Genomic DNA, 60,948 nt, shown 5'->3' with positions numbered 1-60,948 from the left:
GAGGAAAAGAAGCATTTATCAAAAAGAGATGAGCTGTTGGTAAGTATTACTGACAACTTTGTGCTCAGCAATGTGGGACTCATAGTAAGAACAAGGATGTAGAAAGTCAAAGATAAAAATACAGAAATTGTTATTCAGTAAACATTTAGTATATATGAGCTATCTGAAATATACAATTGTGTGCCCTATCCAAGTAAAAATTTGTGTTCCTAAAAAGAAAATTGATTTGATGGTGCATTAAACAATGTAGTGGTTAAGACTCAAAATACTCGAGTGAGACTCACCAATCTGGCTCACTGATGATATAACCTTAGACAAACTGCTTGCTTTGCTTAAACCTTGGAATTTTTGTCCATAGAACAGATAATGTCAGTAACTACCTCGTGCAGTTGTTGCAAAAGACAGTGTTTAGAACAATAGTAAATTTTTAACAAAAGCTTAGTTGTCTTATTTATAACTAAAATCTATTGGAAAAATAGAGATCTATTTGTTAATATGATTGAATGAATTGTTTGCTTTTAAAAACATGGTCACCAAGTCAGAAAAAAAGTTATATAAATTAAGTCGTATGAGCATGCATGTTTTACATTTGTTTGGTAATACAAGGAAGAATGTCTTCTTCGTAATGCATTCATTTCTAAAAGAGTATAATTTAATTTCATATTACAGTTATTTTCAGAAAGGAGAGAATACGATGAAGAATGATGTACAGGCAGGCCCTGGGTACAGACAACCCGACTCACAGTGCTCTGTACTTATGAACAGGCTTCCAAGGCTCTCCATAAGGATAATCTATAATTGGATAATTAAATTCATAACTCAGCAACTAGTTTTTTCCATGCATGTAAACAAATCCACATGATGTAAGCAGTTCATTGGTGCAGCATCTTTATGCTAGTGGCTAGTCTCTGTTGATATGGTCACTTACATACAGCATCACTTTCGTCTTAACTTTTTTATTCAATTTTGTAGTCCATGTTTATCCTTATGACTGTGCCTCTAAAGTGAAAGTCCACTGCAAGTCCAGATGAGGCTGCAGCAAAAGGGAAGGTGATTACAATGGAACAAAAGTACAGATAATTAAGTGTTCGGAGATAGGCCAGACAGTTGCCATCATTCATTGGGAAAGTATTAGGCTTTAGTCACTTGACTATTGGAACATTTATAAGGAATAAAGTAAGAAGAATGGAACATGTGAAAGGCAATGCTCCAATGAAAGCATCATTTATTTCTGTGCAGCATAGTGGAATAATTATCGACATGGAAAGGTTATTATTGACTTGGTTAGAAGATCAAAATAAGTGTAACATTCCTATTGGCCTAGTGTTGATGCAACATTAGGTGAGCGTTAACCTTTAATATTCTTTTTTGAAATTTCTCTTATCTCCTATCTAAACTTTTTGTATGAGTTTGGTTTTATGTTCTGTTTGCTTGAATTAAAAGAAAGAGCACAATAGTTTCTTTAATTTGTTATTACAGTACAGAAATATTATTATTGTAGTATTATAGTATAGTATTATTACCACATATGAGCCATTATAGTATTGTTATTGTTATCATCATATGTATGCTGTTCATTAAGGATCCAAGTTACATACACTCTGACCTAAGGATGTTCTCAGAAAGATAACTCATCCATGACCTGGGGACCACCTGTATAAATCTATAATAATCTATACAATTCTATGTATTAAATATTTAGCTTTTTTCAAATAGTATTTTTTCACAGGCTTTGATTCCAGTAATAAGGGAACACTTACTAAGACACCATTGTTGCCTCACATACGCCCTCATACTGATGTGTCATTTGTAAATAGAGATACTAGATCTTTAATGCTTTTCTCTCCCCACCCCAAGGAAAGTCTAGAAAATAAAACAGATTTACTTATGGTTTTCTTTATTTACCTATTCTATTCATTGGAGAAAGATAGGCCAATCAAATCACATGCTATCTTGATAAAACAACTAATTTGATTTTTTTTTTTTTTACAATTCTACTTCATAGATTTTGTAGGATTTCATACTATTTAAAAACATGTTCTGACTTGTATTTGTGCACACTTTAAAAGCAACTGAATTGTGACTACCTGCAAATTGTTTGGTCCAGCCCAGTAGCACTTACTGAACACAACAGATACCAGATACTGTTCTATACTATTCTGGATGTGGTCTTCAGAAACAGATCAGGGACCTCCAAGGATGTATTTCAATGAAATAATGTCACTTATATTCACAAAACTATATCTCCTAGATTGCCTGGGTGGTGTGTGTTTCTCAAATTTTCTCCCACAATACTTTATATAGCACCGTATACTTCTCTGTTGCAGGCTTCACATTTATAAATGATTATTTGTTTATAATGATTACACCTTTGTTAGAGCACAAGTTCCAAAAGGGTAAGTCCAATCTCATTCATTACTATATCCCCAAATTTTAATAATGACTGGCATATAGCAAGCATTTAATACATTTCTATAAAACGAAAGACTATGAAATGACTTCTGAAGGCCACTGTGAGTCAACACATGCCTCCTAAGAAATAGTCATAATTCAAAGCTGTCTCCTTTAACAACCAGAAAATATCTTTAAAGGCACCGGTTTCATTTACTTTTAAAATTCATGTGACTTTTAAATTCCCATCTATTATCTGTTTCTTTTTTTTTTTAATCTTTTTTTTGAGACAGAGTCTCACTTTGTTGCCCAGGCTAGAGTGAGTGCCGTGGCGTCAGCCTAGCTCACAGCAACCTCAAACTCCTGGGCTCAAGCGATCCTTCTGTCTCAGCCTCCCAAGTAGCTGGGACTACAGGCATGCGCCACCATGCCCGGCTAATTTTTTCTATATATATTAGTTGGCCAATTAGTTTCTTTCTATTTATAGTAGAGACGGGGTCTCGCTCTTGCTCAGGCTGGTTTCGAACTCCTGACCTCGAGCAATCCGCCCGCCTCGGCCTCCCAGAGAGCTAGGATTACAGGCGTGAGCCACCGCGCCCGGCCTTATCTGTTTCTTTTAATGTATGTTTTGTTATTCTCAGGAAAAATTGGTATTTCAGGGATATATATCATGGTTTTAGGGATATGTATGTGTGTCTGTGTGTGTTTGGTGGTATATATAGGCTTCGGAATTGGAACTCTGTTCAAATTCTGCTTTGATTTTTAGCAAATACCTTAAACTTGAGTTAGCATCTGGAAAATGAGGCTGAGAATATTCACCTTGAAGGTTTTTGTTGTTGTTTAAGAGAGTAAAATAAAATGTACTTAAAGTACTTGCCATACATAATATATGCTCAAATATTGGTTGCCTTTTTTCTTCTTACTAGAAAACTTCGAGTTTCCCTACAGAATTCTTTTACTGAGTGTAGTGAGCGTCTCATAGATGAAATTTGCTAGGTAAAATTTTTAACAAGTACCAACAATGTCCACAGAGAAAAATGGAATTAACTTCTATTACTACTTATTTAACACAGGTATGCTTATCTTAGACAAGTAAGAATTTATAGAATCTGTGCTTTATTGCACTGGACATAAACTAGAAATGCAATTACACTGATAATAGGGCAGTTTGTGGGAAATCAGGGATGGTATTCTCCGGAATACATGAAGATTCTCAGGGATTATTGCAAGGAATCACAAAAGAGATCTTTGGTCCAAAGAAGATATCTCTGAAAGAAAATAGAACATCAGTTAAATTCAGCTGAAAACTAAGGTACTTGTTAGTTTTTTCTGGATTAAAAATGGACAGTGATTTCCAGGATTCCAGATGTGACTGTTCTTTTTAGGTGAATAATGTACCAAGAGATGAGTGGGAAGACTTGCTACAGGAGCAACAAAGGCCAAGAAGGTGATTCATTCTACTCCCCCCTCCCACTTGCCATTGATGTTATGTTATCATTTATCTATAAAGAAAAGGAATATTAGGCGATTTCTAAACTTTACAATTATGCATAAAATTCTATTTCTCTTATATGGGGATAGGCCATGAAGTTTAAATCTGCAGGTAAGAAACAGAAGATTAAAAATGTCTTAGAAAGTCATTAAATAAATTTCTATGTTTTACAGGGAAAGGAGAAATGTTAAAAAGCTACTCAACACTCCCTGGTTAGAAAGAACACATAAAATAATGTATTGCAATGCATGAAATAATACAAAATTGCATATATATGCAAGGTGGTATTATGATTCTGGCTTATTAAAAATATACTTAGTAAGGTAAATCTGTTGCTGCTAGGAAAAGAGCATCCCCAAATCAGAGAGAAATATACTTATATATGTCCACACTGCTGTTCTCATTCATTGACACAGATAATCACAAAATTATACCATAAAATAAATATAAGTCCATTTCAGTAAATTGCTTTCAAGTCATACAATCACAAAAAAGCAAACAATATTTTAATATTAGTTGGCATTTCATTTATGTAGTCCAGGAAAAATTAAGTCATTTTGTGGGATTAATTAACTCAAATTCTTAGTATCATTGTTCAGTACAGTGACTCTCAAACTTTATCCTGCATCAGACTCAGCTGGAGGGTTTGTTAAAACATAATTTCTGGGTCCCACCTCCAGTTTCTGAGTTAGTAGGTCAGAGGATATGCAATTTTGACAAGAAATCAGGTTATGCTGAAGCTGCTCTTCTGGGTACCACTCTTGAAAACCAACTGACTTGGAAGCAAAAGAAATCTGCTTCAAATCAGAAAATCTGAGTTCTAATCCCAGTTGTGATATTAGCTGGTTATGTGGGACAGTGTTGGCCTTTTAACTCTCTGTACCTTTCCTTGGTAAAATGGTTATATCTGCCTTTTCTACCTCACAGTTCTCTTAGACGAATGAAAATGTAATGGCATATGTTGAAAAAGTAATTTAGAAATGTTAATTTCAGTATGAAAAATTCAAGATCATAGAATTTGAAAGGTTTCTCAATAACCAGAGAAAGATGACTTTAAAATTCAAAAGCTAAAAATATAAATTGAGTTATCTACTATTGTTTTATTTTAAGTATAAAATTATTTTATACTTAAGTAGATAAACAATGGTAGATAAACTTTTATTTAGTTTTTTATGGTTAACTCACACATGGAGCTAGAAAATTTTTTCTTTGACCATTACCAAATTTTCTGTCCAGTTAATGACTTGATCCCATTCACCGGGATCTTTTATCTAAAACCTTTTATTGGTTTTCAAGTTGGCTTAAGATGGCAACCCAGAGGTTGACTTCTGCTACTGGTAGATTTTTTTCACCATAAAATTTGGATAGGGAATTTAGAATTTAATGGATTAAAGTGTTATTTATTTTCTGGACTTTAATTTTATTAAACTCTGCCAAATTCCATTTGAATTTTGTTTGATGAAAACAGTTCTTTACACAATGGTGATACTTCTAAAAAAACAGCTGGCATTTATTTGAACAGGATTTTACTACAAAGGGTGGATAATTTCAGCAAACCCATTAAGAAGATGTCTTTAAAAGAGATTTTCTGCATACATTTCATAGCAATACATTTTGTGATTCCATTTCCTTACTTTGGGCAGCAGAGCAGTTCGTTGAAATTGCAGTAACATATCATCTCACATCCTTTTCCATCCCAGAAATGATCCTGGACATTTACATCAATCTGTGTCAAGTCAGGTACTCCTTCTGGAAGGTTGTGACAGTTGCGATCTTTTAGTATCTTTCTGTAGCAAGAGAGACGATTTGCAGGCATGGCTTGGATGCCCAGCAGCAATGTTAGCCCAACAATGACAGCAAGTACCATAAATTTCATTTTGGCTTTTGGCCCTGCAGTAGGAAAAAAAAAAACAAAATGTGTCAGTGTTTGTTTTTAAAAGATGGAATTCATCTGAACACAAATTCTTGGATAGAAAGAATGGGAATTAGTCTTTTCTACACTCCTATTTGTGTTTCTTGAAGTATAGGTTTATGACCATGTACAATAGAAATCACTTGGAATATTTGTTAAAAATCAAATGTCTCGGCTCCACAAAAAAAAAAAAAAGAAAACGAGAAATGCTGAGAAAGGGGAGGAGGTGGTGTGGAGAGCCAGAATCTACATTTTACATTTAATAAATACTCAAAGCCATATTTTTCTGTACGTTCAATAGAGAATAACTGCTTTTTAAGATAATAGAAATTCAGGTAAATTTCTAGAACAACTAGCGTCAACAAATACAGTGGTTCTTCACTTTGTATACCTTACATCCTAACAATAACATTGTCAAAGAACCTGGGTCCCACCCTGATGGAACCAAAGAACTTATTTATGCTGATATTGACAAACCATATTCTACACAAATATTCATAGTTTGGTTAAGTTTTTCAAAACTTCCAGAATTATTTTTAGGACTCATTCCTGTTGCAAATTTTCCATCATGCTTTGAATTCTTATTCCACGTAGACTACTTAATCTTAGCTGCAGTTGAAAACAGATGCTTGAATTCCTCCTGCCTTATAATTATCTAGCCTGTCCTTCAACACCTACCACGGGGAACTCATTATTGACTAAGTCAACATATTCCATTGATACAGTTCTAACATTTCCCTCTTACAGAATATTTTTCTGTAGCTCCCACCCACCAGTCCTAGTTTGAACCTCTGGGGTCATACCAACAAATCTAATTCCTCTTGTAAGAGACAATTCTTCAAGTACAGTATTTGCATATAGCTATGAAATATTCATCATCTATTTAATCAGACTTCTCTGGCTTCTATGTTAGATGTGAAGACAGTGGAGGTTATTGTTATAAAAGAAGAATAGCAAAATAGTGGAGTAACCAGAATTAGAATCCACAACCACTCAGAGTTTTATCTTGTTGACAGGTGCCAAAGTGTCTTTCCTACCACGGAAAGAGGGAAGGACAGATGAAGATACTTCTCTTTGCATATTGTACTCTGAAAGAAAACAATATTACTGAAAGGAAATTTTAGTATGAAGTTTTCAGTGATTTGCTACATCTTAAAGGTGAATCAGTTTAGGTAAGAAAATGGGTTTTTAAATAAGTAAGTTTGAGAATTAAAAATGTTCCTTTATGCTCCTAAGAGTTTCAGATTTTCTTTATTTCACACTCTAATTTGAGTTAGTAATTTTTGGCTTTGCTTATATGTTTTTTTAGAATTATAAATATGTAATTTAATTCCTACCTTCAAACACGAAAGAAAAAACAAAAATAAGATCTATTTCATTTTATATATTTTCAGATTTAATGGAGCAAGACATTACAGTGTTACAATGCATCACAATCTAGCACATATATAATAATGTTCTTCAATAGGCTTTATGCAGGCCATAGTTTAAGTTTCATATTTTAGAAAATGTAAGTCCCTGAGGTGCTCTAGTTCACAGTTACTTTAATTAGGGCCTTCTTTAATACCCTTTAAGATACATGATGTTTAAAAAAAAAAAAAGGCATATTTGCAGACATTTTTCCAGGTTGATCTTCAAGAAGGGTAAAGTTACTATTAATTGAACATTTACTATGTGGCAGGAATCACCACAACCATTAGGCTTTAAAAAAATATTGGGGTATAAGACTGAACCCCACTATATAGGCAAAGGCTTTTATTTTTAAACAGCTTTACTGAGGTAAAATTGACATATAGTAAAATGCAAATATTTAAAGCATACGGTCTGATAAGTTTGGGCATATGAATATTCCCATGCAACCATCACCACGATTAAGATAAACATGTGTATCATCCCTGAATCTCCTCATACCCCTTGGTAATCCATTCCTCTTGCCCATCCCACTCCCCCACCCCCATTCAAGCAACCACTGATTTGCTCTCTGTCACCACAGATTAATTCACACATTTGAGAGTTTCACATACATGGAATTAAAAAATATGATCTCTTTTTATCTGGCTTCTTTTACTCAATATACTAATTTTCGGATTTATATGTGTTGTTATGTGTATCAACAGCTGATTCCTTTTCAGTGATGAGAAGTGCTCCACTGTATATATTATAAATTGTTTATCCATTCACCTGTTGACAAACATTTGGGTTGTTTTCAGTTTGGTGCTATTATAAATAAAATGTTACAAACACTTGTGTACATCATGGCTTTCAGTACTCTTGAGCAAATACATAGAAATGGAATAGCTGGTTGTATGGTAGATATACATTTAACTTTTTAAGAAACTGCCAAGCTGTTTTACAAAGTGGTTTTACCATTTTACAGTCCCACCAGCATATGAGAGTTCCAGTTTCCCCATGTCCTCCAACACCTGGTATAGTCAGTCTTTTTAAATTTTGGCCGATTTAATAGGTGTGAATCAGTGTCTCTTTGTGGTTTCATGCAGCATTTCCTTACTGATTAATGATTTCGAGACTCTTTTCATGTGCTGATTTCTAATTTGCATGTCTTTTTTGGGGAAATATGTGTTCAAATCTTTTATTTTAAAAAATTAGTTGCTTGTTTTCTTGAGTTTTGAGAGTTCTTTATATATTCTAGATACAAGTTCTTTATTAGACAAATGCATTCCAAACATTTACTCTTGTCTATGGCTTTCATTTTCTTAACAAAGGTTTTCAAAGAGCAAAAGTTTTTAAAATTGATGAAGTACAGTTTATCAATTCGTTCTTTTATGGATTATGCTTTTGGTGTTATATCTAAGTAATCATTGCCCTGCCCAATGTCACAAAGATTTCCTCTTGTTTTCTTCTACAAGTTTTATAGTTTTAGATTTTACACTTCATACTATGGTTCATTTTAGTTAATTTTGTATTTGTCGCATGGTATGAATTAAAGTTCTTTTTTTTTCCATGTGTTTGTCCAATAGTTTCAGTACCATATGTTAAAAAGACTGTTGTTTCTCCACTGAATTAATTGCCTTTGCATCTTTATCAAACATCAGTTTTCCATATAGGTGTGGGCCTGTTTCTATACGTTCCATTCTTTTCCATTAATCTATTTGTCTATCTTTATACCAAAACTACAGTTTTGATTATTGTCACTTTATAATAATTCTTGGAATCAGGTAGAATGGGAGAAAATATTTTCTCCCAGGTAGAGTTAGCCCTGTAACTTTGTTCTTCTTTTACATAGTTGTTTTAGCAATTCTAGGTATTTTGTATTTCTGTATAAATTTTAGTTATCAGCTTGTCCAAGTCCTATAGGAAAAGCCTGCTAGAATTTTGATTGAGATTGCATTGATTCTATAGGTAAATTTGGAGAGACATCTTACAGTATTGGATCTTCTGAGCCATGAACATATTTCTCCATACTTTCACATTTACACATTTGTGACTATGTTTCAAGTGTGTTTCTTCATTTTATTTTATTGTAGTAAGAATATTTAACATGAGATATACCCTCTTAACATATTTTTACATGAACAATATAATTTTATTATCTATAAATACAATATTATACGGTAGATCTCTAGAACTTATTCGTCTTGCATAACTGAAATTTATACCTATTGATTAGTAAGTCCCTATTTCTCTGTTCCCACAGCCTCTGACAACCACCATTCAAGTATTTGCTTTAATGAGTTTGAGTATTTCAGATACCTCATACAAATGAAAGCATATAGTATTTGTCCTTCTGTGATTGGCTTATTTCACTTAGCATAATGTCCTCAAGGTTTATATGTATTGCTACAGATTGCAAGATATTCTTTTTTTATAAAAGCTGAATAACACTCCATTATATATATAAACTACATTTTTAAAAATCTGTTCATCTGTCAATTTACAATTAAATTGTTACAATTAAGATAGTTGTTAACAATTAAGACAAGTTGTTTCCACATCTTGGCTATTGTGAATGATGCTGCAATGCACATGGAAGTACTAATAGCTCTTCAAGATCCTAATTTCAATTCTTCTGGGAAGATATTAATACCTAGAGTAGAATTGCTGGATTATGTGGTAGTTCTATTTTTAAATTTTTGAGGAACCTCCATACTGTCTTCCATAGTGGCTGTGCCATTTTGCATTCCCAGCAACAGTGTACAAGTGTTTCAATTTTTCTAAATCCTCACCAAAACTCGTTTTTTTTTTAAATAATAGCCATCCTAAATAGGTGAGAGATAATGTCTTATTGTAGTTTTGATTTGCATTTCCCTGATGATTACTGATGTTGAGCATCTTTTTATATAACTGTTGCCCATTTAAATGTCCTCCTTAGAGAAATGTCTATTCAAATTCTTAGCCCATTTTCAAATTGGATTATTAGTTTTTTTGCTATTAAGTCTTAAGAGTTCCTTATATATTTGGAAATTAACCCCTTATGAGATATGTGGTTTGAAAATATTTTCTCCCATTCCATGGGCTGCCTTTTCACTCTAGTGATTGTTTCTTTTGCTATGCAGAAGCTTTTTAGTTTGATACAGTCCTGCAAGTCTATTTTTGCTTTTGTTGCCTATGTTTTTATCTCATATGCATGAAGTCATTGCCAAGGCCAATATCAAGAAGCTTTCCTCCTACATTTTCTTCTAGGAGTTTTGGTTTCAGGTCTTACTTTTACATTTTTAATCTATTTTGAGTTGATTTTTATGTTGGGTGTAAGAGTCCAATTTCATACTTTATCCAGTTTTCCCAACATCATTTGGAAGAGACTATTCTTTCCACCATTGTGTGATCTTGGCAGGCTTGTTGAAGATCAATTGATCATAATGTGTGAATCTGTTCTGGGCTCTGTATTCTGTTCCATTGGTCCATATGTCTGTCTTTATGCCAGTACCATACAGTTTTGTTTTGTTTTTTGAGACAGTCTCACTCTGTTGCCTGGGCTAGAGTGCTGTGGCGTCAGCCTAGCTCACAGCAACCTCAAACTCCTAGGCTCAAGTGATCCTCCTGCCTCAGCCGAGTAGCTGGGACTATAGGCATGTGCCACCATGCCTGGATAATTTTTTCTATATATTTTTAGTTGACCAAATAATTTTTTTCTATTTTTAGTAGAGACAGGGTCTCACTCTTGCTCAGGCTAGTTTTGAACTCCTGACCTTGAGCGATCCTCCTGCCTTGGCCTCCCAGAGTGCTAGGATTACAGGTGTGAGCCACCAAGCCCGGCCCAAACAGTTTTAATTACTGTAGTATTGTATTTCGAAATCAGGAAGTGTGATGCCTCCAGCTTTGTTCTTCCATTTTGTTTTGGCTAGTCAGAGTCTTTTGAGGGTTTCATGTGAATTTTAGAGTTGTTTTTTCTATTTCTGTAAAAATAAATGCCACTGAAATTTTGGTAGAGATTGAGTACACTGAATCTGTAGATCCCTTTGGGTAGTATGGACATTTTAACAATATTAAGTCTTCTAATCCATGACTACAGGATACCTTTCTATTTATGTCTTTGTTTAATTTTTTTACTAATGTTTTATAGTTTTTATTGTATAAGTCTTTGACTTCTTTAGTTAAGTTTATTCCTATTTATTCTATTTAATACTATTGTAAATGGAATTGTTTTCCTAATTTCCTTTTCAGATAATTTGTTATTAATGCATAGATATGTAACTTGTATCCTGCCAACTTACTGAATTTTTAAATCAGTTTTAACAGGTTTTTTGTGGAGTCTTTAGGGTTTTCTATGTATAAGATCATGTCATCTGCAAACAAAACCAATTTTACTTTTTCCTTTCCAATTTGGATGCCTTTCATTTCTTTGTCTTGCCTATTTGCTCTGGTTAGAATTTCCACTACTACACTGAATACAAGTGGTGAGAGTAGGCATCTTATCCTTGTTCCTGATCTTAGTAGAAGAGCTTTCCACTTTTCACTGTGGAAGACAGTGTTAACTATGGGCTTGTTAGATCTGTCAGATTATGTTGAGGCAAATTTTTTCCATACCTAGTTTCTTGAGAGTTTTTTTCAGGAAAAGATGTTAAATTTTGTCAAATGCTTTTTCTGCATCTACTGAGATGATCATGTGGCTTTTATTCTTCATTATGTTAATGTGGTGTGTCACATTTATTGATTTGGATATGCTGAACCATCCTTGCATTCCAGGGATATATACCACTTGGTCATGGTGTATAATTCTTTTAATGTGCTGTTGAATTTGGTTTGCTAATATTTTATTGAGGATTTTTACATCTATGTTCCTTAGGATTATTGGCCTGTAGTTTTTTTTTTTTTTTTTTTTTTTTTTTTTTTTTTTTTTGAGACAGAGTCTCACTTTGTTGTCCAGGCTAGAGTGAGTGCCGTGGCATCAGCCTAGCTCACAGCAACCTCAAACTCCTGGGCTCGAGTGATCCTTCTGCCTCAGCCTCCCGAGTAGCTGGGACTACAGGCATGTGCCACTATGCCCGGCTAATTTTTTATATATATATATCAGTTGGCCAATTAATTTCTTTCTGTTTATAGTAGAGACGGGGTCTCGCTCTTGCTCAGGCTGGTTTTGAACTCCTGACCTTGAGCAATCCGCCCGCCTCGGCCTCCCAAGAGCTAGGATTACAGGCGTGAGCCACAGCGCCCGGCCTGGCCTGTAGTTTTCTTTTGTTTCTTTTTTATTTTTCTTTGTAATGTCTTTGTCTGGCTTTGGTATCAAGATAATGAGTTTGGAAGACTTTGAGGATTGACATTAATTCTTTGAATGTTTGGTAGAATTTGCCAGTGAAGCCATCGGGGTTTTTCTTTGTTTGGAGATTTTTAATTTCTGACTCAATCTCCACAGAAAAATCTTTTTCCATCTCTTTACTTTCAGCCTGTGTGTATCTTTAAATGTAAAGTGAATCTCTTGTAGACATTATATAGTTAGACATTATTTTTTTAATTTGTCACCTTAGATATTTTGATTGGGGAGTTTAATCCTTTTATATTTAAAGTAAGTATTGATGGAGAAAGATTTACCATTGCCATTTTGTTCATTGTTTTCAATTTGTCTTGTAGTTAGTTCTTTTGCCCTTTTTTCCCCCATCTTCTTGTTTTACTTTGTGTTTTTTTGTTTTTGTTTTAAAATATGCTTTGATTCCTTTCTCTTTTTCTTTTGTATAACTTCTGTAGGTATTTTCTTTGTGGTTACCATGGACTTACATAAAGTATTAACATTTTATAAGTTTATTTTAAGGTGATAACTTCAATCACATACAAAAGCTCTACACTTTTAATTCTCCCCTACCACACTTTACATTATTAATGTCACAATTTACATCTATTTATATTGTGTATCCATAAACATATTTTTAGTTATAGTTATTTTTTACTTTTGTCTTTTAACTTTTATACTAGAACTAAAAGGGATTTCCCAACCACTGTTATGGTAATACAGTAGTCTGTATTTGTATATATATTTGTCTTCATCAATGAGTTTTATGCTTCCTTATGCTATCATGTTGCTGTTTAGCAATAAAGATATATAGAGAGTATTTCCTTATAATTCTATTTCCATTTTGCTCTTTTCTTGGCTGGCTTCTCGACTCTTCAGTCTCAGTCTAAATGTCATCCTTTCAAAGGCCTTACAGTCTGAGGTAGTTTCAACCTGACTCTTTTATGGTGCCCTTTTCTTTTCCTTAATGATTATTTAAAATATATATTTGTGAATTTACTTATTTTATGTCTGTCATTCCAATTAGACTAAAAACTCCACAAGAGTGATCCATTTTGTTCACTACCACATACCTGGTGGCTAATACAATGCTTGGCCCATATTTGTTGAATTGAATGAATGATTCTCCAAAAACATGTTTTTATCCTAAGCAAGAACCTACAGATAAGATTTCATATTATCTAAAGGTTTCATGTTATCTAGAAGACTATGTGAACTTCTTAGGGCTAATCCTAAATTCTTCTTCTATTTCCTCTCTGCACCTATTGTTGACTACTGTTTAGCTGGCCAGTCAATCCAGTCACTGCTTTCATCCTATACATGTGTCTTTTCTTTGTTGTTCCCTGTCACCTCTTCCCTTTATGTTAATTTTGGACCAAAGCATCCACTGGGGACAAACCTCAGACTCACATCTTCTAAGAATCTTTCCCGCTCCCAGGCAATACCATTCTCACAGCTCCCTTGCTCTGTGTTTCCATACCACTTATATATAATCTGTACCATGAGAACAGTGAATTTTACTAAATAATGCCTTGTCATTGTCAGCATTTTTCATAAGTCAGTTAACCATGTGGAGAATATGGCTATAATTGGACATGGGGGATGAGAAATTCACCAAGAGCTAATTAACCATTTAGTGAATTGGTCATTCTGTGAATTTACTTCTAGCCAGGAAGAAAGATCTGGAAAAACCATAAAGGGCTTTATAGGACATGATAAAGAGTTAGATGTTATTGAGTATATTAAGAAATCACTGGAAGATTTTGACAGAAGTGTAGTATGAACTGATTTATGTCTTTAAAAAACAACCCCTGGCTGCTCTGTGAAGTTGTGTTGTGGTGGAGCAAGATTGGAAGTGGAAGGCAAGGGGCTTTGATCAGAACTGATGGAAGATGTGAGGCAGGAGGGAAAGAATCAAGGAGGACTCTTGGGGTTTTGGCTTGAATGGTATTGCCGTTTATTAAACTGAAGAAGAATTGGAAGGAGCCAATTTGAGGGGAATTCAGGAGTAAGTTTTTGGACAAATTAGGTTTGAGTTGCCCATTAGACATCAAATGAAGACCTTGAGTGGGCAGTTGAATATGAGTCTGAGGGTCAGGGCTGGAAATAGAAATTTGAGAGTAATCAGGGTGTTCATTGATAATATTTATAGCTATAGGTCTGGTAGAGCAGTGAGTGTGGACTGAGAACAGACACGGCAAATGCCCACAGCCTGGGCTAGTCCAATATTCAGAGCACTGGAAGAGGAGATGCCAGCATCATGAAGGCTGGGACTATAACCTCTCCTTTTGTATCTCTCAAAGTGCCTGCTTCAATGTTGGACTCAGTGAATGTTTCTTGAACATTCACTGAAGAAATGAATGCACAAATAAATTCCTGGAAAAGTAAATAGGAATATTGCCATACCATGTATGTCTTCTGACTATGTCCATGTCCAAAATAGTGTGTCTGCCACAGTCTCAGTGGCATGCTGCAACGGAAAGTTCCACACCTGGCAAGTACCTACTGGTAGTTTGTGTGTGTGTGTGTGTGTGTGTGTGTGTGTGTGTGTGTGTGTGTGTTTAACACATTATAAATTACATGTTTTAACTGAAGGCTTCTCTTCTTCCCTTACAGATAAATAGCTTTAACTATTATTTGGCAAATGGAGAAATGTCTGAGCCAGTATGTTCCTGGGATATAATGGTTGTTTTTTTTCCCCATTAAAAGACACCAACGTTAATCCTAGGCAATCCATCAAAACCATATATTTTCAAGTGCCAAGCAGAGTGAAATGACTTTGGCCAATTTGAAGCAAATTGCTCTATTTCTTTTCCCTTTGAGTTGAGGTACATGCACTTAAAATTCCTCCTGGAGTACACCCAAATTACAAAAGCAAACAGTTCAAAACTGAAGATGTGAAGGAATAAGCAAGAGAATCTTAGGTAGTTATCCATTGCAGGTTTTTTTTTTTAATTCTATTTTGTGTAATTAATATGTTCCTAATGTTGCATGATACCATTCATATCCCAACAGTGGTGTAATGTTTGAAAGATCAATGCAGAGGATACCGAATTAAGAGCAAGGCATTTCCAATTAAGCAATAAATCACTGCCACCATCATTTGGTAGGGCATTGCATATTTTGATTTAGTGAGGGTATTTGGCATAGGCAAGCTTTTGAATGGCTGAAGTTAAATGGAGTCTTAAAAAGAATTATCCCATTGAATGGCCAAAACTAACAGGGCTCTGTAGTTTAAGTATTCAGACATTTATGGTGCAACACATCACAGGCAGCTGATGTCAGTTCTGGGAACTGGTATTGAGAGCAGTGGAATGAAACAGAGTTGATGAGTTAGACAGAAAGGGCAGTCCATTTTCAGATTTCTTTCAAAAAGCAGCAGGAGAGAAGCAAGGCTGCAAAAGCAAGTGGAAACTCCAGCCTAGCACTTGACATTTGAAATATCAAAATTATAGTGGGGAGAGATTAAACTTGCTGCCCAGCCTGAAATATTTCCCATTTCATCTTTCTTGGAGGCTGAAAATCACTGTTATTTTAAAAATTCTTTTTTTGTTATTAACTGTCCTAGAACAGGCTTGTATTACAATGACTGAGTCCTGAAGTGAAGTTTCACAAAGCATGTGTTCAAGGAATAGAAGTATTAAAAAGTAAATAAGCTTTTTGTATATCCTTAAAACAGATATATCAGCCTAAATACCCGAGATACCCGTGTCCCTGGAGAAACAAAGTCCACATCTTCCCTGAAGCTGATATGCCTTCAGGCCTCTCAGGGCATGCTAGAAGACGGTATATATGTTCACTCTTGCATCATTCTAACCTGACCACAATAAATCATCATCATTGGAGAAAAGAACCAGCATTTGGGAGAGTTTTTCATAGCCTGTATAACTAAGTTCAGACATTTCAAAGAGGAATTTTTCTAAGCCCCAAAGGAAAAAAAACTGTTCTCTTTATCTTAGCAGCACAGACGCTGTGCTGTGCTCCATGGTGAGGACACCAGGGATGGATTCAATGAATTCCCTCTTTGTATCACATTTATACCAGTTTCTTTTCAGGAATCGGGGTTTTTAAAAGCAAAAAAAAAAAAACAAAAAACAAAACCAAAAACAAAAAACACATTTGCTTACTTAGACATTGCAGTTAGCTTCATGGAGAGTAGATAATATAAATATATACAGGCTGCACTCAAAACTGTCTTATATACCCCATCACCCTCACCGAGTTCTGAGGGGCAGGATAACAAGCCCTGTTGTGTGGACCTACATTCAGAGTGGATTTGGGCATAAAAAGTAATAGGGAGGAATCTGCCTCTTTTTAAAATGATGGATGATTCAATGACTTTCGTAGTCAAGGAATAGATACTTTCCATTCCGATTCTTTGCCCTTATCTTAGGAAGCATCATCTTTCTCAAAGTGCAGGCAGAGGGTCTTTCTTTGTCTCTGTCTTTCTCTTCTGACTCAATACACGCATGCATTTCTGCCCTAATCTACTGCAGCAGTTTGAAGTAGAGAAAAATAAGCTAAAATGTTTTTTATAGAGGAAAAAATTACATACCCTTCTTCTCCTTTCCTTTTGATCTTCTTGTCAGAGGAAGCTTCTTAAATGCTTCAACTCACTGGGTGAGTTTGGGCAAAAGGAGATGAGAGGAGGTGCTGGAAGGAGGTGCTTCACAAATGAACCTTTGTCTGCCTTGTCTCTTGCCTGGAATCCCCACACAGACTCTGCTCTAGCCAGGACTGGGGAGAGGAGGGGCGTGAAGGAGACAGGACTGCAAGAACTGCCTCCCTTGGATCCTTCCAAACCAGGCGAGAGCGGACTGAACAGCTTCTTTACAGAGGGAAATAACTAGTCTATACAAGGACCTCAGGGAGGCAAACTCTTGCAGCAATAAAATATGAAGGCTGAGGGATTTAAAAAGAACATAGAGTGATTTTTACCTTAAAAAAAAGTGGAGGGGGGAAGGGGAGAGAGAAAGAAGCAGCAGAACAGAAGAGGAGGAGGAGGTGGAGGAATAGCTAGCTGAGAACCTCTTCCCCTTTCACAGTTGGTGTTTCCACCAAGTTTTCCTCACTATCTAGATCTCTTATAACATTTGGATAGAAGATATATTCCAATTCATATTCCACCCCTCTCATTTCCCACCCAAAGAGTCATTACGAGTGAATTGAAAGCAAAAATAAATGACTAAAAAAGGAATCTGTCTTGTGTCTCAGAAATGCAGGCACCAAAGGCATCTCCTTCTGTTTTGTGCAAACTGTACTAGAATTCTAGCATCTGTTAACTATCTTTCAGGTTTTTAAAAAAAATTCAATTAGGAGTAGCGTTCTGGGAATTAGAGACGTTATAATGGAGTAGGAATGATCTAGACAGAAATTGGAGGAAAGGGCATTCCAGGTTGCATTAACAAAGGCGTGAAGGTGAAAGAGACGGTGGCAACTTCGGGAATTATAGGTAGTTTCATGTGGCTGGAACCAGAGATGACGGGAGATGAAATTAGGGGGCTAGAAAGAAGCAGGCTGATCAAGTACCTCCTATGACATGCTAAAAATTGTAGATTTTATCCTGAAGGTGAATGGAAATGATCGAAACATGTTTAAAAGGATGCACACCTGACTGCAGTGTGAAAGAAGGATGGTGCAAGAGCACAGAGACAAGAGACAGGGAGAACATGGGCTCCTGCAGGAACCTAGAAGAGAAGATTGTTGAGAAGACAAACTGAAAAGACTTGATGACCAAGTAGGCATTTATGTTTAGGGTGGGGGTAAGAGACTTTATTTAAATTTTCGAAGGCTTGGGTCCTCAGAGGGATGCTGCTGCCATTCATCTAGGAAAAGAATATAAAGAGCTGTCATTCATCTAAGAGAAAGAATACAGGAGTTTTGGCTGCAGCAGAAGTGGGAAGATAGAAGCAAGTTGGTTGGTGAATGCTGAGTTTAAGGAGCCCCGGAGGCAACTGGGAATGACTGGTAGGCAGTTGGGTAAATGCACCTGGAGCTCAGGAGAAAGTCTGCTCTATCAGAGTTTATCAACTAATCAAGTAAATATCAAATGATATCAACTAAATAACTAATAGCGTTATCTAACTAAATGATAGTTGAAGCCATAGCCGTATGACTTAAAACTTGCTGGGCTCTTACTGTGCGCCCAGGCACTTCCTGTGTCTGAACTCCTTCACTCCTCCTCCGACCCTGTGAAACAGGTGCTATAATTAGTCCCATTTTACCCATGAGGAAACGTTAGAGATGTTAGGTAAGCTGACCAAGATATCACACACAGCCAGAAAATGGCAAGCCCTGGCAGTGTGGTTCTGGTGTCTTTGCTTTTCAGCATTACGCTGTGCTGCCTCTCAGAACAGATCATAGGCCTGACAATGGGGCTGAGAGCAGAATCTTAGGGACCGCGGGTATTTAGGGATGGGCCAGTCACTGGGGAGGAACCTGACGAGGGGTATCCAAAGAAGTGGTGGGAAAATTAGGAAAATGTTGTCATGGAAGTCAAGGGAAGAGTATTTCAAGAGGAGTGGCGGTAAGTAGAAGGCCCCTGGTGCTGGCGGTTTTGGGGAAGCGGTATGTGCACACCCCAGTATGGAGGTAAGTGGAGCAAAGTGAAGGTTGACAAAGCCAGAAGCACTTGACAGCCCTGAGAGAGATTTAATCTCTGCTTGGTCACCATTTTATTGAAGCTGGAGAAAGCGGCAGGGACTTCAGGAAAGGAGATGAGAGCTGGGTGTGCAACTGACTACATAGGTCCTTTGCCTATTTGTAAACAAATCTCCTGTGATCCTTACTAAATAAAGGTTATTAAAGGTCATGCCACAGATGGGGTTCACTTGTTTGCATGATTTAAATGTATAGGCATAGGTAGGTATGAAGAGGAAAGTGGAAATCAGTCTTCAGTCCATCTTACGAGCTACCTGCCTTGTTTACCTTGTGTAAATCTAGACCAGAAGTAGAGTGCCAAGCCAAACCCATATTCTGTGTCAATGAATCCTCTTTCCTCTTTGTTTAACTATTATTTCCCTATGTGTCTAAGTCCTTTATTTTCCTTATTATGCAGCTCACTTTGTCTCTTTTTGTGTCTGAATTCACAGCTGCTCCAAATAGTCAATTCACTTTTATATACAGCAATACTCAAATCCATACAACATACTGGCATCGTGCTTCTTGCATGCTGGCTTCAGTGGTACACGGCAGCTCATGCTGACGGTGTGACCGTCTCTGAACTACGTTCCAAGTCACTTAGGAAAGTTTTCCCCTAAGAAGCACATTTGGATCCTGGCTTCCTAGTCCCTTGTGTGTTTGCAAATATTTATTTATTAGCAGCTTGGTTTGCCATTGTTTCTAAGGAGTATTATAAAACATTGATAAATTTTAGAATGCTTGCTGTTATTCGTCCTGATGTCCCTTACACAGAGTTGCCGATTGGAGAAGCAGTTGAATTGCAAACCAAGGCCTGCAATTGGAGAGTCTGCCCTGGTGACTTTTACTTTGCAGCTCAAATCTGAAACCACTATTTGTTTTCTTATACCGGTACATGGAGCCTTAAGGCAATTTTGTTTTCTTTCCTAACGAGGTTACTGGGACCTCTTGTCCAACCCTGCTTTATGTTGCTCAGGAGACCACCTGTCTCCTTAAGATAGAACCTCCCAGAGTGAAACTCTTATGTGACATAGAGTCTATATTTTAAGTAAGGGCATCCAAATATATTGTCCAGATTTCTAGAAAATATGTCCAGCTATATTTTTAGTTTTTTATGTGATGATATGTGTGTCTGTATGTTTTATTTATATAGGTGCATGTTATCATTCTTAGGTCCAAACAGGTTTGTTACAAATAGAAAATCCTCACAATTTAATGACAGAACCAATTCATTAATAGAGAAACCTTTGGTATAAAGCTTAAGTAATTGCATTCAAAGTACTGGTATTAAATCTGAAAAGCAATCCAATTAGTATTTTCTAAAACACCACCAACAGCAAAATCCTTCCAACCAAATGAAGTCTCAAGAGATACCTCAGATATAAATAATCTCAGACTTTGGACATCTTAAGCATGTGAAAAAAAAATGGGAAAACGCATAAACTCTTCCTCTGATTTCCACCTGGGAGCTCATGCATGTGCCCTGATTTAGAATCTGCTGCTCCCTGTTCCATAACTGACCCGTTTCTGTCATTCCCTCAGGCTCAAGTCCTTCTGGAGTCACCGAGGCCGGCAGTGTGTGCAGAAGTAGCAGCTGGTTTCAGCCTTTGCAATTCAGCCCCTCCCAGGAGAGAGGTAGGAGTGACTATCCTCCGCAAAAGGAGCTTCAAAATAATTACGCTAATTAAGAGCTAATTCAAAATATGTTTGTTGAAATAATAGTGAACTACAGACAAAATTACCTTTGAAAACTACCTCTAAAATCTTTCATCAGTTAAAAAGCAACAAGCTGTTTTATTAACTTAATTATTTTTGAGCTCAGTAAAAGAGTTTTCCATGTGATTCAAACTATTTAAAATTTCCCTTAAGATTTCCGCCAAACCTGGAACATTGGTGCCTAGAATGGTTTTTGCAACTGGGTTGAACAACTAACCTCTATTACCCAAGCTTAGCTTTATGCCACTGCAGTGAGACTTGTGAAAACAGACTCCACCGAGGAGTCTCCAGTGAGATCCTTGAGGGGACAGCAAAATTACCAAGTAGCTGTTGTGTGAGATGTTGAACTGATGCTGCTACAACTACGGAAAGAGAAACACCTCCAAGGGGCATTCGTATGGGAATGCAACTTTGATGGCATGATGTCCTTGGGAACTGCCAGGATTTGCAGACTGGCAGCCCTGGCTATGATGGGATAGCAAGGAGAGTCTTCTTGTTCAAAAGAGTTTAGTCAGAATAGCAAACACAAGCCCTCTTTTAACTGGTGTAGAGAGTAAGGCACCCCCTGGGAATGCTGGACTCTTGAAGAATTTATACATGGAGGTTGTGAGTACCGTGAGTAACATGAGCTTTAAATAGAATAGAAATAAAGTCGGAAAAATGACCATCAGGAGAGAAGTGTGTCAAGAAAAACTGTCCAGTTTTAGGAGCTCATGGAAATTTTAGAATGAATGATGTGAACGTAAAAATAAACTTTGGCAGGAAAAGAGGCCAAGAAGGAAAGGAACTTGAAAATAACCTCTTTAGTTTCCTGGCAGTCTGCAAGGGGCATTGGACTGGTGCGTGGAATCACAGCCCAGATCCCAGCAATAATTTTGTGATTTGTTGGAGACAACCTGACTCACCAAACCTAGAAAGATGGAAAGATTGATCAAATGTGCCAAAGTGTGTTCTTTTGCAGGTCCTCAGTTACTGCCCTAATCTTCCCAAAGTTGTTTCATGGGTTCAAGCATCTGGTGGGTTGATAATGATAATAGTAATGATACTAGCAATAATGATGATATTAACTGTCATTGCCAAGTGTACTAAACACTTTATAAATGTTGTCTTATTTAGTCCAAGCAACTTACTTTCACGAGGTAGTTTTCAGATGGGAGAACAGAGGTTCAAAAATGTTAGGCAGCTTGGCCAAGATCACACCGCTGATAAGTAGTGGAGCAGAAACTGAGAACCAGGAAAAAATCACGCTCTTACCCTAGCGCCTCAATAAACTGTAAAAATAATAGAATGAGAGATTGGAGAATCTAAAATAACTTTTTAAAAGAGCTAATTTGAGTGTGAATGAACCACACATGCCCTCTGTGAGCCAGAAAGCCATCACGCTCTTCATGTGCCTCCTTGATCTACCTCCTGTTCGTATTTGGCTGAAATGATTCTTCCCTGGACACTCAGAAACTTAAATCAGCTGAATGGTGTTTTCTACAAAGTCAGATATGGAGAACTGCCAACACTTCAGTCCCTTGGTTCGAGTTTCCAAGTGATTATTATTCTAGGAGTAAAATTATAGTGCCAGGCACTCAGTAAAATGTGTTAAATGAAGGATGAGTTAATGAATAAATTAGTGAATGGACTAAATTCTTGGGTAGAGAAGGTTCTTGGGAATTAACTGTGTGTTGTGAATGATGCTGCAGTGTCACTGAAGATGGGGATCAGCAGTGACCCCCCCCTTTCCTCACAGCCTTCTCCAAAGTGCAGCCCACCTGGCGGGCTTGGCCACTGAACCCTACTATAAACCCTCAGTTTTCTCCCTTGTAAAATAAAGGGTTTAATGGATGATTTTTATGGCCCCTTCCATTCCTTACTTTCTGTGAGTATAAGATTCTAAATATCTTTTTAAAAAATATTAACATTTTTATTTTAGAATAGGTTTAGATTTACCAAAAAAATTGCTAACTTAGTACAGAGACTTCCTGTATAGGCTACACCCAGTTTCCTCTATTATTTGATTCTTATGTTAATGTGGTATATTTGTTCCAATTAATGAATGATATTGATATATTATTATTGTTAATTAAAGTCCACACTGTACTCATTTTTACTTAGTTTTTTACCTAACGTCCCCTTTTCTGTTCAGGATGTTCTCCAAAACATCACATTGCATTTAGTCATCATGTTCCTTAGACTCCTCTTGGCTGTGACAGTTTCTCGTACTTTCCTTGTTTTTGATGACCTTGGCAATTCCGAGGAGTGCTGGCTAAGTATTTTGTAGAATGTCTCTTAAGTGAGATTTGTCTAATATTTGTCTTATAATTATACTTGGGTTATATGTCTAAAACATAATAAGTCTACCAAAATAATCTTTCTATAATATTGTCTTCTATCAAATGACAAGTTAGTCTTTGCTTTTAATATTAATGTTCTAATGCAGGCTCCTTCTTTGGGTCTGAAATAACAAAAATTGCCCCCAGATTGTTACTGTCTTACAGAATTTTCTTTATATTTCCCCACTGTGTCTTAGCGACTTGTGCTGATTGGGCCAGCATGGTTCACGTATGTCTTGACATCAGAAAGCTTTAACAGTGTTAAGTGGTTTATTTTGTATCTTTAAGTTATTTTGTGACTATGGTTTATTTTGTGTCCCAAGTTACTTGATGTAAAACAATTGAGAAAATGGAGAAGGCCAAGTGTCAATGAGAATGAGGGGCTTAGGAATATCATAGTGGTTCAATGACCTCCTTAGAGAAATCTTGACCTTTTTTAGTGTCAGAAAATAAATGAGTCTAAAGCCATCTCAGCAAATTCTGGGATTTTCTTTCCTTACCTAAGAGGTTCTGAGATTTCTACAGTAAGAGCTTGCCACACTAAGAGGTGAGGAGTGGTTTACCAAGAAGCTTGGGAGGTCTTAAGGCTTTCGTTTAGTAGAAGGAATTCAGGAGAGAATTCCTGCGAGTCTGATTCTCTCAGAAGCAGACCACGCCTTATTGTGCATTAGGTGGGAGCTTCATGTCCCTTTTAATATACAGACTTAGAGCAGAGAAAGTCTTCCTTCTCCTCTCCCCATGTGGCGGGGAACATGCTTCAGATGCTCGATCACCTCTGGTACCATAGAATCCCTTCCTGTCCTTTGCTCTTTCTCTATTTTTCTCTCTTTTTCTCCCTCTCTCCTTGCTCCTGTGAAACTCCATATCCTTCCAGGTTGTGACTACCTCTCAGTTAGGGAGAAATCTGATAAACAATCTAGGCCAAATTATTTATAACCAATGATTTTTAAGTGTTCTAACTTCCCAGAAACATTTGTAGTGATTTGAAACTGTTTTTTGTGTTTTTTTTTTTTTAAGCTGGAGAAGCAGCAAGATAGACTGAGACAATTACCCCCTAGATCTTTGATAGTTCCCTGAGTACTCTTAATTAGGTCAATATAGGGCAAGCAGATACACATGTCACTGGGGAAAGACTACTTTGCGGCCCTGTAAAGGTCGCTGTTTCCAGTATTCCCCTGACATGCCAAATTAAACTTACCTATGGCCAAGGATCCTCCGGGAGGGAAGGAATCAAGCCCCTATCCCCTTCTCATTTGAGATTCAACTTAATTAAAACTTGCTGAAGAGCTGAGATAGCCCTGACTGAGATCCTCCAAGAAGAGAGAGGAAGTCTGCCTCCCTGACGGGCCCCACACCGGGGCCTAGAGGTTTGCGGAGGACAGCTTGTTCCAGATACTGCGTGGGCTGCGGCTAGAAACCCAGTTATGCTCGGCCACTTTGGCAAAGCTGTCCTGTTTGGGCAACAGTGGCTGATTGTATGAATATAAATCCAAGAAGCTGGCATCTTGGGAGTCCCTGTGCACAGCTGCTCCACCGCCCGCAGAGGGTTCTGCAGCAGCAAGGACATCCCCACCGCAGCTCCAGGACTGCCAGAGCCGGTTTTCACCAGTGGCAGTGTTTAGAGTTACGACTGAAACCAGAACCTGTTAATGGACTGATCAGGTCTTTCGACATCCAACACTGAAACGAGACTACTCCCCTTAGGTTCCTAGGGTTCCCGGACCTTGGGGAGATGGGGAGTTGTCGCGGAATAGGATCACCCACAATATGGAGGAGTGGAGACTTGAGCCAGCAATTGGAAAAGCGAGGAGTGATGCCCAGATTTTGGATCCTAAACTGATGGAGATCCGTACTGACTGTGTGGCCCATCTTCCATGTGCCATGATGACCGCTGCCTCCAGTTGCTCACTGGCTATCAGAGGGCAGGGATTCTCTGTTTCATTCTCTTATGCGTCCATAGTGCCGAGAGCTGTGCTGGGCACCATGTAGGTACTCAGTAACTATTTGTGGAATGAATGAACTTCCCATCTGGCACTGTCCTGGCAAAGTTACTAAAAATGTAGAACTTAGCCACTTTTGCACAGTTTGTACCTTGCTGCTGCAGGTGCCTACTGAGGACACAGGAAGTATGAGAACAGCAATGTCTGGGAACTCTTGACTAGGTTTGGTAGGCACAATCCTCAGCAGCAAATAGTAGATAACGTTTTATTTGTAAGCCAAATGAAACCCATCTTTTCCCAAGTCAGGCCAACCTGGACTGGGTGTAGGGCTGTAATGAAGCCATCTCAAACCACACGAGCTGAATCACTACTTCCCCCCCACTGCCCAGCTGAGGATGATGTCAACATAGTTAGCAACCTGTAAGGCAGCATACATTTTATAAGTAAATGAAAGAAAATGCAAAAAATGAAAGTAAATGAAAAATAGAAATATGTGTATTTCTATAAATCAGAATGTAAATGAAAATTAAAAATATTTCTTTTCTACTCACTAATGTACACTATAGATCATGAAACTGCTTACAGTGTAATATAACTTACAAGGCAAAATATTCTTTAAACCATTCTAATAACTTCTAATCATTACTGATTATTGGAAATTACTGGTTGGTATGGTCTTATGTTTTGACAAGGTCTCACTGAACTCAGTGCTGTGCATGTCTAAACTACAGTTCTGTGGAGGAAACCGTACAAAAGCCTCTCAATGATTTCTCCATGGTATCAGTGGTCATTAGGTCTGGGATCGGTACTCACTTCAGCAGAAGGGTGAGGGGTGGGCTGCCCCTCGTGTCCCGGACGCTAGAGCTGCTCACAGAGCCTGTACCCGGACGGCCTTTGTCTTCTGCCCCATCTGCAACAGTCCCCAGCCCAGCCTGGTCCCCAGGGGCCCTCCTGAGCTGCAACCAGGCACTGCACTGCACTCATCCCAGCTCCCACCTCTATACGCCACCGTGTCCAGAGGCACCAGTCCCAGGTCGCAATACCTCCAACGCAGAGGCCATCGATGACATCATTTGGTGACACGCAATCTAAGCTACTTACCAACCATCGGGGCAATGTGTTTATATTTCAGTCTGCAGTTACACCATGCTTGTGTACATTGGCTGAATATTAGCAATGGCCCCATCTCTTCTGAGCAGTTCAAGATGTCCCATGTGTGTTAGTTACAACAAGGCCATGAGTGTTGTATCTCGAGTCTTGTGGTATCTGACATGTCGTCTTCTGCTTCTCCCCGCCACAGAAGGGCTCCCGAGTTTATGTGTCGATTCCTGGAGGCAGCTGCTGCTCTGCCTTACCTCTAACGTCATCAAATGGCCTTGCCCGTGCTGATCTCTGAGCCGAAGCAGCAGAAAAATCCCGTCCACTGGCCCGAGTGGCCCCCGGTGGCCAGGCCAACACGGCCGTTTTTCTCTGTGACTGACTTTTGCTGTAATCCTAAGTCTGTGCAAGACCCTCAAAAATCACCCTCAGTTTACTGTGGCCTCCCACAGCTTGCCATCTTCTGGTTTAGGACTGTACATTTTGACACTTTGCCCTGGGTAATTTTTCCCTCCATAGCTTGGGAGGTCAAGAAGGGTCTTCCACCCCCAGTGCCTTACACCTGGCACTGCACCCTGGCTGTGCATCAGACCAGCCGGTTGAGCGGGGCCAAGGCGTGGAAACTGAAAACCCCGTAGGGGAATTGGATCTGCGTCCTGGGTCAAGAATCTCTAGCTTAGGGGTCTCTTTTGGGTCCTAAAGCAAATACTCAATTTCCTCCATCTGTCAGGCCCGCCGCTAGATCTACCGACATGTGCGATGGGATTAATCCTTAGGAAATTCATATACAGCTCATGTTGTTGCCCTGAGACTCCTGCCACTCTGTGAATGACGCCTCTGAACACTGGTGCATAATTTCCTTTAGGTTGTTCCATTTAAAAAAACAAAGACCCTGACATCATAAGGAAACTACTTTCAGTTGCTCCATCTCCTGGAGCCTGTGGCTGGCAGGATGCCTGGGACAAAATGTATTCACTTCAAGTGAAAGCCGAGCTGCTAGGAGAAGCAGATGGCCCACCTAAGGTGAAAAAAATTACTTTCTTGTGGGGAAAGGCGGGGCAGTTCATTCGCATTCGCCTCTTCCTCCAGGAAGGTGAGAATGTGTGGAGGCAAATAAATAAAAACGCATTCCACAGAGGAACGGAATAACTGGTGCCGAACAAGGCCAAGGGAGGCATCTCCCAGCCCCCAGGCAGGCTGTGGGAACGTGCCACACGTGTGCTAAAGTGTCCCCAGAACTTGCAAATCATTCCACCAGAGGAACTAATGAGAACCAAAGTGTTGTTGAAGAGACCCACCATCAGTGACCCTCGCGGAGAGCTGGTAACAGGGAGCTGAAAAGTGGCCGAGTGTACCAGAAAGCGGTGAGGCTCGGGCTCCATCTGAAGGCGGCCTGGCGGGACGGGCGTGTGGAGCTGCCGTAGGAGGTGACTCGCATTTATTTAGGCAAGGGGAGGCTGATTGTCTAACACTTTCCAGAGGAGAGAGACACTTTTTCTGGGGATTCCTTGTGTTCAGATCACCCAGAAAGCCCATTTTACTCAGAAAGCTTTTCTCATGCCCAGAGGAAACACCCCTTGAGTTGATCCAATGCTTTTGCTCTGAATCCTTGTTCACAAGCAACATGCTCATTATGAACTTGGTCTCCCAGATACCTTGATAACGGCAGAATATGACCTAGATTGAGGAAACCAGCCGGGAGGTCCCTGGGAGGCCTTACTGGGTACCTGTTACCAGTAAATACATTGTGTTTTGTTGGCTGTGGCAAGCTCTTGACAGTTCAGTTAGCAAGGATTAGTCTCACAAACTCACCACTCAGCAACACGGACAAAATCCGCTCTTGGGACCTGCCCAGCTGTGTGTCAGCCCCCTGAACACCGTGACCACATCTCTGTATTGCCCTCCTGTGAGCCTCTGCTCGCACAGACCCCAGGCCTTCTTCCCTGGCATCCGGGCCTCTCTTTAAATTTAACACAAATCTGGGAAGAGTAGGGGGAAGAGGGAGATAGGGAAAGATTTGTTAAAGGACACAAAATTACGGCTAGATAGGGGAGGAACAAGTTCTAGTGTTCTATAGCACTGTAGGATGACTATCGTTAACAATAATATATAGTTTCACATAGCTAAAAGGAGGGTATTAAATGTTCCCAACACAAAGCAATGATAAATGTTTGCGATGATGGATATGCTAATTATCCTGATCTGATCACTATACATTTATTGCAACATCACTATGTACCCCATAAATACGTATAATTATTACGTGTCAATTAAAATTTTTTTTAAATTCATCCCAGAAAGTCATCTGCCTACTGGCTTCTTTATTTTTTTTTCTTATTCTGTTATTTTATTTCTTAAATAAAATTATTGTCCATAATTTGGAGATGATATTGGTGATTTAACCTGTTTTTTTCAAATTTCAGAGTATTATGGGGGTACAAACGCTTTGGTTACATAAATTGCCTTTGCATTACCCAAGCCAGAGATCCAAGTGTGCCCATCCCCCAGACAGCCCCCACCACATCTGTTAGGTGTGAATTTACCCATCCCCTCATCTCCCTCCCACCTGCCCAACTCCTGATGAACGTTACTACTATGTGTGCACATTAAGTGTTGATCCGTTAATACCAATTCGATGGTGAGTACATGTGGTGCTTGTTTTTCAATCCTCATGGATACTTCACTTAGTAGAATGGGCTCCAGCTCCATCCAGGATAATACGAGAGGTGCTAGGTCATGTTGTTTTTTGTGGTTGAGTAGAACTCCATGGTATCCATATACCACATTTTATTAATCCAGTAATGTATTGATGGGCATTTGGGTTGTTTCCACATCTTTGTAATTGTAAATTGTGCTGCTATAAACATTCCAGTACAGATGTCTTCATTATAGAATATCTTTTTTTCCTTTGGGCAGATACCCAGTAGTGGGATTGCGGGATCAAATGGTAGGTTCTACTTTTAGCTCTTTGAGGCATCTCCATAGTACTTTCCATAGAGGTTGTACTCCTACTGGCTTCTTTAAAATCAGCGGTGGATAATTCTCAGTTATCTTCTCTATAGTGCGTTCTGGTGTCTCCTGGTCCTGAGCCTTAGGAAACCAGTTGCATTTCGCACGCTGTGACCATACAGTTTCACCAGGCGGCAAACTTACAGTTTCCTGGTGGTCTCTGCTGTCCTCTTCATCTGACGGAGCTGAGCGTGGTGACGCACAGGGTGGGAAAGGGAGGGCTATGCTGCCAAGCACATCTACTCTGAGGCTCGTGCCCATTGATTATGTCACTTGAAAAGGGAACCATCTGGGTTATGTGAAGGAAGGGAAGGGTGTTCTCATCCACGTGAGCAGAACTAGAATGTGCTTCTATCTGTCAGCTGCGTTCACAGCAGCTGTCGGTGAGTGCACAACTTTGCCCATTTTCCCGCCATCAGGGGGAACGTGTGCCTCTGTGGCTCGCCCTGGTATCGTGTCCCCTGACTCTCGTGAAAGTGAAACATCATCATCAATTGCTCTTTCTTAGTCATCTCCTTCCTAGGGAGTAAATTGTTGACATCATGCCCTCCTCCATGGGTACACTACACTTATTTGCTATAGGGCATTTGTTCACGAGTGTTTTGGTGACCAGTGGTTTTTTTGCCTGTCTCCAGAATAAGATGGAAGCAGCAGTGACCCATCTCTGGAAATTATCTACAACCTCATGTCCCACAAATTTTCCCGTATTCCTTGAAAAGAGCAAATCGTTTTCCCTTTACATACAAAATAGAAACGTTATCATTGCACATTAATTTCTTCTTCCTCCAGTTTGGAGAGTTGGAAGAAGGACTAATACAACAATGACTATGGTGAGTATCCTCTCAAAATAGTCATTTCATAAATGAAATAGGAGAGGCATTCACTGCAACTGAGATTTACGCAGGTCTGTGAGTGGCAAAACAGGGTTTGCAATTCAGGATTTCGGTGCTCTCGGAGGCTGTGGCTAATCTCCTGTGAAGCAAGGTTTCAGTTAAGTAGAGCTTGAGCAATTAGAACAGAGACACGTTGTGTAACTCCTTCCTCTTTACTTCGTGCAGACCAGTGAGTATCCTAAGTCTCGAGCTGTACACCAGTTTACTAGATTTAATTTTTGAGCCTCTAGTATCCTGAGAGCTCAGCATCTCTTGCAAAAAGTGGCCACAGACAACCACGGCCATCATATCTGTCTCTATGCTGATGTTGAATTTGCCCGAATTTGTCTCACATGCGAGAGCCCAGTAGCCTTTTCTGTAAAAGGAAAGAGAACTGGCATTCGCTCAGCACTTCTTCTGTGGCCACTACCTTTACTTCCCACAGCAGATCTGTGAGATTTGTGTTACAGGTTTCCCCCTGTGTCACGGATGGGCTTGCGGTGCAGAGAAATGAAGTAACTTGCCCAAGGAAACAGGAACCTCAGAAGCATAAAGAGGACATGTCCTCTTCTGGGCAGTTCCACAGGGGAGCAGCGAGGTGCTAACACTGTGGAGCTGGAGTTTCAGGATTTAACCCCAGACCTGTCTGACCCCAAAGCCATAGCTCCTTCCACTGCCTCATGCTGCAGCAACGGCATGTAGACCCGTGTCTACACTCGCTGCCCCTCGCAGTGTAGACCCACGGAGCAGACACTGGCCTGTTCTCAGAGCCTCCTAGACGACCTATCCACAGCCTTTTGGGCACCAGGGATGGGTTTCATGGAAGACAGTTTTTCCACGGACAGGGGTAGGGGGGCTGGGGGGATGGTTTGGGGATGATTCAAGCGCATTCCATTTATTGTGCACTTTATTTCTGTTATGATTACATTGTAATACGTAATGAAATAATTATACAACTCACCAAAATGCAGAATCAGTGGGAGCCCAGAGCTTGTTTTCTTGCAATTAGACGGTCCCATCTGGGGGAGATGGGAGACAGTGGCTGTGAACACAGGTGAACCTTCGCTTGCTCCCCCGCCACTCACCTCCTGCTGTGTGGCCGGGCTCCTAACAGGCCACGAACTGGTAGTGGTCCACGGCCCAGGGGTTGGAAACCATAGTCCCAGATGCTTCTCCCCCTGGCCAGCTGCTCCTGGAACTCATCACATGGCTGCTAGACGTGTCATCCTGAAGCACAGCTCCAATGATCTCATGCCCGGGTCAAAAAAAGAGAAGCTTCCACACTTCAGAGGCAAAACTAGAAATTCCCACAGGCTCCCAGGGCCCCGCCCCAAGTGTGAGGGTCTAGACCAGAGCACTCGGCTTGTGCCATTTCCTCAGAGTAGTAGTTTCTGAGGGACCATCAGATGCAAAAGTTCTGCTTTATAACAATACACATTTAAGAAGAAAATAAAAATAGTTTAGAACTGTTCGAATTTCACCACAAGCAAACAGGAAAACAAAAACCACTCTGTCCTTTTCCATTAAGTTGTTGGCTAGCGCCACCTGGTGTTAAAACTAAACAGCCACTCTAGCGAAAAAGCAAAAACCTACAGTAAAGGTTTTATTCCAAATTGGGGATCTTTAGTGCTGGAAGACTTACAGATTGTGTAGACAGCCGTCCAATTTTATAGATTAGGAATTTATGTAGGATTTAGAATCAGAACTGAATCTATATGTTTTGAATCCCAGGTTCCTCAGTTTTCCAACTCATCCCGTGGCCTCCTAAACCTCCAAAGGAATTGGGCCAGACTGATGCCACCTTTGGAAGAAGACAAAACAAAACAAAACAACAACAACAAAAACAACTAGCATTTATTGTAAGGCAGGTGTTATGCTAAAGACATTCACAATCATGACCTCATTTATTCTTCTCAGGTAGTCTGTTCTTATTCCTGTTTCACAGATGGACAAAGGACGGTTCAGGCACCTACAACTTACCTTGGACCTGCAGTTACTTTTATGTCTGTGTTTGTGCAAGGACCTGTCATTCCAGATGTCCCAGTGATCAGTGTGGATTGCCGCAGGAACAACGTGGTGGTGGCAACTGGGCATAGACCATGAAAACTGCTGAAAAGTAATGAGGAGCTCATTAAGGGTGTGTTGTGTTATTTATTCACAAACATGCATTCTGTCCTTGCCTTTGCCTTGTCCTCGCCTTTGCCATGCTTCTGTGTAGGCAGAATACACTTCCCTGCCCCCACTGGCTTTGGGCTAGGCCGGTTCAACTTTTTATGGTCAACAGAAGGTGAATGAAGTTGCCATGTGCCGCACGTAGGTGGCAACGTGCAGTGGTGTGTGGTTTGGTGAGGCCCTCTTCAGCCTTGATCTCCTCCTGGGAACAGCACGTGCCTTAGAGAGCAGCTGTTCCTTTGGCCCCAGCTCCTGGGATGAGGCGACACACGCTGAGCCGAATCCAGCTGAGCAGAGCCGTGAGAGTCACAGTTGACCGTCAGGCAACATGCTGCCCTCATGAAATTCGAGCAAGAAATAAATCTGTGGGTTTTGAGCCACTGAGAATTTGGCGGTGTTTGTTGAAGTAGCAAAAACAGACTGATGCAAGGTTTGAACACAAGTCTGACTGCCTCCAAAGCCTCTTTACAAACTCTCGCTGAAAATGAACAACGTCTAATTGAATTTGAAAACCTACTACACATTCAATCTTCAGTTGCTGAGGCTCTCACTTCTTTCAAGACTTTGCTCAGTTTCCCTCTCTCAGCAATGCTTGTCCTGAGCACCCGGTTTCCCTCTGCAACCTGCTTTTCTGGCTCTACCTCCTCAGGACTTCCAATCCCTTTATGTTTTCTCTTTTTAAAAGTACCTATCACCTTCTAAAGTACTCTACAATGAACTCATCTATAATGTCTCTAGTTTGTCTCCCCTGCCAAATTTTAAACACTTCAGTACCGTGCTCGCCGGCCACAAAACCTTGCCCACAGCTGCACTCACAGTCCGCACGGCGGTCTGCGCTGTGCGTTGACGACAAATCCGTCTTGCTCTTGTGTGACGAGGAAAGCTTGAAAGCTCTGAAGGCTTGTTTCACTTTACGGGCAGGTTTACTTGTCATGTAAATCAGAATAGGTAACATATACATATATGTTTTCATTACATTATTTTTAAATGTTCACAATTTTATTTTGATAAATGAAAAATTAGAAAAGTCACATCACGGCTGCCAGCTAAAGTCGCTGTGTGCGTTCATCTGTGGCTGTCGACTGCAGTCATCGCTGGTACTGAAGTGGTTAAGAGGGAAGGGTTTTTGTCTGGTGGTTTTTTGTTTTTTGTATTTTTTTTTTACTGTAATCCCTTAAATAGTGCCTGGCACAATGCAGGTGCTAAAAATATTTCCTAAATAAATGAGTGAAAATATGGAAACACTTCTGCAAGCATGGTAGCTGTTGTATTTTGGTAACATGGCCAGTAGAGGTCACAGGTGAGTTTTTAAAATATCTGCGACCTGCAGTGACATTTATGTGGTATTTGTAGAAGGATGTGCTCCCTCTGATGTCTCCATGGTCAGCGTGGATTGCCACACTGACAACCTGGTGGTGATTAGCTCAGATCGTGAAATCTGAAAGATACAAACTGATGATGCCAGATTGGTTTCCCCTTCATATCTGACCTAGACTTGGGAGCCAAGCCTAAATAAATAAATAAAACAAAAAGCAAATAGAAAATAAGATGCAAGATAGGGCTGAAAGCTTTGGTATTAAGGCTCTGTCTGTGATAAATTACATGCCAAGGAAAATTAAATTCAGTCAAACAACCAGAGAAGACAGTAAATGCTTATTTTCAATTGTAAAGATAGTAAATGACGATTAAGAAGAAGGATCCGTTTCTTTGTTTTCTTTTGGTTCGTTTTGTTGGAGGTGGTTGATTTGTTGTATTCCCTTGTGTTTATGTTCAGCACTCTACTCATTGCAGGTGTTCATCTCCTGGCACTGAAAAGCATGCATAGAATGTAGTCCCTGCCACAAGACACTGAAAGGTGGGCATGGACGGAGAGCGAGGACGAGGGGATGTTAGTTCTGGTCCAGATGTGGCAAGTAACCTTTCCCTTTCATTCTGTACAATAGAAATAATAATCACATCATTCCCACCTTTTCTACTTCACAACATATCATGAGGTAAATATAAGATGCCATAGTTGTAGGTTATGGGGCCACTAAGTGGGAAAGTTAGTCAATAAATGGGAATTTAATGAAATTTCTTTTATGATGCTCACTGGGGAGGGAGTATGACTAAGTGGCAAGCTCTGCCCGGAATCACACCCTGCTCTGGCTGGCCTTGTCTGGTGAGTGGGTGAGCAAAACAGAAATGTGACCTCAGTGTCACGCACTGCCTGCGCTGCCTCTCTGCATGGCATGGGTTTCCAGGCTAAAGAGCTCCACGAATATTAGAGATGATGGTTTCCTTGAGCTTAGTCTTGGTGAAGAGCCAGATAACATAGTTTTTACTCTGGTATGAGGCTTATAGGCAGATAAATGCAAGGATAGAGCTGCTTATGGGATGGTATGAAAGAGAATATGCCAACTACTCAAACACATTTTTAGTGTGGGGCAGGCAGGGGGCAGGAGGGGGAAGGTCACCACCGGGAGAGCTCCCTCTGAGAGCTTATGGAAGTTTGTGCTCACACTATTAGAAGTAAAATAGATTTCTTTCTTCCTCTCCTCTCTCTCTTCCTCCCTTACCAGCACTTAGAGCTTAGTTGGCTGTCAGGCACATGATATATAAATTGCGAGAGTAATGATCATGCATGATGTAAAGATGGCAAGTGCACATGAACAAATTAGAGATTTCTTAGTCAAATCCAAACAAATATGTACCTGATAATGGCTTTGGCTGAAGTATGTTTTTGTATTTTATAGCATGTTCACATTTGCCAGTGGTTAGCAAAGATTAAGCTTGCCAAACTTTAATGTGGTACAAATGCCATGTTCAAGGCAAAGTAAGTGGACTGTTACAGGATCTGGCAAATCAAAAACATTATCAACAGCTGTGGTTTTCAAATGTTTTGTGAGACTAGAATAACAAAGTCATGTACATTTAGAGTAAGCATTAATTTTCTCATCAATTTTTAAAGATATAACTTACAATCATTGGTAGCTTTACGTGGTATTATAATTATAATCAACTTTGATTAGACATGATAAAAACCAGAAGGAAAAAATGAACTAAGTACCTAACTAATTAATTAAGAATTTATCGAGTGACTGCTATGTACTTGGTGCTAATTGCAGCCGATCACTTCACACCCTTCCCCATCTATATTTTTGCCAGAACTACTGTAAGTGTTAATTCAAATCTCACCTATTTCCCTTTATTATGAATAGTGGACACATCTTTAGAAATGAAGAGGTCAAAATTGTTAAACAATTCACTTCTGTAGAGGAGTCAAATTCAATATTATAGTCTGACTATCTGAAGTCAAGAACCATTTGAAAAGTGACAGAAGGCTGACATTTTGTTTTATCTAGTGACTTGATAAAATTTTATCAAGAATATGACCATAGATTACATCAATTATTATTTGTTAATATCTTAGATTTTCATTTTATATTTTAATTACTATAATTACAACACTAAATAATCCACTAAATTTGCCTCCTTAATCAAGCTGAAATAAAAAATTGCCTGTCAGAGAACCCAAAAGTGTAAATTTTCTGCATTAGGGTCAGAATTTACTCTGTTTTATAAAAAGCAATCTCTGAGGATTCTGTTTGGTCCTTGGTATTGGCGTTGGTTTCAGCTACTCTCAGGAAGACCTGAGTGGTCCATGATTCACCTGATTGACCTCACAAAACCATTGCGGAGAAATTGCCATGAACCTCATGATATTTAATTGGTTATTAAGAAAAAAATAATAATAATCTGCATTATTAGTGTACTAATTGTATACTTTAAAAAAGTCACTTCATTAGTTCCAAATATTTTTAATAACACATTTGACAGTTATAAAGTTGATTATTGTAGCCTAGTAAATGTCCTTTGAAGAGGTTTCTAATGCAAAAATAAGACTTGATCTAAGATTTATAAGTTCCTACATGGTCTAGATGCTCAAATCCTCATTGTTCTTCTATAGGACAATGACTTGGTTGGCCCTATGACTTTTTTAAAAAAGAAAGAAAGAAAGAATGTTTCCAAGAAATGCTTAACCCTATTAGTACTTTACCTAGTCTTCACTAATCAGTTTAGCACATTAACTTGTATGGTTAATAAAGAAGATGTTTACTAAGAAAGTTATTATTAAATTTTAGGTAATCTGGAGAAGTTATTCTAAGTTTGAAATTTAGTTCAAATTATTCATAACAAGAAAACCTAAAATATTGTACTTCTGTACTTCTCTTTATTCTCTTTATTTCTCTTTTGGTAGCATTTTTCTTATAGTGTTTTGCTGTGACTATAATCCCTCTCATGGAACCTGGCTAAGTCCATTTCTGCTGCTCTAACAGAATACCACAGACCGGGTAATTTATAAGCAAAAGAAATGTACTTGGCTCAGGGTTCTGGAGGCTGGGAAGTCCAAGGGCTTGGTGCCAGCATCTGCTTGGCCATCTGGTGAGGGCCTTCTTGTTGTGTCATCACAGGGCAGAAAGCAGAAAGGCAAGTGATGAATGCAAGAGATAGAGAGAGAATGGGGCTGAACTTATCCTGGACAAGTTCACTCCTGTGATAACTAACCCACTCTCACACTCACATGGTTAATGCACTCATGAGGGCAGCCCTCATGACCTAGTCATCTCTTAAAGGTCCCATCTCTCTACACTATTACAATGGCAATTAAATCTCAACATGAGTTTTATAGAGGACTTTCAACCCATAGCAGAACCCTAACATACAATTAGTGCATATTGAGGGAGGCTCTTAGGGAAAACTTGAGTATACCACAAAAATTTTAGATATCTGAGGACGACATCTTACTTAGCTATGCTCTGTGGTGTTTCATACTCTTAGCATTTAGCTATTTGGGTTAGTCTAATTTCTTAGCAAAATAGAAATTGTATCTTTTTCTCAAAAGGGCAAAACAGCAAGAGTTTACAAGATAATTCACTCTATTACAAATAGATACCTCCATTTTGTGTCAAAATGCTGCTAAAAAAATCATAATATTAGCTGCTTCTTCTAGTAACCAACAATAGCTTCATGAAAAGCAAATGATGTAAACCCTGGATGTGCAGGCCAGGATGTGTTTGATTGGCACAAAGTGTCGCTCTAAGGAGCAGCCGATGCAGGGCCAACTTTCTGGTCCATCAATATACAAAGCTGTTTTCTGCATATACTGAGCCTAAAAACTGTGTCAAGCCCATCACATTGAATGATTTTACAAGCCAAAGCAGGCAAAATACTATGTAGAAATCATCAGTCACTGTCTATTTCTGCCAATATTCCGAGTTCCTATGCCAATCATCAGCAAGAAAATCACATATACTCTGTACCACTTCTCAACTGACAAGAATTTGCTCCTGTGGAGATACTTTCAGAGTTCTGTAGCATCATCTGAAAATTTTAAGGTTTACCCAGAGGTAAAAGCACATTTTTCAAGGGAGGAAAAAAGCAGAGCTACCAGTAAGGTGTCAATTTCAGGACCACCATTTTGACTTTTTAATCTGGTTTTAGGACATTTCTTTTCACTTTTCAGAAGATTTCTTGTTACTAATTAGGAGGATTTAACCATAAGCTCAGAAGGCAAAGCTGTTCAAAAAGATCACTGTATGCTTTTCTTGAGTCTGATTCAACTGCAAGGAATTTTCTGGCTGTTTAATTGGTGGCTGGCTTTCCTGCAGTTTTCCAATGCAGTAATACTGCTTCACTACACTTTCTTAAGAGACCCACCTGCCCCTCTCATACTTCTCCCCGACCTCTCCTGCTTTCCCCTAGGGGGAGGTATTGTGGCCACCATATGTCCAGGCTATTGTCCTTTGTGCTGTTAGAGCTCTGCATTCTTCTATTGCGCTGGCCCAGGGCCCAGTGAGACTCTGATCAACAGGGCAGGATTGTGAACATGAGCCCGAGTCCAGCATACCTGGTCGATCTCATCTGACAGAAGTCTTGCCAGTGCCAATCCACACCTTGAACAATACAGAGCAGGCAAAATACTATGTAGAAATCAAAATACTATGTAGAAATCAAAATACTATGTAGAAATTTTCAGGTGATGCTACAGAACTCTGAAAGTATCTCCACAGTAGCAAATTCTTGTCAGTTGAGAAGTCGTACAGAGTATATGTAATTTTCTTGCTGATGACTGGCATAGGAACTCGGAATATTGGCAGAAATAGACAGTGACTGATGATTTCTACATAGTATTTTGCCTGCTCCATTTCTTCTACTCTTGCCTGCTGTATACCCATCCTACCCTGCCCCCACATCTTCTCCAGCACCAGTGAAGGTGTTTCGCCCTCACCGTTGTTGCTATGCTGATAGTAATAGATGATATTTATTGAGCACTTACTACGGTCCAGGCAATCCAGTAACTTTACACGTGGAGCAAGAATGCTTCCTGAGGCCTAGCTATCAACAATCCCTGGCCAGGCAGGCTGAGGCCCCAGGCTAAATGTTCTTCCAGGGTAGGACTGCCAGATTTAGCAAATAAAAATAGAAGAAGTCCAGTTAAATTTGAATTTCAGATAGGCAATGGAAAAATGTAGTATATGTCCCAAATATTGCATGGGAGGTACTTATATTAAAAAGTATTGGTTGTTTATCCAAAATTCAAATGTAACTGGGCTTCCTGTTGTTTGTCTGGTGGCCCTGCCTGGTCGTCTCTCTGTGCCACACCTGTGAAGGGAGCCACAAGCGCCAGCCTGCTCAGGCTTCTCCACATCCATGCAGAGGTTTGAGGTGGGGCCCAAGGAAACGGGGTAGAACAAAAACATTCTCTGCCTGCCTCTGCTCCTCCGTTTCCCACTCCCTGGACTTCCAATGTCCTCCACCCTTACCTTGCTCTCTACTCCAGGTATAAGTAGACTCTGGGTGTACCTAAAATCTGTGATCTAGTCATCTAGTCAACCAGTCCTCTTGTTAGCATTTGCTCAAAAATTCTAGATTTCAAGGATTATTAATAGTATCTTGCTATTGACTTAGAAATCCTATTTGGATGTCAGAAACTAAATATTAAGTCTTTAAATAATTTTGCATTCCTATTGTGTTACTATACTCTCTTCCCCTAGCAGATGGGTGGCTCTAATAGGATACCAAGAAATGCAAAAGAGAAATGCATAGTGATACATTTGGGAGGAGGAGGATTTTGCCCATTAAATTATATGCATATTTTAGCTTGTTGTTTGTATTTTTCCTTTCCTACCAACCCAATCTAGGATTTAATCTCCTTGAGAATGTGGGCCTTGCCCTGGGAATACTGAAAGAGTCCTAGGCACATAAATTGCTGCCTAATAAAGATTTGTTGGGTAAATATTTGTTGGACGTATTTTACAGTGAGAAAAATGAGACTTGGGAAGCTACTTTGCCCAAGTTGCACAGCGAGCTGGACTTCACGAGTCGGTCTAACTCCCTGCACATCACTACTGTGTTTCGGCCCGTCTGCTGTCTAGGAGCCCATTTAGCCCTTCTGCTGTGTTTTTTTTCTCTTGAAACTTTGATTTCTACGTGGAAAAAGCAAAACCAAGAATTGCATTGCTTTTTTAGCTCAACAAAAGGGGCTTTCCAACAATAGCAACAAAATGTAAAGAAAAACCTTAAGGGAAACGAAGAAACTCTCAAAAGCGTAGACCCACGATATTTACAAAGTTCTGCATTCTGATCCTTCAATAACCTGTGGGCTCTATTCTCCCCCACATCCTGTCTGAGCATCCAGTACAACTGCCTTGATCTTGAGACAATGATTTCTTGCAAGGGGCAGCTTATGGGATGGATGCCTGTGTGTGAATCAGTACCTTTTGCTGCTTAGGCAGCGTGCTGTTCCGCCCTCCCTTCTGCCCCTCCACTCGGCAGAAGGACCTCGTGTGAATTCCAGGTTCCACCTGCCGCCTTGCCAGGCACCCTCATGGAGTGAACAGTCCCTACCTCTGCAGTCAGTGGCCCCTTTCTTCACATGTCTGGCCCTTGGACCAGAGGTTTGGCTGCCGTAGCTGTTAGAGATGGAGAAATCTTTCCTTCCCCTCTAGGTCCTTGTCTGTCTTTAACCCCCTGCTCTCTGGGTATTTTACTGCCTCCTTCCCCTCCTGTCTTGCTACCATCACATCCTTTTCCGGGAACGTTACCCAGTTCCCACTCATTCCCTGTGCCCAGCCTCCCTCGGGCAGGCACCCCAACTCCCTCGACGCCCTGACACCCTCTGACTCACGCATGGTGTCATCTTTCTGAGTCCCCACTGGTTTCCCAGGAAGGTGGCTGACACCCTTTGGCACCAGCGAAGACCTTGCTTTTCCCGGACCAGGCTGGTGGCTGTACGTACATACAGATCTCTGGAACTTTCTGGGATAACTCACCCCCAAACGCGGGGAAGTGATCTTCAGAAAGTTCTTGGAAAAAAACAATATACAAATACATTGACTGTGCGACTCTGGGCATATTCCGTAGGCCTACGTGCAGTGCGCGTTTTTTCAGATGCACATGGAGCGAGAATGCTTCCTGAGGCCTAGCTATCAACACTCCGTGCCAGGCAGAGAGGAAAGAAGGAGCTAACAACTTTGGGCCGTATAAAATGCGTTGGAGGCGGCGTGATGCTGCAGAAAGAACATAGGCCTCAGAACGAAACGGGTCTGGGTAAACGACAGCCCCACCAACCACGGCCCGTGTGACTTTGGGCAAGGTCCATAATTCTTCATATGCCTCAGTTTTCTTGTTTATAAAAAGAGAATAAGACTTAAACTGCAGGGGTGCATGCTAGTTTTCTAGGGCTGCTATAACAGAGTACCATAAACTGAGTCATGTAAACCACAGAAATGCATTGTCCAGAGGCAGGACATTTGAAATCACGGGGTCAGCAGGCTCCTTCTGAGGGGTCTGAGGGAAGGGTTTGTTCCGGGCCTCTCTCCTTGGCCTGCAGACAGCCATCCATGTGTTCACACGGCGTTGTCACCACACACGTGCCTCTGTGGCCCAAGTTTTCCTTCTTGTAAGGACACCAGTCATATTGGTGTAGGTCCCACCCTGGTGACCCCCTCTGGAAAGACCTTGTGTCCAGATAAGGTCACACTCTGAGGTACCGGGAGTTGGGACTCCAACACATCTTTTCGCAAGGACACAATTCAACCTGTAACAGGTGGCTAAAAGAGTTAAGTAAGGTAAATTATGTAAACCACCTAACAGAAATCCTGGGACTTCAAAAATACTTGATAGCTAGCAGGTATTATAGTTATTCATGTATTTTCCCTCTGGTCTTTTGAAACGATCCTATGAATACATGGTTACCCTCTGGGATTACCATTAATCCCAAATGGACATATCGAGAGAGGGCCTCTGTGGGAAAAATGAAGTGGAAAATGTATAAATACCAGAGAATGTCAGACACAAGAATCAATTATTGAAGATAAAGACTTTATGTAGGAGTTTGGGAGGGGGAGGACGGAACGAGCAGGGATACAGGATAGATGGTGAATAGAGGTGATGAAATTTAATTTTCCAGATTAATTTCGAATTAACACTTCATTTTACTTTACTTTGGAAACAGGTCAATGAAAGTCAGAGATAGAATCAAAGTTTACACCTGAACAATATAAGTGGTGCCGGAAACAATCAGAGTTGTTTTGTAGAGCAAAAGGGGCCTTGGAGAATAAGCCATTTGATTTTGATAACAGAAAAACTCAAATTACAGTTATTCAGCAAACAGCATTATTTGGAAAATGTTTTATCAGAGTAACGTTTTCACGCCTCTGTAGGGTTTAAAAGTGATACACTTCCTGTGGCACCTTTGGCTTCAATGTGTTATTTGGAGAGAAATTGTCACGGTTAATAAAACTAGAAAGAAGAAAATTATACTTGTTAGTTCATGAAGAGAGATATCTCGTTTGATCTTGAACTTTCCCTTTCAGGATATCCTCTGTGGAGGCTGGGTAACTAAGACGATGAAGTGGAATGTAAGTCTGAGAGGGTGAGTCTTTGAGAAGATGAAGGTTATTTGTAAGAATCTGGTCTCCATTAAGACGAGAACAAGAGGAAATACATTTGAATTTCAGAAGGAAGAGTTTAGGCCAAATTCAAATACTCTCTGACTGTGTTGGTAACCAGTAAATTAGATGTCCAAGAAAAGCTAAACAATACTATTTCTTTTCTTTTTCTTTTTTCTTTTTCTTTTCTTTTTTTTTTTTTTGAGACACAGCCTCACTCTGTCACCCTGGGTAGAGTGCAGTGGCATCATCATAGCTCACAGCAACCTCAAACTCCTGGGCTCAAGCAATCCTCCTGTCTCAGCCTTCCAAGTAGCAGGGACTACAGGCATGTTCCAGGATACCCGGCTAATTTTTCTATTTTTAGTAGAGATGAGGTCTCACTCTTGTTTAGGCTGATCTCAAACTTCTGAGCTCAAGTAATCCTCCTGCCTGGACCTCCCAGAGTGCTAGAATTATAGGGGTGAGCACTGTGCCTAGCCTAACAATACCATTTCTAAGGAAATCTATAATATTATGGTAGAAATTGCATTGCTGGCTGGGCGCCGTGGCTCACACCTGTAATCCTAGCACTCCGGGAGGCCGAGGCAGGAGGATCACTCAAGGTCAAGAGTTCGAAACCAGCCTGACCAAAAGCGAGACCCCATCTCTACTAAAAATAGAAAGAAATTAATTGACCAACTAAAAATATATAGAAAAAATTAGCTGGGCATGGTAGCACATGCCTGTAGTACCAGCTACTCAGGAGGCTGAGGCAGGAGGATAGCTTGAGCCCAGGAGTTTGAGGTTGCTGTGAGCTAGGCTGACACCACAGCACTGTAGCCTGGGCAACAGAGTGAGACTCTGTCTCAAAAAGGAAAGAAAGAAAGAAAGAAAAAGAAAGAAAGAAAGAAAGAAAGAGAGAGAGAGAGAGAGAGAGAGAGAGGGAGGGAGGGAGGGAGGGAGGGAGGGAGGGAGAGAGAGAGAGAGAGAGAGAGAGAGAGAGAGAGAAAGAAAGAAAGAAAGAAAGAAAGAAAGAAAGAAAGAAAGAAAGAAAGAAAGAAAGAAAGAAAGAAAGAAAGAAAGAAAGAAAGAAAGAAAGAAATTGCATTGCTGACAGTTTGCAAAACTCCTAAGGTCTTCTTAATATTCTATCCAGCATTTGAAATTTGCATTACCCTACCCGCTTTTCCAGTATAACTCTTACATTTTTTTTAAAATACTCCCTCTAATTATTACTCAATCCAATAAAATAGTATGCTTTTTAAAAACATATTGATTTGATTAAATTGAAAGTTAATTTGGGTGTCATAAAGACATGGTCCTATAATATTCCCACTCAAATATTTCTATTAAAGTCAAGCCAAAGAAAAATAGAACATGGAAATAGTTTTAAATATTAGATTTAAGGTCTAAATCCTGATTTTCCCAGAGAGAACTAGATTTCTTTGAGAATGGTGCTATCTCCATCTTTTGTTTTTCAGAACTGATTCCAAGGAACTTTTCTGATAAGAAAGCTTTCACACTCTCTGTTTTGTTTTGGAGAATGTGAGACAACTTTTGAGCCACATTTATGAGGGTGAGCAGAAAGAGGAGCTGCATTGCCACATGGATTGTTTCTGTTGGTTGAGGAGGGGCAGATAACTGCACAAATCTTTTTTTCACTTTGCCTAAGAAGGTATTTTCAGTCTAAGTCTCTGCAGGTTCAAATGTGGCTACCAAACAAATCCAGTTTCAGAAGTGACTCTGTATCTAAAGGAATCTTGACAGATAACAAGAATAGAAATGTTCAAAGTATAAATACATGAAAAATAATAACATAAGACTTTGATTTCTAGCATTATTGCTGACTAGATCATCTGAAAGTTCTTTTATTACAAATCACTTAGACATGCTGGGCAAAAATATAACAAGCACGATTTTGAATGCTGATGAGAAAGTAAGGAAAACACCCTGGAAACTGATCTTTTGACTGCTCTGGATTCATTTTTCTGCTACTATGGTTCACAATGCGTTTGAAAGTACAGGAGACAAATCTTTGGGGTCAAGACGGGCAGAATTTGGACCTAAGACCTTTAAGTAAAGAACCTCTTGATGACTATAGATCTATGAAAAGGGAGAACTGAAATCACGTATCCCCGCCCAGAAGGAGAATTAAAGGAAACTTCTGTGCTTGGTCCGACCTACTGGGGAAAGTGGAAGAGAAGGAAAACCCTGAGAATGTGAGAAACCTGAGACCCTCAGGCTTCACTCACTCAGGTTTAGGGTTTGAACTTACACAGTCTCGAGGGCCTACATTCTCCAAGAAAATAATACAATAAGCAGTCTCAGGCTTATTATATATTATAGCAATACTGGTATACCCAACATGAATAATTCATAGCCTTTTCTAGAAAGACATATTTTCAACCTAGGCTGCACAGGATTCCTACAGAAAAAGTTCCACCAGGCCTGATGTAGTGGCTCATGCCTGTAATCCCAGCATTCTGGAAGGTCGTGGGAAAGGATCGCTTGTGGCCAGGAGTTTGAGACCAGCCTGAGCAAGGGGGAGGCCCTGTCTCTATAAAAGACAGAAAAATTAGCCAGGTGTGGTGGTGGCACCTGTGGTCCCAGCTATTGGGAGGCTGAAGCAGGAGGATTGCTTTAGCCCAGGAGTTTGAGGTTGCAGTGAGCTACGACAATGCCACTGTATTCCAGTCTGGGTGATAGAGTGATACTCTGTCTAAAAACAAAAAAAAAAAAAGGAAAAAGAAAAAATCCCACCAAACATGAGCTCACAATTCTGAATTACAAAATACAGGAAGAAACAATCCAGAATTATCAGACATAGCAGCCAATATAATTAGACACTCATTCCCAAAGAGACTAGAAAATAAGTATTTTGAAATTGTTAAAGAGAAAAGGCAAACACTGCTGAAATATTTAGTGGGGACACTTTTTCAGGCCTACAAAGGGGCTCATTTGTGTGCTGTCCCAAAGGCAGTGCTACTTACGAAATGGATTGGGGCCAGAGTTCTGCTGTGGGCCAGAGGCGCGTGCCTGCTGCGTGTAGTCTGCCTCCTCCTGCGCAGGCCAGGGTTCGGGCAGCAGAGCCCAGCGTGGGAATGGGTAGGGCAGCTGCCTTCAACGGTGGGCACTGAGCAAAGGGGAGTTGCAATCTGTATTCCAACTGAAACTGGGTTTGGAAAGCAGACGGATTAATTCCAAAAGGGAGGAAAGAACAAGGGCCAAATGAAAGAGAAGTAAGACAAAGCCAGAGAATGGAGAAGGTCGAGGATGGTGTTCCCTGAGGCAAAACACCTGTTCTAGGTCACCTTTAGAGGAGCCCGTGGGCAGGAGCTGGCTCGGGTGGTGGTCACAGGCCCTACATTGCCTGTCAAGGGCAGCCACGCCCAGTGAGAGCAACCTCATTTCAGAAAGAGTCTATGGCTGCTGGGCTGTTGGTAGCAGATTTAATCCCCGGAACTGCAGATGTGTAACTGTGCTTGGTCTCTCCTGCCTCTGCCCGGAAACCTCTGTCCTTTGCTGTGTGGGTGTAGGAGACAAAGCTTCCAGGGTCTTCTGTCTCTAGTGACCACCTTCCAAATGGATGGGACAGAAGGTTTCTCAGCACTGGAACTGGGCCTTCATGTTTTATCTGGGCATGAATTCAGTGTCAATGTCACGCCAGGTCTGTAGAGAGCACATCACAGTGGAAGGAGGTGTGCCGACGTCTCGGAGTAGCTACTTTTATATACATTTGTCTGTTTGGAACTTTCTGCTACTTATTTTTAGGGTAAGGAATGGAATAGCCAATTAAAAATAATAAAATCCATTCAAATTGCTTTTACTTAAGAAACGTATAGATCTCCAGGCAGGAATAGGTTGTCTTTATGAACAAAATCCAACTCAGAGGTCAAAGCCAGATTAGTGTAACCTGATGCGGACACTTGTATCATTGGACACTGTGTGTTGTAAAGTGAAACATTCTAGTTGAATAGGAATCCTCTCTGGATCTGGAAAATCATCCAGCAGTTATTTTCTGCCTTCCTCCCTCCGTCCCTCACTTCCTTCCTCTCTCATTTTTCCTGATGTCTATAAAAGGGAGATCCCACCTCCTCCTCCTCCCCACCTCCTCCTCCTCCTGCGCTCTCTCCCTCTCTCCCCACCCTGGTCATTCCTTTGCCCTCAGCATCTGTCTTTGCGGATAACCTTTTGCACCCACTCACCTGCACCTGCCAAACAGTGGCCCCAGACCCTGTGTCTCCAGGACCTTCCAGCTCAGCCCCCAGAGCTCTCCGCAGGCTGCGCTGTGTGTCCCGGTCCTGCCTGTGTCGGATGTTACCGTCGGTGCCTCTGCCAGCCCGAGGCAGGCGTGGAGCGGGTGGGAATGACCATAGAGAGCAGAGTTCCTGTTTATCTTCTTGAGTAGGAACAGAGCCACTCTTTGCCATGCAGGATAACTTGTCAAGCCACCCTGTGTGTTTGAGGCAGCTGGGCGGCAGCGTGCTTTGTGATGATTTGTCCAGTTTCGTGTAACACTGCCTGTCCCCTCAGATTTTGGTGAAGCGGGTGGTCTTTGTTATGTAGCTTGTGGTTAGGGATTCTTCTGGGGATTAAGTGAGGAATTTTTTCCCCTGACAGTACAGTAAAGTACAGAGGAGGATGTCCCTTTTTACAGATACCAGAAAGCACGTGAGAGAAATAGTTAGATTTAATACTTTGCAGATAGAATTCTATTTTTCTTCCCGATTATTTGATTTCACTTGTATATATATTCTTTTCTCCTTTTTTTCCAGCTTTTAGAAGCTAATAGATTTAAAAAGTACTTTGAACTTAAGTGGTACCATTTTTATTTTTTATTGTCTTTATTTGGAGATTAAAGTACCCCTTTTTAGAACAGCATTTACAACACAGTTTGCATGTTCTGAGTAGTAGTATATTTGTGTGGGGGGGGGGGAGGAAGAAATTCACACTAAATAAATTTTAGAAATAATTAAACAAAATAAAGCAAGTTCCTTTACTGCAAGACTCCTTAGATCCTTGAACACTGTGGTCCCTGACCCCTGACCCCCCGGGCTGTGGACCGGTGCTATTTTGTGGCCCGTTAGGAACCGGGCCACACAGCAGGAGGTGAGCAGTGGGCCAGCCAAGCTTCATCTGTATTTACAGCCACTCCCCATGGCTCTCATCACTGCCTGAGCTCTGAGCTCTGCTCCCCCATCCCCAGTCTATGGAAAAATAGTCTTCCATGAAACTGGGACTGGTGCCAAAAAGGATGGGGACCGCTGCTATAATATACTAACCGGCTTTATGACACTCCAAGAGTGGATTATAAATACAGTTTTCTCAAATTTATTTGATCATCAAAAAAGTGCCGTTATGAAAACAAGAGCTTTCCACCTTGTTGTTCTAACCAGTGTGCATTCCACTGCTCTTCTGACCCAAGACATAGTCTGATCTTATGCTTGATTAAGACACCGTCTCTGGCCGGGCGCGGTGGCTCACGCCTGTCATCCTAGCACTCTGGGAGGCCGAGGCGGGAGTATTGCTCAAGGTCAGGAGTTCGAAACCAGCCTGAGCGAGAGCAAGACCCCGTCTCTACTAAAATAGAAAGAAATTAATTGGCCAACTAAAAATATATAGAAAAAAAAATTAGCCGGGCATGGTGGCGCATGCCTGTGGTCCCAGCTACTCGGGAGGCTGAGGCAGCAGGATTGCTTGAGCCCAGGAGTTTGAGGTTGCTGTGAGCTAGGCTGACGCCACGGCACTCACTCTAGCCTGGGCAACAGAGTGAGACTCTGTCTCAAAAAAAAAAAGGACATCGTCTCTCAGCTCCAAAGGCTCCTCTGCACACTCTGCTGTGTGATGCAGGGGCTAAGACTCTGGAAAGCACGTTTCGCTTTGGTCAGCTGGCCTACAGGGACACTGGGTGGCAGGAGGAGAGGGGGATTTTCCTTCTTCCTGTTCGCTTGCCATTTCTAGGTGTGACCCTATTAATGGCCTTTCCCTGGGAAGCAATAGTCATTTCCTGTCTTCAGCACCTTTCCTTGCTCTTAGAACCTTGTGCACTCTGTCTGAAGTAGCAGTGGCCTCCAGGAAGAGGAGGTCAGAGCCCCAGATCCAAGAGGCCTGTCCTGCAAGCTCCTAGGGAACCAGCAGTGGCTTGGCAGTGCCCCCACCCATAGACCTGGGTCCTCGCTCCATGAAGCCCTTGTCCAACTGCTAGTTCTGGTAGCTCACACCCTTTTCCTAAGAGTGGAAGCCACTTCCTACCTATCTCTGTCTTCTTCGTGTCACTTTTAAAATTTAAATGAATCCAGAGGAATTTCACTTCAAAAATTTCACAATATCCCTCAAGATAATAGGAGATGGTCTGGGATGTCATAAAAATAGGATTATGAATGCCTTTTTGACTTCAGTTACCTAGCAAGTTTTGTAAAAATGGAACTACATGTATCCTTTTGCACGGCTCCATTTGCCATAACTACGAACCATGTATCAGCCATTTGAAGAAAGTGGAAGGAGATAGTGTGACTCAGGATAAGTACTGGAACTGAAAGTGAAGTCCAAAGATACATTCTAATTTTTTGATTTAAAAAATAACTGAACTGGCCAGGCGTGGTGGCTCACGCCTGTAATCCTAGCACTCTGGGAGGCCGAGGCGGGTGGATTGCTCAAGGTCAGGAGTTCGAAACCAGCCTGAGCAAGAGAAAGACCTCGTCTCTACTATAAATAAAAAAGAAATGAATTGGCCAACTAATATACATAGAAAAAATTAGCCGGGCATAGTGGTGCATGCCTGTAGTCCCAGCTACTCGGGAGGCTGAGGCAGGAGGATCACTAGAGCCCAGGAGTTTGAGGTTGCTGTGAGCTACGCTGATGCCATGGCACTCACTCTAGCCTGGCAACAAAGTGAGACTCTGTCCCAAAAATAAATAAATAATAACTAAACTGAGTGTCTGGTTCTCAAATAAAGGTGACTGTTGGACTCAGCTGGGGAAGCACGAGAAGTACAGACCGCTGAGCGTGACCCCAGGCCCAGGCAGCTCCACTCTCCCAGGTTGGGACCCTACAACTGTAATTTTGCAAAACCTCCTCATGTGACGAAGGGATTCTGAAGATGAACAGATTTAGGATCCACTGTTATATAGAATAAGAATCTTTTAATTATGTATATGTGTGTGTGTGTGCTTAAAGAATGTAGATTCATAATTCAGCTTTTTTTCCCCACTTAAAACATGAGCTAGGAGCACCTCCGTGTTGACAGTTCGTATCTTGGCAGGGGGTGGCGGGAAATCACTGGGCTAAAAAAGACAAAAGACAGTGGAGCTTCCCACGAGGCTGATTTTCGAAGGGCTTTTGATCATCCTGCATCCAGTGTCAAAGCCAATCATGGATCCTCAGAGCCGAGGCAACCCCGGCAAGTTCTGTTTCCGAGCTGTGCCGAGGCACGTCTCTGTGCTCCCGGGGCGCCCGCTGTCAGGACGCGGTGGTCTGACGTGGGCTTTTCCCTCGTGGGTGCAAAGCTTTTTGCAGGTTGTTATCTTTGTGTGGGTCTAAGGCAGAGTGACCAGGCAGCTGACTTCTTAGAACAGCCAGGTAAGTCCGCGGACACGGCCAGCAGCTCACCGAGAGAATGGAAAATGAAATACGCAAAGGAGCACGGCCAAGCTAGGCAGCAAGAAAGAGTCTCACTTCACTGTGGCCCAGGACCGTTCTCTTGCTTTGCGGCTTTGAAATGAATACGGAGCAAAGGAGAGCCTCCGCATTTTTTAAACACTGTGTGGAAAGGGTGAAAAGGGGTGTCTCTCTGGCAGTGCCGATCCAGGACTCTCCGCTTGCAGCCAGGCAAGAGGATGCCAAACCCGTCAGGCTCGAAAGATGCAAGGATGATGTGAAGCTAAGCGCCGGGGCAGCAGACACCTTCACACCTTGGTCATCCCAAAGAGAGGGCGGAGAAACCGGAGGTCCCTGCCCTGGGTTTGGCAGTGAAGGAGCTGAAATGATCCCGATATGCTGAGGTAGGTATGTTAAGAATTGTTTAAATTCAGACAAACAAAATTAATTATTTTTATTAAAAGGGTGCAAAAGCTGCTTGTTTTCTAATTGACCCCATGGCTCCGTGGAGTGTGGTTTGGGTAATATCGCTGGGCGAGGGAGCGTCACTCACTGGTCTGGATTTGATCAGGAAATTCGCCAGGCGAGCGGCTTTTCGACAGTGGAATCCGCTGGCGGGAAAACTCCTCCGCACGTTGGGTGATTCGAGCGCTTGCATAGTCTGCTCTGCTTTCCCCTTTGTTACTTCCACATTCCACAAGAACCGTCACTGCTGGCTGAGTTATGTGGTGCTGGGGACCCGCTCGTACCACCCACCCGGTGAGGGCGGCCTCAGCTCCTGAGCTCACAGAACCTATTGTTCTGCCCTCCCCTGCCCGGCGCTGTCCCTGCCGCCCTCCACCTGCCACCGGGAGGGCGGGAACGACTCCCCGGGGAGCCGTTTCTCACGGTAATAAATGTTGTGTGTTTTACTAAGTTCCATCAAAGTTCACCTCCACACCGAAGCAAAACAATCATTCTCTGTGCGCTCCTTTGCCGTAGAAACATATATAGTGCCCATAAAAGTGTGCAAACTACTTGTGTGTGCGGGATGGGTAGACTGGAAGCTGTGTCGTGTGTGTGTGTGTGTGTGTGTGTGTGTGTGTGTGTTGGTAAACATGCGCATCTGTCCCTATGGCAGAGAGCCAGAGTCCGTGGTGCCGCGCTGACCACCAGCGCCATGGCTCCATGTAGATACCACAACTGCTTATATGTTTGGGTTTCCATTAATTACTCTTCTCCACTTTTCTTCCTGGGGTCCCAGATGGGTTTGTTTTATTTTATTTATTTTAGTTTTTTAGTTTTGAGACAGAGTCTCACTCTGTTGCCTGAGCTAGAGTGCCAAGTTGTCAGCCTAGCTAACAGCAACCTCAAATTCCTGGGCTCAAGCCATCCTCCTGCCTCAGCCTCCCAAGTAGCTGGGACTACAGGCATGCGCCACCATGCCCGGCTAATTTTTTCTACGTATATTTTTAGTTGTCCAGCTAATTTCTTTATATATATATATATATATATTTTTTTAGTAGGAACGGGGTTCTCATTCTTGCTCAGGCTGGTCTCAAACTCCTGAACTCAAAAGATACAACCGTCTCGGCCTCCCAGAGTGCTAGGATTACAGGTGTGAGCCACGCCCGGCCAGGTGGGTTGATTTTAATTGCTTCAGTCATTTAAGCATCTTCCAAGGCTGTAGTAGATTAGTTAGCAGTCCAAGCCGCCTTGGCTTCTCTGCTCCCTGCACCCTACACCCCCAAATTAAGCAGAAACATTCATTGCTCAGTCATGAGCTGTGGATTCTTCTCTGTGGAATCCAGGAAGACATAAAAGACAGCTTGTCTTCATGTTAACATCAACTGCTTTCCTCACTGTCTTTGTTCTGTTGTACACACTCTGCTGACTTACTTTAGAAAGGAACCAAGCATTACCCCAGCTTCCCAGAGCATGAAGTTGTGCTACTGAGCAGTCTTACAGCAATTCACTACGTGAGACACTAAAAACAAAGTAAAACGCACACACACAGTATGTCAAAACAAAACAGTTTGAGCATCTTTTCCTTGTATTAGAACCTCATTTGCTTAATACCATATTTAATATAGCACACATGGCTCATTTTGTCTGGCAGTACTTAATGCACTAACTTACACACAAAGGAAGGCCCAAACATTTAGCCACAGATGTCATCAAATAAGGGAAGGTTTGTAATAATGGCTTGTAATTTACATTTAGGTTTTAAGAGATGCCTTGTTAAGGAAAACAAAAGGGCTTATTACCTCATTTGCTCTCCTTAATAACTCTATTTTTGAATTGGCTGAGCAAACACACAATTAGAAGGGTAATTTATTAGGGTTATACATCAGCTGAAAAGAGAAAAAAGAAAAGTTATAGCAGAAGCTAGGAATTATCAAAGGCTTACCTTGTCTGAGTTAGTATATGATATCTTTTAAGCAGGTCGATGACAGTCTGTCCCTTTGTATATTAAAGATAAACAATTTAGACATAATCCCTGCCTTAATTATAATTGCGGAAAAAGACAATGTAAAACATAGATTTAAAAACAACAACAACAAAACAAAAACCATAGGCTATGCCAACATGCATAAACAAAGAACAGTTTCAAACATTGTGCTGAACTTAACTTCCTTTAATGGGTCCATAAGGCCTGCTATGCCATATCATTCCAAGAAACACCAAGACTTCGTGGGATTTTGCTATGGATGATATCAGAAAGATAAACTGGTTTGATCAAAATTGTGGTTGTATAGACTCAGCCACTTTCAAGGCAAAAAATGATAACAAAACATTGACAACTAAGCTTTTTTTTTGTAAGGGAAATCTACAGCTTGCAACTAAATCTCACATTAAAATAGCTGTCATTTGTCATATTTACATTATTTTACATTCTAAACTTTGATTTGAGATATTTTTGATAAAATAATGGGATCTGGAAAATGTATAGATTACTTAATGACTAATATATTAATCACAAGCTTCTTAATCATAAAACAACCCAAAGAAAAGTTAGAAAAACACTCTCTAAATGTTTGGCTGGTGGGATTCTAAATATTTATAGGGCCTGTTTTTATCAGAGTTCACATTTTTAAATAAACCTTTTATTTTTTTAAACCAATTTTTTTTTTCTTTCAACTATTACTGTGGGGACTGAATAGATTTACCTGATTCCTGCAAGCCTCAGTCATGGTATTTTGGTTCTTTTGATTTAAGACATCTTAAAGTTTTGAGATGTTGTAGTGGACAATAATTGTTGTAGGTAGTAAAGCCAGAGACTGTTTTCTTGACCAAACCAGATTCCTCTTCTTCCTGGGCACACACCTGGTTTCCAAGGCAACTGGAAGTGGCCATGAGACTGAGTCCTCGACAATGGAATGTGTGCAGAGTGAGTGGACACTTCTGGGCTTGTCCCCCTCAAAGCCTCCATGCTCTCTGTCTTCTTCTTCCAGGTTAATGCAAACAAGTTCAGGGCCCTTGGAAACCTTGAGTGGAAAATGGCAGAGTCACAAGATGGAAGGAACCTAGGTCTCCAAAAGTACTGCTTGAAAGGAATACCCATTTATGTGATCAAGGAATAAACTGTGTGTTAAAGATTTTTGGATATGCGTATGTGCGTATACATGTATATATGCATATATATGTATATATATATACACACACACTAAATATATAATTATACACACACTTATATATCCAAAAACCTTTAACACCAAAAATATGTAAATATAAAATTATATAAGTAATTACAAAATTATCTAAATAATTACAAAAATGCAGGAAGCTCTCCAGCATATGAAAGCCACCTTATCTGGGGCCAATATGTGAAGACAGGGCCTCACTTACCACCACTGTAGCTAGAGGTGGACTGGTAATCCTTGTCCCTCCCCCTGGTGGACACGGTCTTCACAGAAATGATTGTTCTCTTAGGTTGGAATATGGATACTGCTTTTGTTGCTTATTCCTTAATAGAAGGTGTTAGTGGATTAAAGATTAAAAATCTTCCAGTCTACACTGAATCTGCAGAGGGTGAAAGTTAGAAATGGAATTCTTTGTGGTAAACATGCTGAAAACCACTATCCTAAGCCAGCGTGTGTTACAAAACCACTATCCTAAGCCAGCGTGTTGCTTATTCCAACAAATCAACATGTGGACAACTCTAGGCGAAGTTTCAGAAAAGCACTTCTGAGATGTTAGCTGAATTTATGCGGAAATATCGTACTATGTCTGTCCAAATTAGGAGGTTCAGGTTTGTGGGCTGTTTAATCAAACTTCTCAGTTTCTATTGTCACCACCTGGCAAATGGAAAACCCCACCGTTTTCATTTTTTTAACACACGCTGGCTTAGGATAGTGGTTTTCAGCATGTTTACCACAAAGAATTCCATTTCTAACTTTCACCCTCTGCAGATTCAGTGTAGACTGGAAGATTTTTAATCTTTAATCCACTAACACCTTCTATTAAGTACTGATAAGTTTGCTGTTTCATATTTTGTTACTTCTACTCCTCCCCCCGGAATCCGTGGCGGGGCGGGGCGGGGCTCTTACTAGGGGAGCGGCCCGGGGCGGTGGGAGTTTGGCATCTGGGCAGGCAATGGCAAATTCGAATATTGTTGCACGTTTACACATGAGAAGCCTGTCCCAGTTAGTTTACTTTAATAGCGTTTATCTTGACAGCTCGCATGTTAGGTGCTGAGGACGCAGAAATGGGTAAGACACGCTTTCATCTCCGAGAAGCCACCATCTGGGAGGGGACGTGCACACTCACACACAGCCGGCGTGGCGCGGCAGCGTTGAGTGTGGGGGCTGCGGCAGGGACAGGGCTCCACAGCCCTCTGCGTCGGGCTGCCGTCACACGTCACAACCACTACGAACCGAGTAGCTTGAAGCAGGAAAGACTTATTCCCTCACAGTTCTGGAGACTAGAAGTTCAAAATAAAGGTGTCGCCAGGGCCATGGTCCCTCTGAAGGCTTTGGGGACTCGTCCTTCCTCACCTCTTCTAGCTTTTGGGAGTTGCTGACGATCCCTGGCATTTCTCGGGCCACAGATGCACCATTCCAACCTCTGCCTTCACCTGCGCACGGCTTCTCTCCTGTGTGTGTGCCCAGAGTTCTCTCTCCGGATAAGGACGCTAGTCACATTGAATTTAGTGCCCACCTTGATCCACTGTGACCTCATCTTAACTTGATTATGTCTGAAAGAACCTATTTCCAAATAAGGTCACCTTCCCAGGTTCAAAGTAGATGTGGATTTTTTTTTTATTTCGGCATATTATGGGGGTACAGATTTTAAGGTTTCAATAAATGCCCATTTCCCCCCCTCCCCCCAAAAGTCTGAGTCTCCATCATGACCATCCCCCAGATGGTGCACATCTCACTCATTATGTATGTATATACCCGCCCCCCTCCCTCCTCCCACCTACCCAATACCCTATTACTGTAGTACCTATGTGTCCACTTAGGTGCTACTCAGTTAATACCAGTTTGCTGGAGAATATATCTGGTGCTTGTTTTTCCATTCTTGGGATACTTCACTTAGTAGTATGGGTTCCAGCTCTAACCAGGAAAATATAAGATGTGCTATATCACCGTTGTTTCTTAGAGCTGAATAGTACTCCATGGTATACATATACCACATGTTATTAATCCATTCTTGGATTGATGGGCACTTGGGCTGTTTCCACAGCCTTGCAATTATGAATTGTGCTGCTATAAACATTCGAGTTCAGGTGTCTTTTTTGTAGAGTGTCATTGGATCATTTGGGTAGATACTCAGCAATGGGATTGCTGGATCAAATGGTAGATTCACTTGTATCGCTTTAAGGTATCTCCATATTGTTTTCCACAGAGGTTGAACTAGTTTGCAGTCCCACCAGCAGTGTAGGAGTGTTCCTCTCTCTCCGCAACCACACCAGCATTTATTGTTTGGAAATTTTTTGATAAAGGCCATTCTCACTGGGGTTAAGTGATATCTCATTGTGGTTTTGATTTGCATTTCCCTGATGATTAGGGATGTTGAGCATTTTTTCATATGTTTGTTGGCCATTCTTCTGTCTTCTTTAGAAAAGTTTCTGTTCAAGTCCTTTGCCCACTTTTTAATGGGGTTATTTGATTTTTTCTTCCTGATTTTCATGAGTTCTAAGTATATTCTAGTTATCAGTCCCTTATCAGATGCATAGGATGCAAAAATTTTCTCCCATTCTGTAGGTTGTCTGTTTACTTTCATGACTACTTCTTTGGCTGTGCAGAAGCTTTATAGTTTGATCATGTCCCATTTATTTATTTTTGTTGCTGCTGTGATTGCCTTTGGGGACTAGATGTGGATTTTGTGGGGTACACTCTTCAAGCCAGTTTAGACATCTAGCCCAGATGAGGGCACGTCAGAAAGATGATCAAAGGATACTTCCTAGAGGAGAAGATGGTAGCTGAGCTACATCTTGAAGGGCAAAGGGAATTTAAAATAGAAATGAGATGGTTCATCGCCCAAACATGTGTGAGACACGAAAGTAGGTTAAAAATGTCTCAACACAGAAAATTTTATTGTGTCGCTTATTTTAGTCAAGGGCAGGTTCAGTCTCAAATGTGTTGTCTTTTTCCTATAGCAAGGTCTCTATCACTGTTCTAATCCACGCAATCCTGTATTCTCAGCTGTGAAATATTTAGAGCCCATGTGCTAAATATACATCCCATTAACACTTCCTGGTGCAAAAATCTCTCTGTAATCCCAGTCCCCCTGGCCTAATTCCAACTGTGAACATGGAACGCCTGTATGCCTCTCATTTTTCTCTGATTTTGGGTCTAGGACTATTCTTGCTCATAAAGAAGTATAAAAGATCACTGCATTAGGATTGGAGCTGACTTCATTCAGTCAGTCATGCCATTCATTCATTCCACAACTTTTTTTGAGGATTAATTATGTGTGAAGGGATTAAGAAGATAAATACAATGGAAGTCCTGTCCTCAGAAAGTCACAGTCTAATGGGGAGAAAGAAAGCACAAGCAATATACACGGCAGACCATAAAAGGCACCATGAAAGAGACCATGTTGTTTATGGCCCTTTCTCCACGCGTTATTCAATTCCTGGCACACAATAATTACTCAAGAAATAGTTACAGAATTGAATTAAAAGATTTAAATACCATTAAGCAGAAGAAGATATTTCTGAATGAAACTCCCTGAGAGTGGGACTCTGGCTTCCCCCCTGCCCAGGTCTTTAAAACGTACTTAAATCTTCAAGCCTTCGATTCATTGTCAGCTTTGAGACGTAGTATCCGACCTTGTTAGGATCCTGCCAGCTTGCCTGCTTTCCACTGTGGTCCTCGTCTCCATTTCAGGTGTAGAGTGAGGACGTGCAACTTCCCAGCAGCAACCATGTCTCAGACGTGCCTCTCAGAGCGCCCTGCTAGTGGCTCGACAGTCCCTGCTGGGGCAGGTACGTCCTTGATTACGTGGTGGGACAGACGACCCAGGACCTTCCTCTTTTCCTCCAAGTCCTACAACTGCTTCCCACCTCACTCTCAACTCATGAAACTCATGAGACATCAGAAGGCATCACCTAACTTCAAACTTAGTGTTCCGAGGAGTCCTGGAGGGCAGATGGGACAGGAATTTTAAGAGTATTTCCCCATATTCTTTCACCCATTTGTCTTAGTCTGTTTTCTGATGCTGCAACAGAAGACCACAGGCTGGGTACTTTGTAAGGAACAGAAGTCTGTTTGGCCCACAGTTCTGGAGGCTGGAAAGTCCAAGATCAAAGGACTGCATCTGGCGAGGGCCTTCTTGTGCCGCAGTGAGGCAGAAGGCCAGGCAAGGGCCGGAGACAGCGAGAGCAATGGGGCCACGCCATATCCTGCAGTCAGGAGCCCACTCCCAAGATAACCAACCCACTCCCTCAGTAGCGGCGTTTGTCTGTTCACGGGGACAGAGCCCTCAGGATCTAATCACCGCTTAAAACCCCTCCTCCAAATAACATTACCTCAACAATCAGATTTCACCATGAGTTTTGGAGGAGACATTCAGACCACAGCACCATCCATTATTTATCTTTTATTCAGCACAGCGCATAACAGTGTATATCCGAAGTATCAGGTTAGGAAAGTGAGTAAAAGTGGTAGTTTTGAGGATGCCAAGAAGTAGACACAGATTTTGGGTTTTTTTGTAGTTAACTCGAGGATTTTCTAATCTCTTTCAATGTACATCCTCTTGACTGAAGTGGAACTTCTAGTTTTACCTGTTAGCACAAGTGCCTTTCAGACCTTACAAGACACTCTGTATGAGACTGTCTAAAGGCGGGAAGGAGAGAAAAATACCACAGAATAGAAGGGAAATGTATCAACAGAGCTGGGCAACAAAGATAACATCTGCACATTTTTATGGAGAATTGGCCCTGGTGTTATGTAATGATTAAGGCGGAAAAGACCTAAGGGAGCCTGGGGGACCCGGGGCTGCAATGCCAGTGGCCGTGAGCGGAACATGCCAGACTCCTGCTCACGCCGCTCGCCTACCTGCAAACGCAAGGACGCTCGGTCAGCACAGCGGTCTGCTCGGAACAGAGCGGGCTCGGGGGCATGAATGTCAGGGTCTCTCTCCTCTGTCTGGGTATCTCAGGAAACATCTTCCGGGAGAATTTGTGTACTTAGGAAATATTTTTGCCTTGCCTTTACTGATCACTTTCTCCTTTGAATTCCTCCAGCACATCCAACCTTTGACACGTAATTTATCTGTTTAGTGCTGAGTAGCACGTGCTCCGTGAGCTTTCGCTCCACATCTCGGCGGCAGAGAGCTTGTTTTTATAGAGCCACTCTGTTTCTTGTCATCATCTCTTCTGCCCTGAATAATTCCCTACACCAGGGGTCAGCAAACATTTTCTGTAAATACGGACCAGGCAGCACCTATTTTAGGCTTCACGGGCCTCGTGGTTTCTGTTAAAACAAGTCTACTGGCTGACGCCCGAGAAACAGCCATGGACAACATACAAGAGAACGAGTACAGCTGTTACAGTAAAACTTTATTTGCAAAATTAGGCTGTGGGCCAGATTTGGCCCTGGGCCACAGTTTTCTGACTTCTGGTCTAAATCAATGCTGGTCGTGCCACTTCCCTTGACAGTGACTCGGTCAGGATTGGCGTGTGCCTGTGACCCGCCCCTGATCAAGGAGACACGAGGGGAAATCTGGTGGGGACCTCTGGGCAAGGTGTCCTGGATTCTAGACAGGCACAATAAAAGCCTGTCCCTTGTTTTCCTCTGGGCCTTGTTGTGGGGGGGGGGCAGCCACCATGCCCCCTGCTGAGGAGGATCCAACACGGGGAGGACAGGCTGAGTCAGAGAGGAGAGAGACGCTGACATACACCTGGAGCCCGCTCTGTTCTGGTTTCCAAACTCTGCAAATTAAGAAATGCCCCTCTTGTGTCAGCCAGTTAGTCTTTTCCCTCACAAGGAAGCATCCTAAATGGTGCAGTCCCACTCCCGAAAGAGGATGTTAAAATGATGACAAAATGATGGGAGTTGAGTCCGGCTTCCCTACGAGGGAAAAGTGATATAGCTCGTATTACATTTCTGATACAGAACACAGTGTCCAACTTTGTACTGGATTAATTAAAAAAGTCATGTCAAATCAACTATCATTGATATATTTGAATAAATTTTTACAATGCATACAAACGGATGCATTAGCACAGCGTAGAGTCAGTTACTTCAAGTTCAAATTAACATGCGTATTGTGTTAATATTATACAAAGTCCTTATCTTACATCTTCATAGTTCTTTTGTCGTTTTGACATGTAGGGAATATAGAATATACTCATTTAAGTCACTGAATCCATTAGGATTTTTAGTGGATATCTTCACAAGACTATTTGGGGAGACTTTTAAGGAGATTTTGGTCCACATGATAAATTCTTGAGACCTTATTCAGGGCTCTTCCCCTTTTTTCACAGGAGGCCCTTTCGCGTCCATTCATTTATTCCTTTTTTTTAAAATTAAAAAGTCATACAGGATCATCTTTTAAAATTCAGACGATACAGAAGTATAAAGTAGTGGTTCCCCCTTTATGTTCCTGAGGATATTAATATTTATTTTTCCCTTTATGATTACCCTGTAGCCAGTATAAGCATTAAGTTTCAGGGAGTCTAGGAGGTCAAAACCATTTTTGTAACAATACTAAGACACTATGTAGTTGCCTTTTCCATCGAGCTGATGTTTGCACTGATGGTGCAAAAACAGTGGCGGGTGAAACCGCTGGCGCCTGAGCACCAAGCAAGGCGGCGGCACCCAGCTCCGCCCATGGTCACTGTATTCCACACCGCGCACTCACGGGGGGAAAAGGCAATTTTAATTAAGAATGGTCTTAAAAGAATCAGTAAAAATGATAACTTTTATTCAATCTCAACCCTGAGTGTGTGTGTGTGTATATATATATATATATATATATATATATATATATATATATATATATTTTGGTTTTGGAGGAATTAGGGGTAGGATTTGAAGCTTGGAGACCCCTCAATCAGGCAAGTTATCTCACTCCTCAGAGCCTCAGTTTCCCTACCCATAAGCATTAGAAAAGGACAGCAAAATATGGAACTTCACACAAATTTGCACGTCATCTTTGTGCAGGAGCCACACTCATCTTGTACGTACTGTTCCCATTTTAGTATACGTGCTGCTGACGTGAGCATGGTATACGTGGTTTCAATACTCAGTGACAGTGGGAAGCACGAACTTCCCAGCACTGTAAGTACTTCCGCTGCAAGCCAGAGCACGACGGTCGTCTGGAGGATAAGAACTCTCGTAGCTGTTTGTGTTGTGAACTTAACTAGCCTCTTTGTTCACAGAATGGCATTTTTACTTGAAGAATGACTGGCAGACTGTGGTTATTCAAATTGAGTTTGGGCAGATATAGTCTCTAAAATGAACAAGTGAGCCAGTCACTTCAAGGCATGTTGCCAATGCTAACATTTGAGCTTTCAAGTGAAATTTGAATTCTGGATAATTGGTGTCTGCCACTGTGAGTTTGATAGCTCGTATCTTAGGCAGTTCAGGCTGCCACAACAAATCGCCATATCGTCAGGTGGCTTAAACAACGGACATTCATTTCTCACAGTTCTGGAGACTGAAGTCCAAGATCAGGGTGTCAGGGTGGTCTGGTTCTTGGTGAGGGGTCTCTTGCTCCTCTTTCTTGCTGTGCCCTCACATGGCGGAAAGAGAGCTCG

General features: G+C 41.0%; 1 protein-coding gene and 1 non-coding gene across 3 annotated transcripts; both read right to left on the bottom strand.

Annotated features, from left to right (window-relative positions):
* Positions 1–545: 545 nt before the first annotated feature.
* On the bottom strand, positions 546–31,204 carry SCRG1 (stimulator of chondrogenesis 1). Of its 2 annotated transcripts, none has more exons than XM_076010715.1 (3): positions 31,034–31,204; positions 5,518–5,773; positions 546–3,659 (listed from the first exon to the last, which is right to left on the bottom strand). In XM_076010715.1, the coding sequence occupies exons 1-3, from the start codon at positions 31,089–31,091 to the stop codon at positions 3,605–3,607; spliced, it is 369 nt and encodes a 122-aa protein (XP_075866830.1). In that variant the 5' UTR covers positions 31,092–31,204; the 3' UTR covers positions 546–3,604. The 2 variants fall into 2 exon arrangements, with proteins under 2 accessions (XP_075866830.1, XP_020135836.1); XM_020280247.2 differs by lacking the exon at positions 31,034–31,204 and adding an exon at positions 17,033–17,205.
* A 29,103-nt stretch (positions 31,205–60,307) lies between these two features.
* On the bottom strand, positions 60,308–60,414 carry LOC142876784 (U6 spliceosomal RNA). Its single transcript, XR_012923602.1, has one exon. It is a non-coding gene; the product is annotated as a U6 spliceosomal RNA (small nuclear RNA).
* Positions 60,415–60,948: the final 534 nt, after the last annotated feature.

This window comes from Microcebus murinus, chromosome 15, assembly GCF_040939455.1.
Source record: "Microcebus murinus isolate Inina chromosome 15, M.murinus_Inina_mat1.0, whole genome shotgun sequence".
NCBI classification, from domain to species: Eukaryota; Metazoa; Chordata; class Mammalia; order Primates; family Cheirogaleidae; genus Microcebus; species Microcebus murinus.
Note: the sequence above shows the minus strand (reverse complement) of the source record. Positions and strands in the feature narration are given on the sequence as shown.

Bases quoted from the DNA above. Each gene is read 5' to 3' on its own strand.
- SCRG1 (XM_076010715.1), bottom strand. From the start codon at position 31,091: ATGGGACCGTCTAATTGCAAGAAAACAAGCTCTGGGCTCCCACTGATT. The intron at 5,774-31,033 runs GTGAGTTGTATA...TTCCTACTGCAG, and splicing joins CCCACTGATTCTGCATTTTG to GGCCAAAAGCCAAAATGAAA. The intron at 3,660-5,517 runs GTAAGGAAATGG...ATTTTCTTTCAG, and splicing joins GAACTGCTCTGCTGCCCAAA to AGATATCTTCTTTGGACCAA.